The sequence below is a fragment of the Taurulus bubalis genome, assembly GCF_910589615.1.
Source record: "Taurulus bubalis genome assembly, chromosome: 15".
Classification (NCBI taxonomy): Eukaryota; Metazoa; Chordata; class Actinopteri; order Perciformes; family Cottidae; genus Taurulus; species Taurulus bubalis.
The window spans coordinates 19730064-19802152 of NC_136603.1; the positions used below are offsets into that span (position 1 = coordinate 19730064).

A 72089-nucleotide genomic window follows, 5' to 3' on the forward strand; every position below is an offset into this window, starting at 1 on the left:
GATTTAGTGAGTTGGTCTCACATGCATTGCACAGTACCATTCAGGAGATGAACAGTGTACACACTGAGATTACTGCATTCAGTGCAGGAGGTAAAGCTCCAACTGAGGCAGGAAGTAGAGGCTGCTGGCTCCTCGTGGCTCGTGTGTCTTGGTTCAGCAGTATGATGTCATGCTGTCGGGAATGTGACGGGATCAGCTTCCGGATCATTCCTCTGCAAGAACGGGGAGGACGGCTCGCACACCGTGAACTCTCGCAGGGATAACCGGAAGTCACGGCCGTAATTCACGCAAGGTCATCACCATCAGCATCAGCATCGCCATCACCATCACCATCACCATCACCATCACCATCACCATCATGGGGCTGGGATTAGTGTGCAAAAGTTGTCCTTTGACTATACTTTTCTGAAAGAAGACACACCAAGGTGGACAATATAAAAACAAAGCAGGTAACCTTGCATTTACAGAAATTATGTTACATGCTGCCACACACACACACACACACGCACACACACACACACACACACACACACACACACACACACACACACACACACACGTACAAGGTTCTTCAGTCTGACTTTGGGTCCGCCTGTGACAAGGGCACGCGGCTATTAGTCCTCGTTTGCACACTGCTTGGACAATCTAGCTATTCAAATAGAGCCCGCTTACTGGAAAACAGCTCCTTAATGAAGAGATGGGCTGGGTAATATGCCATGAATCTATTCTTGTATTCCTTCCCACACACTCATAAATACACACTGCCTGTCCGCATATAGAACCCTTACGGACGCCAACGCATATGCGCTCTGAAGCGCAAACCTAAACGCATAGTTTTACACACACACACGCTTCACACACACATACAAGGGCGGACTGATATTATAATGTGTCTGTGGAGGAAACGGGGAGCAATTTTCGCCACGTAAATCAAAAAGGTCAAAATGCAAATGTCAGCGTTTCATCCCCTTCTCCTTTTTAATTATTCTGTCAGGTTCAAAGAGCCTTCGTCAGGAAAAGGAGCCGCTCCGACAAAGGAAGGCCTGAGCTCACAGATAAGCTCGATCTGCGTCTCCTTTTGACACTTTCTTCTCTGTACTTAGCCCGTCTCCACTCCTCTCACACGCGCAGCGACACTTAGCATCACCTCAAAGTAAATTACAATGTATCCGTGGGAGCGCGGTGCCAAAGAGATGGTTTAGCAATTACCAGCCAACTTGTGTCGAATGTTGAGTCAATTAACTTACCCTGTGGGGAACCGTCTTGTTTTGAAAACTCAAGAACAGTTGGTTCAGATCATAGTTCTAACTTATAGATTTGCTCTCTGTCTATTAAAGATGACAAACCAAAGAAAGGATCACCTGCATGGGCTATTTTACAGACAGGCCTGTGATGATGAACCTGTTGTTACAAGACAGACATATTGTGGCATTTTAAATCTATTTCATACTCATTAGTTGAGCAGGTATTAAGATATTTAAATGTGATGCTCCCAGAGGAAAGCCACAGAATGTGGAGTTATTGTTCTCCTATTTTCTGTCAACATTTTGGGGAGCGCATTTCTTAGTGCAAAAGAAACACAATAAGGACGAGGACTCCCAAGACTCCCAATTAACATTTTGTTTTCCATGAAGCAACAATCAAAAATTAACTGCATTTTTTAATACATCCATACAAAAAAAAAGAAATTATTAAAATGTTGTTTTTTTTTTAAAGAAGATAGCACTGAAACCTTCAAATAAATATTTTATTTTTCTGCAACCAAACAGTGTATAAACATACTGCATAAAGCATAGAAGCCACTGGGGCTGTACTCACTATGCGAATCATCTTTATTTTCACTTGTCACAAAATGCTGTTTAATGTTGATCTCATTGTGGGTACCTCGGGCCTCAATCTGCTGCAGTCTGTCCCACTGCAGCTCATTATGTTCCTCTCTCACTTCGTGCCCTGGCAGCGTTCATCCGAATTCAAACTACATTGTTTGGCAGTTCCCAGCGCATTTCCCAACTTTATTAAGTATTTTTTCCTTATTTTAAAGCAGGGAAAACAGGCCGTGCTACAACCTTCTAAAAGTTATTCCCCACTGTACCTATCATGGTATTTATGTAAGCAGGTCACGTGAGGCTCAGCTTGTCATTTTCTATAATGCCATATGAACATACTTTTAATGCCTTACAATCAGCCCATAGCACTGTATGCTCATAGCTATAAGCACCCCTAAATATTCATAATGCTATATAACAATAACACAATACAATATAAAGCATTTTATAATGATTTAATACAATGTTGCCCAATGTAATTTAGATTGTACCGCTAATCCGAATATGCTACATAGGAAGGTCAAGTATCATAATACTTAATAATTGTTGGACAGTCCGTGACTTTTGTTGTTGTTGTTGTTGTTGCAAGGATCATAGTGTATTACAATTCCCATTGTGGCAATACATTATAATCTTTATACAATGCATTATAAGCATTGTTATAATGTATTGTGATGTGATTACAACTTACTATATGTGGTCATTGTTTGCTTTAAGTATAAATTGATTTTAATAGATTCATGCAAAGATTTAACAAGTTTTTTTTTCTTCTCACTTTACTTAAAGGGTCAGTTTGGGTGTTTTATAGTGGGGGCAAATAAACTCAGAGGAACCTCTTTTTATTTCTCTAATGAGAAGCAGGAGATGATCATGAAGGCATATGAGGAAGTCAATACCGTAGTCATTCACAGCAAACGCGTTGCGAATATTCCAACGTTTTTTCAACATTGTTGCCGTGAACGCAACTTTAACAGCGACCCCGCTGAGAGACATGAGCGTCGCAAATATATCAGACAAGTTAAATGCGTCAGTGCTGGGAAAATGTATCGGCTAATTTAAAGTGCTTCATCACCCAAATCAATCAGATTATATTTACGAATAAATATATACTTATGAGGATATATGTACTGTATGCACGTATGAATCATGTACTATATATGTGAATATGAGTTTGAATATGTGTATGGGCGGATCAGTATGTATGTATTATTCATAATCAGAAATTCAATCAATTGAAGCAGTGAAAATAAATTGTGTGTGATTCTCTGTACTCTCATCACCATCACCTTAATCATGTTCTACAATAATATGTATGGTGTACTAATAACACTGTCATATCATTATGAGTGCTTTCAACACATCCATAAGTTTCTTAAGAGCTAAATAAACGAACAGCGGCATGCAGCGGCTGATAGTCTGTGTCTGAGACGGGCGATCAGCTGCGCCTGTGCTGATCAATACTGCGGTCAAGTGAGCCCACATCCGCCGAGTGAGCCGCAGTTGCAATTCTAAATGCACCTCTATTCAAGGTGTTACGGTACGGGGGCCAGCTCAATGTCACAATATTCAAACAGCTATAAAACCAGTTCCATAGACTTGTACATAAATATTCCACTGCAGGCTTGTTCAGGGGGACCTAAGCTATGTCCATGTGCATGGCCTCAAAATATTACTGTACAGTTTTTGAGAAAATTGCATTCAAAGTCAGCTTAAATGTCATAATGATATTCATAATTCCCCAATATTCAAACAGCTATAAAATCAGTTCCATAGACTTGTACATAAATATTCCACTGCAGGCTTGTTCAGGGGGACCTCTGCTCTGCCCATGTGCATGGCCTCAACATATTACTGTACAGTTTTGGAGAAAAGTGAATTCAAAGTCAGTTTGAATGTCATAATGATATTCACAATTTCACAATATTCAAACAGCTATAAAACAGATCCATAGACTTGTACATACAAATTCCACTGCAGTCTTGTTTAGGGTGACCTTTGCTCTGCCCATGTGCATGGCCTCCAAATATTACTGTACAGTTTTTGAGAAAAGTGAATTCAAAGTCGGCCTAAATTTCATAATGATATTCATAATTTCACAATATTCAAACAGCTATAAAAACAGTTCCATAGACTTGTATATCAAAAATCCACTGCAGTCTTGTTCAGGATGACCTCTGCTATGTCCATGTACATGGCCTCCAAATATTACTGTACAGTTTTGGAGAAAATCGAATTCAAAGCCTGCTTAAATTTCATAATGATATTCATAATTCCCCAATATTCAAACAGCTATAGAAACTGATCCTTAGATTGTATATTGAAATTCCACTGCAGTCTTGTTCAGGGGGACCTCTGCTATGCCCATTAAGACGTCGTATAATATTACGTAGACATTATCGAATTGATCGTCGAAATTGAGAATCAACACTTAATGGAAGCGTTTGTCTTTTTAGTCATTTTGTATAAAGATACATTAATATTAATAGTTATATTGTTAGGGTTAGGCTTTGGCTGGGCCCAAGCGCAGACACAGGGACGTCAAGGTAGGGTGACGAAATGGACTTTATTTACTAAACACAGGTGATTTGTGTATAGCAGGAGTTGAATGCAGGAATGCAGGCATGGAATCCTGGGCACAGGGAACAGGAGTTAGTAACAGTCAAAAACAATGTAAAGCATCAGAGTAGTCTAAATCATTGCAAGGACTAAAAGAGGCCCAGAGTCAACATACTCATTGAAATGGTGAAATAATCTGGCAACTGGAGAGATGGAAGCCAGGGGTATTCAACAGGAAGGACTTGATGAGATGACAGGTGCTGAAGATGATGTGCAGGTGTGGAGATGAGCCCAGGTGCTGTAAGCCCCGCCCACGGCACGCACAAACACACACGTAACAGAGACCAACAGGAGACACGAGACACATGGAAAAACCCCAAAAGGACCGGACTATATCTAAAAAGAGCCCCAAAACCACAAGAAACAATGTTTGTTGATTTATTTGCACAAAATGTATTTCCAGTGGGTGGCTTTTTTGCCGAACACATGGCACACTGTGTTTCGATGTCAAAAACTAATGAAAAGAATTATAGAAATGTTGCATCTTTTGTAGTACAATATCACAATATAAATTAATATGAAGAAAAGCTGTCACACACCTGATGCGCGGAGTAATTCAAGTGCCATGTTTTCGTTCCTCAACAATGTTGTTCAATTGTGTCCCAAAGGCCATGCACATGGACATAGCAGAGGTCCCTCTGAACAAGACTGCAGTAGAATTTCAATATACACATCTAAGGATCTGTTTCTCTAGCTGTTTGAATATTGTGAAATTTCGAATTTCATTATGGAATTTAAGCAGACTTTGAATTCACCTTTCTCCAAAACTGTACAGTAATATCTAAAGGCCACGCACATGGACATAGCTTTGGTCCCCCTGAACAAGCCTGCAGTGGAATATTTATGTACAAGTCTATGGATCTGTTTTTTTTTTTTTGCATACCACCCAAAAATCCACTAGAATGGATGAAATAACATCTACTTAAACCAAAATGTCCTGGGGGTGGACCATCAGCTATGTCTTTGCTTCACAGAATGTAACCACTGTTGTCCATCTCCAGTAGGCCGCCCCTATCAACGACTTTGGGCCCCACAAACCACCAGAATGCAGGGTACAACATGGGGACAACGCCAAATTAATTCAAATGTCCTGATATTTGAGCCACCAACGTGTGTGGCTGCGTGCGCGGCAACATTTTGGTCACCCCCGACAAAATCTCACTCCAAGGTTTTTTGAAAAGTTGGCAGCTCTGCAATATATTTCCCCCCTTCCTCTCTGTACCCAGCTTCATGTGCCTGTGAAAGGGTATTTTATAAAGCAGGCAAAATAGTCTCAAAAGCCCAGCACTGTGGAAAAGTTCTTATTTTTACTTAAAAAAAATTGGACACATCAACATGGACTAGCGGAGCCGAGGCTCGAAACACCGATCCTCTGACTGAAAGTCGGATATTCTAACCACTGACCCACAGTCACATCACAACCCTCTGCCAATTGGTTTCGAGTTTTTATTTTGACCACACCATTATATCATGAAGATAGACACAATATTAATAAGTTAATAATTGATGTATTGGCGTCACAAACATAATTTATTCAATTTAAAGCTTCACACACCAAAGCCATGGTGTCGTTATGATCACTCTGCCTGTTTTACATGTATTGTCCACTTGGTGGCGCAGTAGAGCAGATGAAGCCTCATGAAGCGTCGGCCCATGAGCGAACCAATTGGATGGAAAGCTTCAATGCTTCAGGAAGCTTCATCTCGCCATCACTAGCTGTAATGCTAACGGCTCTCTATTCCTGCTCAACTGGAATACAGACAGTTAAATGGCAACACAGATATCATGGGATGTCATGGGGTTTGTTATTGTGTGACTTCTGTTCGACATAAGTTATTTTGTCTCAATTCATCGATGTGGACGCTTTATGGAAGCTCAGTGCTACTTAACCTGTTAAAATTTCAGTGAGCTATAGGCTCAATCCCCAGTGTGTTACCTCCCTCTTTCTTCCTTTCCCATTTTATTCTCACACATTTAAAAACATTTACAATGTTCTAATTGTATTGTCTTTTTTATTTTCACACAGGGACTGCATTCGGCATTCTTGAAAAGACATACTTCCCTTTGTCGAAAAAGGGACACTTTTATGTAAACTTACCGGGCGAAATCCTGATGTGTCTGCTTCAGGCCGTCACTGTTCCTCTGGTGGTGACCAGTGTGGTTAGAGGTAAACCAGAGGGCCTGTCACAATTCAACCCTGCTGTCTGGGAATGCTTTTGATTTACATACACATACACATGCATATCATTATTTTATTATCTTTCATTTTTTGAATGAGTGAGCACGCCTCCAAGATAATCGCTGTGCGTGTGCTGGTGTTCTCTGCCTTGACGACTATTATCGCTGTGCTGATAGGTAAGAGAAATGTGACTCCAATAAAGTAGGTTTTGGTTATACTTTTCGTTTATTATGTGCACATTTTGGCATACAATCACACAGCTATTGAAACGATGTAACGTGAAGCAACTTTTTATTGTTTGAAGATCCTCTCCTGGTTGATTTAAGTGTTTAAATGTCATCAACTGTCATAGTCATTTTCCCATTTTGTGTTATTTCTCATGTTGTATGTGTATGAATTAGCCTTAAAAAGCCATACTTAGTTTAGTTTTGGTCTAAAACCTAAAGAGAAAGAAAACTGGCCCACTATAGTACTTGTGTACTGTTTAGAAATCCCTTCAAATGGAGATCTCTCTTTAGACCAATGAGTCCACATAATCTGATGCAGGCATGCTTCCAACAGGTATGGATGGGTTTCATGCTTTCCATACGAGGGAGACTGTCATATTTACAGTACTTGAACACACTCTCTTTCTTTTCTTAGTTCAAGAGTACGAGGGTGGAGTTTCTAGACCCGGAAAAGGTATAATCTTTTTCTGTCCTCACTATCAATATTCTGTCTTGGAAGTGCAGTGATAGTTGCCCTCCGACCCCTGTGACCGTCCTGTTTGTTTCAGAAAGTCACTGATGTGCAACTGGTGGGTCAATATGTCACCGGAGACAACACGCTGGGCCTGATTGTGGTTTCCTTTGTTGTGTGACGGGTCCTGAGGAGGATGGGAGAAAGAGGGCAAATCTTGGTGGAAATCGTTGAACACTTCAACTTCATCACGAAAAAAGTGTTCGACATGATCCTGAGGTAAAGTGAAACCTCTATGACTTTAAAAACTTTCTTCCGACGAGTGTCTATTAAAACCAAAAGTCTATTTCCCTCTTCTACCGTAGTTAACGTTAAAATAATGTGAGTTAGTGTTTTAGATAATCATTGCATTTCCAACAATATTTATTCCCAATCATATTTGATTTCCCCCCTTTTCCCAGATGAGAGAAACCAGACCGGTTTCTTTTGGAGTAATATTGTAATCAGACTACTGTCCCAAATGCTGCATAAGTTATTGAAGTCCCCCCTTCTTTTCTTTTTGTGTCTATTCTCCAGCTACTTTCCATTTGGAGTGCTGTCCATAATTGCCGGTAACGTCATTGAGATCAACGACTGGGATGCTATCCAAAAACTGGCAAAGTTCATCTTTACGGTTCTCACCGGGTCTCCTTTGGGCCAGAACACCAAATGGGCCTTGAAGCCTTCTGCTAATTTCATGTCATCGGTGTCGGTATTCAATGTGTATTGAACTGTGTGTTTCAGACTCCTAATCCATGGAACCATAGTTCTACCGGGATTGTATTTCCTGATGGTGAGACGTAGCCCATGGCGCGTCATTAAAGGGGTGGGCCCTGCCTTATTATGTGCAATGCTCATCTCCTGCAGGTGAGAGGATATTTGAGGCTGTGCTTCTAGTTGTCTGAGGTTTGCATTGTGTTCATTCACCAGACGCTTTCCAAAGAACACCTGCATCATTAAAGCTGCCTTATTGTGAAGCAGCTAACATGGAAAAAAGGAGGTATTTGATGTGTATGATTGCTCTTGTATGATCCGTGCCACGAGAACTTGTGCGCCGTGTCTCAAAGCTCCGCCACGCTGCCGATCACCATGCGATGCTGCGTGAAGGGAAACAAGATCGACCCCCGAATCGCCCGCTTGATGCTGCCCATCGGGACCACCGTCAACATGGACGGGTCGGCCCTTTACGAGGTGGTGGCCATAGTTAGAGCAGGCTGGGCAGAGGTGACATTCTCACTAAGTACATTTGTAGAGATTTTCCAGCATTTTTTTCAGGCTTCAGAAAAAAAGTCGATAAGAGAAAGGTTTCAAGGATTTTTTCCTTTTTAAGGATTAAAGGTACAAGATTAATCGAACAACTTCTGTTTACTTTAGATTGCTTTTATTCAAGCTACAACATGTGCCGGCAGGGGAAAAGTCTTAAACATGATTCACACCTTACCAACCTTCCTCTAACGTAACGAAAAAATGCTGGAAATGTAAACACACCGAGCGATCACCCAAAGGCCGTTCCACACTATAGTGCCATCGTGGTTTACGGGAACAAATGGCGCCACTCGTGTCCCGCCGCCGCCGCCGCTCTTATGGTCTTTACACATCTGACATCACCAATTCACCCGTCTGTAATTTACTGCAGTGATTCTCAACTGGTGGATTGCGGACCTGTTTTCAGTGGGTCGTGGGCCTTTTCCTGGGCAAAAAAGAAAGAAAGAATGAATTTATTTTTCATCCTGTGGTTTTATTTTGAAGGGACTTTTTTTATGCAGCAGAGTGTTGTTTTGCACTTGTCCCTCCATGTTTTCAGCAGGGTCTGCTAGGTTGGGTCAAACCATCCTGATATGGGGGAGACGATGGGTTTTTAGGATAATTACATTAAACAGCCTGAATATAACATTCACAACTGATGGCGCTGCTGCATGACAGGAAACAACTTTCCTGCTGCTTAATTTTCTGTAAAGCACAATGTTTGTCAGTATTTACCTAATGATGAGGTAATCACAAGAAAAGTTAATTTTGTATATATGAATCCTTTTTAGTTTGTGGAAAAGCTGCTCCTCAAGACAGTGACTTGTTCCATAGTAAAGTGTTTGTCATAGATTCAGTGAGTGTGTCTTCTCAGTTAAAGTTAGGTCATTTGAGTCTTTTTGAAACTACTTCTTAGTTGTTGGACTTTTTTGTTTGTGCATGAAAGCTGTTGAGTCTGTTTTAAAAATGGCTAAAGATTCTGAATTGTTATGCATGTTGTAATACCTCGTGTCCTGAAGATGCACTTTATGGTTTTTAATTAAAATGCAGCTAATTGTCTCTCTCTCCCGTCCTAGAATTAAAAAAATCATTCAAAAAAATCATTGATTTTAGTGTTGAAAAGTACTTTTGTAATACAGCGTCTTCATAAATCGACTGTTTGCTCTGCAGCGGGATACCAGCAGTCCCAAGCCTCGGAGCAGCAGAGATTACGGGATCCATCCTCGGCAAAATCGCGAAGGACATCTCCATATTCTTCGGCATCGAATGGCTGCTGTAAGTTTGACTGCTCGCACAGACTTGAGTCAACGTGTCAAATGGCGTCATGCAGTTGTATTTGCTGCTTTCACTGTGGTTTCTGTCTTTCAGAGACCGGTTCAACACGGCGCTGGCCAACATGGAGGAAGGAGAGCAGGACACACCGAGGTGACGTTCTCACCAAGTACATTTGTAGAGAGACTGGACTGGGTGTGGGTTTTATTACCTTGAATTCAATACTAATTTTCCAACCATTAACACGTTCAAATTCTCACACACACACAGACACACACAATAAGGTGAAGACCTGGAGCGCAATGACGGTTCGGCCGCACGGCCTTATTACATGTCCTCAACCCTTCGCGAGATTCTATCCCTTTAAGACACACAGCGACCACTTAGAGTGACTTATAGTAAGCACATTATAAAGCATTACACCAGGGAGTATAATGCATTACAAAAATACTATTATGTATTAAAACTATGGGAATCATGAGCAAAGAAAGGCCAGTAACAAGCAGTTATGAAGTACGATAATCAATGACCTCGTACATCTTTATAAAATGCTTCTGATTAGTGTTACTATGCACGAGTGCTCATAACTATGATTACTTTACACACTGCTATAAGAAGATTATATTATTTGCTTCGAGGTGACAACGGGGGTGTGACACCATCAGTGTCCAAACCGTGCACGCTCGGGAGACGCGAGGTCACAGAGACGCTCCCCGCCCGCCGGTGACTAACGGGAGGGGAGGCATGGCGCCGAGGCGGCGGAGCGGTCGGGCCGTGCGTTTGATTCCGCCACATACATCAACTCTGTTGAGCAGAACATCCAAATGGAAAATGTGGGGCCTTGAAAGAGTGAGGCTCCCATTTACCCTCTCCCACTCGTATACTATGTGCATATGTGTGTGTGTGTGTGTGTTCTCCAACTCCACAGTCTGTAGTTTCTGTGTTTAAGTCACATTTTCGGCTGCACTCGACTTAGTTTTGCACGAATCCCTGTGAGGAATGTCATTAAAACCTGTGTGAGTCTTCCAGTAAAACAAAATGTGTGACTGTACTTTAAATATTTATTTGCTCATCGAAATATGTTCGAGTGCAACAGACCAGACTCCAATATTAGTCAGGGAATAGAAGTTTATAAACATATATATATAAACTTCTATTCCCTGACTAATATTTGATGTGCATCACTGCTGGCTATGATGGGACATGGTATGATGCATCTGGGTCGATGCAATACTATATTAATGCAGTGGCTGGCCTGCTAAGCCTTCTCTGTTGGCCTAAACAGAATCACAAAGTTTACATTTTTTTATAATTTTGATTGGTCAAAAATGGACCGCCAAAATCGCCGCGCTGCACCCAGCTGCTAAACAGCTGACTCCGACTGAAGGCGCAAGTAGAAAATCCACGGCTCGCCACTGTATTAATGTATCAATGTTTTAATGTCTCCATAAACCAGTAGCACAGCTGTTGAGATTGGGTGCTGAATTATTGAAGACCAGAGCTTTTTCTGCTCTGACATGCTCTTGGATCCCGGACCGCGCTCCTCCTGTTGTGGCCGTCTGAATCTGCCTCTTGCCTGAGCTTTGCATCACGTCGAGCGGGTTGTGGATGCGAAACTGTGTTTAAAGCAGTGATGATCTATTATTGATCGGGTGGCATCTGCTGGGAGGCTGAGGAGACCCGCATGCGCACTCGCTCTGCACGTTTATGAATAGATATTCTCTGTTGACTGGACGCCTTTCATTCATGATTTCCACCCTTTTCCATACGAGTTCAGCGTCATATTAAATAGTGCGCATTTCCTCTCAGATGGCACTCTTATGAAGGTGTTGGTGATCACATGTAGTGTTTTTCTTCTCTCCTTTACTCTAATACATATCATTTATTAATGCCAGACGTTGCTTTGACTATACTGGTGAATGTTCATTCTAACACGAGTGTGTGTGTTGTAGTGTGATGTTCCCGTTCTCCCGACAGGATGGAGGGTCTCTGTCGGCCCTCAGCCGGCCCACAGTGTCCATGCTGCAGGGACCACCAGGTGAGACGTTCTCATTCTTTCAAATTGGCCACAATGTAATCCTCGGGACCCAGAGTGTGTTACACTTCACTAAATCCTAAAGACATAGTAGATAGAGCTGAATGGCTATACTGACTGAATGTTGTAGGACACGGTCTGAAACCACTGCACAGGTCTATTGCACTGCTGATGTGACTCACATTTCACAAACCTCATATCATAAAGTGGTGTTCATTTGTGGAAGATAATATATCGCTGAACAAAAAGTTTGAGTGTCAGAAGCGTTTGTTCGCCAGAGAGCTCAAAGTCAATGGGGAAAAAAAAAATCCCATTGACTTTTAGTGTGTCGCTAACTTCCAGGTTTGACCGACAAAAAACATGTCTGCCCTGCAGCACGAGACGAGCTTCCCTGTGCTTTGTCGACACAGCCAACTCAATAGATTTGCTCTGACTTTTGTATTTAGGACCTTTAAGGTTTAAACCAATGACTCCTCCAATTCAAATCACAGCACGGCTGTAGTTCAGCCATCAGAAGAGTGTGCATCTAAACTGTCCTGATGACTGCATTAAATCCCGTATCTTTAGGTAAAGCAGCCTGAAAGCATCAAGCTGATGAAGCGATTCATGTTCAGTCTTCTTCATTCTTCTACACACAAAACACAGTTAACAAATGTGGACACCTGACATCCAAAGCGTCTCGTGTGAAGCATTCGGCGTGGAAATGTGTGTTTTTCATTCTCTCCATCCTTTTTGTGAGGGTCGTTAAAAACACACACACACACACACACACACACACACACACACACACACACACGCAAAGAGAAGCAGCCGCACTCTGAACGTGACAAGAAAGAAGCCCAACCATGTGTAAAAGTAAACTAGGAACTCTTTTATTCTTTTTTGTTCATTTTATAGATCTATGTTTCGCATTTTTTTGTTTGGGTTTTTTTTTTTGTCTACTCGAGTCCTTTAAAAGTTTGTCTTCATGCTGGGTGCAGCTTTGGTGTTGGTAGTACATGCAGGGTCGTGGATTTCTGTCGGTGGAGGGTTTTCACACTGGAGGGAGGGAGAACGTGGGGAAACCCTCCCAATCCCACCTGAGTGGACGAGCGCCGACCACTCCGGGAAAAATTATATTAAATAAAAAAAGTTCCACTACAGGCACAGCTGCAGAAGGAGGAGGAGGAGGAGGGGCACTGACCATCATCAAGGATTCACAAAAGGGTTAAGCGGAAGCAGTTCAGTTCTTGTTGTGATAGTTGCCATCCGATCCATAAACGGGGACGGTTTTTTTATCATGACATCATCAGTTGACATCTTTAGTGCAGTCAAACAAACAAACAAAATCAACAAAAAAACAACAACTTTAGAAGCAGGCAGTCGTTAAGAGGCGTATACAAAGAAAACTCGGCTTTGCAGAGAGAGAATAGAACAAAGACTGGAGGGCAGACTCCTGTTAGTGACGGGGCGACATTAAAGGAGACATCAGGAGTACTTCTTGTGACTTTGGTCTGGGTCTATTTGTTCAGGGGGCGGGGCTCTGGATCTCACCGTTTCTGGAGTTTCTATCTTTAAATCAGCTCTGGGTTCTTCTTTCCTGCTTTCTAATACAACTCATAAAACAATCAAATAAAAGGTACATATATGACATCACACGTGCCAGCTTGTGGATGCCACTTTTAGCTGAGGCACCTTACAGTGCATATTTTTTTCCTATCTTGTTTTTCTTGTTTTCTTTTTTTTTTAAACATTGGTGGCTACAATGGGGACGAAGCCTGTTAAAACCCCGGCAGTGTTGGTGCCATGCGTCATGGTGCCCAGTGAGTCACGGAGAACCACTACTACGTACAGGAACATCAACATCTTCAGGGGAAGAGTCCCAACAGTGTTCCGGGGCGGGATGGACCCATTGTACAGGGAACTGGGCTTTTGTCGTTCCTTATATACAGAGAGCTGCTAACAGCAGCGGTGACGAGCGCCGGTCCCAAGATACACGCGGCCACTGACAGCTACAGATGCATCTGGGGAAGAACCCCCATATTCAATGGAATAAACACTTTTCGTAGCAATCAAAAGTACATTATTCAGTGGATATACAAAAACCCAAACAGCAAAGGGTTGGTTTTAAAAAAAAAAGAAAAAGAAGCTAGAATAGTGGGGCGGAAACACACATGGACATCATCTTTGGTGGAGATTCCACAGAGTATGCTTAAAGACGTCTGAGCACACGCATTCTGCAGATTACACACACAGACGCACACACACACACACACACATTTCCTAGAGCTGGGAATAGGGATTGACTGCAGTTACTTGGTAAATACGTCATCATTTACAAATCGGGGAAGAAAAAAAAAAAACACTCTGGACATCTATGCACTCAGGGTGTAAAGGTGAGGTCACAGAGGTGTTGCTGGAGGTGTAGAAGACAGGAAGTGACATCACACACACAGCGACACATTTTTTTGGTTGCGACCCGGTGGCGGAGGCTTCAGCAGAGAGACTGCTCCGGTCCCTCTCGGCGTTTGGAGAACAGAACTACGCGGAGGGGATTACAACACGTTGGCATCTCTGACACACACACACACACACACACACACACACACACACACACACACACACACACACACACACACACACACAGTGACAGTTACCAGATCTTAGAGGTCTGCCTATCACTAGTTTCACTGCAGTAACGTCCCAAATCCTTAAATGCCCAATCTTATGAAAAACAAAACAAACAATCACAATAAATTCAGAAAATAGAGACAAAGATTCAAAGCTGCCCGTGGAGGAAGATGCTGGCAATCATTCAGAAATCATTCACTGATGAGCGCACGGGGCTCGCCACCACGCACAGGTTTTCTTCTTCTTCTTTTTTTTCCTGCTCGGTAGGCCTCCTAGTTCAGTTCCCATGCAAAGCCATGGCTTAGATCAAGGGGAAAAAAATAAAAAGTACAACGTGCAGCACCTCCCAAAGCTTGTTCTGAGACCCAGGCGAGGGGGAGGAGTCGGAGGGAGGGGGGAGGCAGGGCGCTGCGATGCTCTCAACACGACCCCCCCGCCCCCTTTTCCACCTTTACTGTTCAAGTATGAAATGAGAGTGACATAAAAATAACTTGCAGATCATGTGCACGGATTAATGAACGGGACATTAAAAAGGAAAAGGAACAAAAGTGTGCTTAACTGCTGTGACAACCTGGCCTGTATTATTCTAACCAGTCAGTGAATCAAACAGGGCCACAACAGTTTGGAACATGTTTCATCTTTAATACAGAGTCTAAAGAACACGTCGTCTCATCTAAGGACCGGACCAAATGACACACATTAAATTGTAGGAGAACTATCTTTTGTTCTCTTTCGTTTCAGCACTAGATTTACATCCTGAAAATGTACGCGTCTTTAAAATAACTTCAGTCATTTTGTATTTTTTTTTTCTTCTCAGGTCCATATTTTTTCCTGTGTTTCTAGGCTACATTTCACCTTAAACTGGCTACACTCAATCCAGAAAATAGATAAAAACTGCATAATTTTCAGAAAAGCATGGATTCCAGTTTTGAAACAAATAAAACAAGCAGATGAAAAAAACTAAAACATTAAAATCAAAACGACAGAGAAAAAAAAAAGAGGATTAAAATCAAAACGATGAGAAAAGAGGCCGAGATCCTCTGAGGAATGATTGTGACGAGCTATGGATGGTTCGTGAAACTACGCACGTTTGTCTCCACAGTGCAGCACGTGCCGACACACGGGACGGAGGTAAGTGTCTCTGTGGGCTGGTTCCTAATAGGGGGCCTGGGTCATGGAGGGAAGGAGAGTGTGTGTTGAGGGGGGTGGGGAGAAGAAGGTGTTTTAGGAATCCCTTGGTCCCCTTGACTCCCTCAGGAGCAGAGGGTGAACTGGTCTTGCTCGCTGGGCTTTTTGACCCAGGCCCCCAGGCCGGCCTTGTGGAAGGCCTTGATGAGCGCCAGCTTGGCAGAGTGGTACTCTGTGGCCACCTGCTTGGCATCATGGTAGGAGCTGGGCTTCAGCACCTTGATCCACAAGATGGATGACAGCTGAAGAGGGCGAGAGGAGGGAGAAGTTGAGCTCTGATGGTTTCATACATTTTTATTAACATGCAAAGCTCATGACATTAACTGCAGCTCTGTCTAATCGCTCTTTCCCTATCTGTGCTTCATAAAATAAATTCAATCAGCGACTGATTCTCCTCGCTCTAACTTTCTGGGTTAGTGTCTGCAGATGTTAACTTGTATGCATTGTATTGTTGCATGTGTGTATGTGGTCTGGGTACAGTCATCATACTGCGGCTGTAGTTCAACATCCTGTTTGACCTGTGCAGTCTCTCAGCGATGCAGTGCGATCTACCTTGGAGTGTAGGCGAATCCAGCGGCTGTAGAGGGCGTGCTTGCAGAGACGTGAAGCGCGGCCCATGTCGTCCTTGCCTGTAGTCGCGTTGATCACCTCCAGGGCCTGATCCCCCACCGTCCAGTTCACGCTGAAGTTGGGCGCCTTGCCCGGCTGCCTGGCCTCGGCATTGCTTATACCTGGCGGGGGAGAAAAATGGCCGACGGATTGGAGGTTATGACTGGACAGCCGATGCGTGACAACAGACGGACACGCAGAGTTAAACGTGTTGCGGCACTGTCCACAGCTTAAGAACCTTTTTTACCAAAACATTGTGTCAAAGCAGGAAATGTCTTCGAGCTTTCAAGCGGAAAAAAAGGACTGTGATGAGATCGTTATTTTCTTTCTCCGTCCTCCACGGCGTCCGTGGGAGGCGAAACGTCGCCTCCTGCTACCCGCCTGCACGGATGTGGTAAACAATGGATGTGGCACCACCAAACCTGGCAAGCCATTCCCTCAAATGAAAGCTGCTCCCACAGCTCTAACACTAACTTATTTTCTTTGCTTTTTTAATTTCTTTTTGTGCTACTGAGTGAAGAAAAAACACCATCCAGTCAGGGGGAGTACGAGGTCAGAGCCTGCTTTCTCCCAGCACAGCACTGGGCATCAGCCTCTCCTGTATCTGAAGCATAAATGGGAGATATATGGATGCCATAAATCCCAGTGTCCTGCTCTTTGTGTGTGTGTGTGGGTGTGTATTAAGCTCCTTGGTTCCATTTGACAGCACTTGTGTCAGAAGATGATTTAAAGGGGATGAAATCCTCAGCGCTCTTACGCCACAGCCCTTCACCGCTAAAAACTCTCTAAAGCGGAAAAGGTTAATAACCCCCACCATTATCTCCTTTACCCGACATTTAGAGCAACCGGGGAGGAGGAAGAGGAGGAGGAGGAGGAGGAGGAGGAGGAGGGGCAGCCGCACAAAGCTGCAGGCCATGTGATGAAATGCCCCTTAGCCTCGACGTCCCAGTGGATCTAAAACAAATGTTGATATTGAGATTTTGTTTAAGAAGCTTAAACAAAATCATGTCATGGATTGGGTTTTGTTTATTGTTATTATTAATTATAAAAAAAAAAAAGAACAATTGTTCAATAACTCATTGGCAACCAAAATTTGGTCAATGTCAATCGGCATTTGAAGGGTTTTGAGTCTTTCATGAACCAAAACCCCAAGACTATGGGATAAATCCAACAGTGTGTTTATCTGCTCTAACGTATGCTAACGTTAGCTTATCCAGCTTAATAGCTTACCTAGACCAGAGCACATCATTGACTAATAAGTACATTAGCCGGTGGGTTACAGGTTACGCTAAAAGTCCCCGTTTATGGCTGGAGCCTCTACATCTGGAACAATGTCTGCTTCTTCACCTTTTCTAGCATGACGTCAGGAATGTAGCCATTAAATATGTATGTGGACCCTGTTTCCAAGATACTCCATTCAAACGAGCCAGCTGGAAACATTCAAAAGTACATTTTCAACCCACTCACAGAGCTAACAATAGCTAGCTAGCTAATGTTAGCTCTGTGAGTGGGTTGTTAGCTAGCTAGCTAGAGCTGGTGAACTCTGCGAGAGACGTTTGTCGTTTCAGTTGACGACAAATGTTGACGGTGGCTAGCTAGAAATGAAAAACCTTCCATTGACAAAAATAGCAAAAATACCAAAAGGAACAATGACTGAGGGGTAAATGGGAATTAAGAACCAAAAGATTTGGCAAACCTAACGTTTGTACCAGGAAAATGTTACATGCTATTTGAAAGTCCTCAACCAGAAGGCAAAGACTGAACTCCACATCTTAAAAATGGAAACAAACTGCATGAGTCCAGGACTATATGGCCTTTTTAAAAAGGTCAGGCCAATGCTGAAAAATGCACACAAAATGTTAAAGCTATTCAAATTCCACAGGGACTAGGTAAATGTCTGCTCACATCAAACAGAGGGGGGAAAGCAGTTCTGTCTCCCTGCTGTGGACCGACCGGTGAGCTGGATAAATGTGTTTACTGCTCACGAGTACCGTCTTGCTCTCTGCTATTTAGACAGCTGGAGTTTGATTGGCCAAGATTAACAAAGGAGATACGACCGCGTGAACACGATCGCGCCGCCAGGTCTCGTCATGTAAAGACTCCATGCGAGCATCTTTCAGTGGATATCTTATCCCCTCCATCGGCTCCACATCAAAGCGGGCACTCACCACTGAGTAGAGGCCTGTTGAGAGCGAACTGCTGGGGCAGGTCCTCGATGTCTGCGATGCGCTGGTACATGGCCCTGGAGAGGTGGTCGGCGTGGTAAAGGCTGCCGAGGATGATGCTGGAGAAGTAGATTGGCTCCGTGAAGTAGCTCATCAAAGAGCCCTGGATGCCGACCACGTTCCACCTGCAGAGCACACGCACACACACACACGCACACACACACACACACATACACGCGCATTAGATAACCTGGAATATAAGCTTGTTTGTTGGAAATATGCAGTTTTAACCGCGCTCTTCTGGTGAGTATGGATGCATTTGTTTCAATACTGTCAACTTCAAATATACACTTCCTTCTGGAGGTCTGACATTTGAAACACAGTTATTTAGCAGATAGTCACAGTCACAGCAGACCAAACCAAATATTCTGGTTCTGATATTGTTCACGAGCATAAATATCAGAAAACATTGATAGCATTCGAACGCGCTGCAGCAGAGAAACTGTCGACTCCTCATTGTCCTACGGTTCCCATGAAACAGCGAATGAAGCGCTGCGCTTTCCCGTCAGAAGATTGAGCTCGACGTTTACAGCTGCCAATAGTGCCGAGTGTGCGTTACGGCCCGCTGACAAACCTCAGATCGACAGCAGCTACGAGCTCAACATGGAGACTTCTCTCCACCAGACCGTCTACGTGTGAACGCGTTCATTTGTGCTCTAGAAAGTAATTTGGTACATGAATAAAATAACGCTAACTTGAATGTTAACCCACTATTTTTTTGCATTGTGGGTGGAGAAGTCACACTTTATGAATACTTTGAAATGCACTTTTTTGTTGGTTTGTTGGGCCAGCCAAAGCAATTAACAACAGTGGAATACTTTGATTTCATGGGAACTAAAATATGTTTCAGAAACGACTTTTAATGCATGACATGAAGAAATAATTATAATCAGCTTAAAAAGTTCCCAGGGACTCTGTGGTGTGTATGATGAACATGAAGAGAAAAGAAAGTCTCTTGGCTATTGAGAAGACTGAATACACAAAGAAATACTGTATGATAATGTGGAACGTGCATAAGTGGACACACACACACAAAAATATATTAGTACATAACCACCCAATGCAATCTGCCACACACAATCACACACACACACACACACACACACACACACACACACACACACACACACACACACACACACACACACACACACACACACACACACACACACACTCCTACAGTTGTGTACACTCTGGGGTATCCAATTTCATTTCCTACAAACTTCTGTGTATTTCTATGCTGTGTCATTAGCCATCTCTCTCCCCAGTCATTTTCCCATTGACATGCTCTGTGAAGCATCGCCCGCCCCACCTCACGGAGAGAGAGGAGAGAGGGAGGAAAAAGAGGGAGGAAGCAGAAGTTACATGGAAGACTTAAAAAGGCCTCAAGCCCATTAATTCATCGCTAAAACATACATCAGCTAGGTTCTATGGCTTTAGAAAACATTACTCAAAGAAGAGTAAATGTGGACTATTTTCAGCTTCTGATTAACGTACATTTGATGTATTAATATGAATTTACGGCAACCAGATGGTGTGTGTGGGATTGACTCATAATACAACTATTATTATGTTCATGGTAATAAAGAAACGTGTCACCCAGTGCAACAGTGTGGCTCAACTATGCATTTTGACTATTTTTACAATAGAGCTCAACGACACAAAAGAATACGTGGCAACATTTTCTCCGACGCCCATGTCTAAACCGCATCATAGACATAACGATAATGCACTACAATCTTCCTGAAAGGATTTTTTTCACTTTATCTAAACCCAGCAATCATATCTTTTAATGATTTGCAATTGAATGATAATGCATTATAAAAGTGATTACAATGCAATGGGAAATGTGAACAAGTGAGCAGTAATTATGAAGTATAATTATACTTTATAAACTGCTTTGTAGTAGGTATTATTGTTCTATAATTAATCAGTGCTATGAATAGATTACAACATATTATATAATAGACACAGAGAGTGCTTTGACAACACAGGCAATACTAGTAGTTAGTAGGATAAATGCATTGTTGCTATTGGTCGTTTTGTTGGATTTGTCAATATTAAGAAAAATATTGATTATCCTTTACAGAACTCTCTAAAAAATTCACAAAAACAGGATGATGAGCTCTTGTTATTCTCCCTTTCCCTTCAGGCGGACTGTTAGAGTGTGTGAAATTACCAACATGGACCCAGAACAATGAGGAATATGCGAGCACAAGACCCCGGGCTACTCCAGAGACACCACGGTCTCCACATGCAATATTCCCTGTGTGCATATGTGTGTGTGTGAGAGGGAGTGCCTGATACTGTGTGTGATATTGCAATCTCAGAATTCATAGCTGCGAGCAGTAAAGCACACACTCAGCACTCAAACAGCGTCATAATATTACGCGGTAACACACACACACACACACACACATTTTTTTCATCAGAACAGGGTTACACAAATACACCTGAAAAAAATAAAATAACCACAAACACGCACACACACATTTTGACGAATGTTTTTACAGGCATTCATCTTCTTTCTCATCAAACATCTCTGTACTTCTTTGCTGTTATCTTATTCAATACCATGTTCTGTGCACACACACACACACGCACACACACACACACACACGGCTGGAACAAGTCAGACGGCTCACATAATCAGCTGCTAAAGAAAATAACGACAGGAAGAAAAGAGGGGGCAGAGATAAATATCCCATAAGAGCTCCGCACCTTGTGCTAATGAGCCCATCTGAAGAGCACTAAGGCAGAGCACAGCATGTCCTCGCTGAGGCCGAGGGGCTGGCCGTGTAATCAAAGGGAGGAGAAAGAAAAAACCCAGAGGAGAGAGAAAACATAAGGTAAGGCGGGAACGTTACGGACCCTCCTCCCCCGCACGGTCAAAGTGTGCCAGTCGGTCGCTGTATTAAATAGCAGCCCCGCGGCGAGCAATCACTCACGCGCCGGGGACAGGAGCAGGTGGGCGGCAGATTTCTCACCTGGTTAACAGCTGTGTCATGAGAGGGCAGAGTCAGGCGCCTCGCAAACAGCAGTCCTTTCCTTACACTGGGAGGGAAACGCTACCTTATCTAAACTGTAAAAGGTCAATATATACTGTATGTATGTATGTATGTATATATATATAGTGTTTTTCCTCGTTATCTAAGTAAAGCTCGGTCAGGACCCCTGCATGACTGTGTGAGGTCTCCAACCTATTTTGCCCTCTACTGACTTGGATCGCTCCACTTCGGACAGGCGCACTAAATCCAAACCACACCAGCACTGATGCGGCGAAAAGAGGCAAACCAGACTGGTCGCGCAGTGCAAACAGCAACCGCCACCCGGCCGACATCTCCCCCCCGCCGAGCGCACGCTCTGCGTTCAATCACTCCGTGCGTTCAGGCAAGGTATTACCATCCCGGTTGGGAGGAGGAGAGAGAGGGAGGGGGAGCAAAAAGAGGGCTCCGGAGAAGAGTTATGGAGAAGTTTTATCGTTCATCACGAGGGAGGCACAGTGTTGCCTTGAACATGGACAGAGACTAAAGACGCCATGATCTGCCTGCAGAAATGCCCCGGGGACAGAGGATCCATCAATTCAGCTGTCCCTGACACTCCCTGGAGGAAATGATAGACTTGAAATGACAACGCCGGGATGTGATGCAATTTATCACAGCGTGAGTAAATAAAAACTAATAAGAATAATAAATAAGAGTACAAGTATCTTGAAACTTTATGGCTAAATATGATGTTGCATATGAAGCAAAATGTAGATTCCGATTCCTATTTTGGGAAAGATTTTTCCAAGATTTTTCCACTCGGCTTGAATGTGTTAAATAATAAACTTTGGAGGGGTTGGTAGGTGTATTTACTAGCCGTTCCCCCTGTTTCCAGTGTTTATGCTAAGCTAAGCTAACCTGCAGTTAGAACCTCGGCAAGAAAGCCCAAATAACCCAAAACCCAAAGTATTCCTTTAATGATTCTCTGTGAAACAACAGACAGAGAAACAAAGAAAAGCAAGCTGCTGGTTCCAACCGAATATTAATTACAATATTAATTACAAACCGTGTCTGCAGCCCCACAGATGGATAACGGTCCTAAGTTTGAGCCAAATCACCTTGCGATCTTGTCGCTGCAGGACATGGTGAGCAACCTCTCCCCCTGCAGCACCCCGTCCCAGGTCTGGATGGTGTTGCTGGACCTCACGGGGATGGTGCCCTCGCCCGACTCAATTTTGGTCCTCAGCTGGCCCCGTGCTTTCCGGTTGGGATGTCTGTCTCCTTGGTCTGAGCGACATGTAAAAGGTAAAAAGAAAAAAGAAAGAGATGCATAAAAGCACACAACTGTAGAAGCAATCACGGACTTGCCGGACAATTTTTTGGATCCCTATCAACGTGCAAACATCTACAAAGTTGTCAACACAAGACGGATGAAAAAAATGGCTTCCAGAAAAGCCTATTATTTATTATTACGTTATCAATGTTTCCTACTGTTCCGCCAGCAGGCGCCATCTATTCAGTGACTAATTGAATGTGGCTGTTTTCTATTAAGTCTGCCATGTGCAACGGAAAACACTTTGACAAGAGTTAGAGGGAGGTTAATCAGACCGGCAGTGTGAGTGTGCCGGGCGGGAGGAAGACTGATAGAGACAGACAGCGAATGACAAAAAGCTCTAATTACCAGAGTCTTGTTTAAATGTGTCTGTAATGCGTATTTGGATTCGGGGCGGGGATTCTAATTAAATGAAACCAAGCATAAGAGAGGAAAACCTACAAACTGAATTAAATAAAAACACCCTGTTGTTGAAACTGTATTCTGACCTTCAACGCCGGCCTCGTGCGGGGAGAAGATCCGGGCGTCTCCGCAGGGCGAGGTGCTGATGTAGAGGTGGAACTGAACGTTCTCCTTTAACCTGTAGCCTCCCTTGTCACACGGCACGAATATCGACTTCTGCTGGTCCTCCTTGCTGCGGTCGGGACATGGGAGACTTGATCAGGAAAACAAACGCTCTTCTTCTGACTTCAAATGGACGGAATTAGATGTGAAAAGACATGGAGATAGAAACAGATTTGACAGCGTCCACTGACCTGAGGAAGCACTCCAGCTGGGAGTAGAGGTACCTGATGAGCGAGCGCCGGGCGATGATCTCAGCGTGGCAGTCGTTGAGAGCCAGGCCGCGGTCGCTCATGTACTCACCGTTGATGCATTTGGTTCCTGTGGAGACACAAATTACCTGTGCCTCCTTCACATCTACCCCTGTTAGGGGGGTGGATAAAAGGAAACAAAAAGATACATCAGTAAATATACTCGGAGAGAACCGCCGGTCCAAATTGTGTTTTAATGCCCTTGATCGGACAGGAGGCGACCGTTTGTGAACGTGTCTGTCGCAATAAAAAGAAGAAAGAAATCCAGTCTCTTTTTGTTCTTGTCTAACCCTCCAGAGTGCCTGTTGTCTGCTGGAGGGGGATCTTTCTCACCTTAACTCTCAGTTTAACAGGATGAGGAAGTAAGCAGGATTTTGTGAGAGAGTTCAGCAGCCAATCGCGGTCCAGTATGCGACTTACACAAGTGTGAAGTGGACCTTTCCCCTCCCGGTACCGATAACTGGGCTTTGAGTACGGGCTGATCCGTGGTTGCGTTAGGAGTTAACATCGTCCGTCATTTTGACCGACCGGGCGGAAAGAAATGTGGTTATGATTCATTATTACTGGTTATTTAATAGTTTTTTTATTGTAATAACACACAGGCTGTAGGCGAATTTAAAGGCGGAGTCTTCTCACGGTACGCTCTGTCGGAGTAATGATAAAAGGTCCAGTGTTCGTACACAGAATATTTTACTTTAGGATTTTTGGGAAATTATTACAGCCGTCTTTTACTATAATTTGAGTTTCTGACTGACACGCAGGCGGCGGCAGCGTTGACACGGTACTGCACAAGTGTGTTTTCAATAATTAATAACGGCAGAACAAGCTTATAAATCGTGTGTTTCTCAAGCAACGGAGAGAAGAGATGCACAGACACACGACACCGACCGTGCCGTCACTTTACACGTCAACGAACACGAAGCAGATGAATTATTTTTGCATATTTGCCTCGGACGGACAATTTCATAGAGCTATTTTCATTTAGTTCTGAAGGCTGAAAAGCCTCGTTCTGAGCACACTGAGAACTGGACTCACCAGACTCCTCCAATGACAGAACATATTGGGTTAACCTCTGACACCAGCGTTACATTAACACGCTGAATGTCTCAGTGTGGGCTTGGATCATTCTTTGATGTAGAAGGCAACATCAGGCTAGACTTAAAAATGGCTTTAATAATGTTGGAAAACAAAATGTAACAAATACGTACATTGATATAAATGTCCTGAATTGTTATTTATTATTACAATAATTCATCACATAATTAAGTCAGTCTCCATACTGGTATGTTATGTCATCAAACATGTCTGGAGAAGCTTTAACTACTGTATATTCTGTTGGGTTGTCCATTCTACAAGACAATACACACTCAAGCGGAGCACAAATGCCTAAAATACTTCAGTAGTTCAAATACACTGCAAACAAAACTGTGGTTGTCGTTTCCATTCAGCATGATTATCGTTTCTGTATATTTTTAGAAAACATTATCTGAGCAAATTCACACAGAACCATTTTTTCTTTTTTTCTCAGAGCCTTGAAACTTGATTATTTTCCTTTGAGGTAAAACCTGAGAATTGACAGTCGGTATTTTGTCGGCACGAAAGCGCCGAAACGCGTCTTCCCCCGTAACGTACCTGTTGTCATGACGACTCCTGCTAGGACTTTCCGTCGTGCATGGGGGGAGGTGAAGTTTTCTGTCAGCTCACTGAACTTATCCACCACCAGGCGAGACACTGCATCAGCCAGAACCTGGGATCACACACACACACACACACACACACCCACACACACACACGTGAGCTTGTGTCAGATATGTCAGTTTACAAAGCGCGTCTGATGTTATCTTCCCCTAGAGCACCATGTACCTGTCACAGTGTTTCGCACTCGGCTTCAAAACAAGCGTCGGAGCGGCAACAAGTGAAACTGGGTTGACCCCCTGAGGGATACCTCGCTCTCTTTCAAGCGGCGGCTGTTTGAGTTTGGCACCACAGTTATAATTTACCATCTCCCTTCTGACAGCGAGGCAAAAAAATAAAAATCCCACACACAACAAACGAACGAGTAAACCCCGAGCAGCAGATGTGAACTAAGTGTTTGTCGGCATTCCGCGAGGATTAAAAAAAAAACACTCCAGTCTGAACCTCAAGTGAACTTCACACTTCTTTTTGTTCTTTTGGACAGACCCGTCCTCCTCTTTACCCGGCGCTAATGTGACGGAACATGACGACAACCAAGAGGAGAGATGACGGCTGGATGACCACGAATTAAAGAGATTAGTCCAACATTACTCCGCTGCTACTTTGGAGTCACCGGCTCGTAGCCGGATCATTTGACTTTCTGATGCCAAGGTCGCCTACGGCGTCGGCATGACTGTTAATTTCTAGGCCTTTACAAAAAACACGTATGTCCAAATAATGTTTCCTCTCGGGAATGAGTTAAAGAACACTTATTTTGCTCCCTGTGTGGATTAATGTGTTTTTTGTGATGAATTTTATGGTTTGAGCGTCAACAAAACTCTAAAATACTAAACAAAATTTAACATGTTGTTGTTGTTTTTAAACAGCAGTGGATTCGAAACCATTTGTCCCCATTAGTTCCTTGCCAGATGGAAACAGACTGCGGAAATTAAATACAGAGCCACAGAGAATTAATAGAGCAATTAGTGGGGGCTCAATCGTTAAAATGGGGTTCTCGTCGAATAAATCAGTTGACAAAGTGGAGAGAGTGAGGAAAGAGAAGAAGAGTGTGGGGGGAGACTGTTGACTGTTGTGCTGATTAGCTTTGCCGACTGTTATCTCTCTCCACACACTGACAGTCACTTCTACAGTGGCATCAAAAGCAACCAGCCACCCTGGATCCCTGCACACCTGAGCTGGGCGAGGTTTTAAGGTTAAACAGCGATGCTTTCTTGTTTAGTTCCGGCCACATCTTTTTTTTTTGGTAAAATCTCTTAGGAGCAAATTACCAAATTAGACTTTCATGACTTTATCTAATCAGCCAGTTCATTTTTGGAATGCACTCATTGGGAAGAAGGGCGTAGTTCCTTTTTTTGTGCTTTTACCACGAGGAAAATGAAGAAAGATAAGGGCCAGACGCTGGCGTCTTGATTACCCGCCCGCCAATGATTAGCTGATCTGGATCCAATGTGTGGCATGAGTTATACTTTTTTTTTTATTTAGCTTTACATCACCCTGCACTTCTAAAAACCCATCATAGTGTCTGGGATTTCAACCTCTGCCTGTCGTTTTCAACTCTTATGGTGCATTCACACCAAAATAGTTATTATTCGCGCGAGTAGATTACATGCAAATAGTTTAAATATTTCAATTGGCGAAATTTGCCTGACGCCGAGTTGCGAAAGCCAATCAGCGTTGAGAAGCTCGGCATCACTGCGTCCTGCCGTTGCTGAATCAAACTGCGGTATCGATACAGAGAGAAAGAAACATCTTACCTGGGGTAGGTGAAGCTGCAATCCCTCACTCGGTATGGGTTGCCGGGATGGCGTCTGGTCTAGCTGCATGTTGAATAGAGCCGAGAGCGCCGCCTGCGCCGCCCGGGATTTAGCCAGCTTCTTGTTGCGCCCTGAGCCTTCAAACGTCTGTGCGTCCACCGTTACTGACATCACAAAATTCTTCGCGTGGCTCTCGCCGCTCTCCGAGACAAAGTCATATTTGAGGCCGGGCCTGAGCTCATTGAGGATCATGACTGGGTTTTTGCCGCTGGAGGGCGAGCTGAATGTCGACGGAGGGGGCAATGGGGCCTGGGCGAGGTTGCTGCCGGGCGGCGTGGGCAGCGGGTACTCCCCGAGTGAGTTTAAGGAGTTGTTACCATTGGAGCCGAGATAAAAGGAGTCTTCCGCTGCGGCCGGGGTCTCGAAGCCGTTGAAGAGCATGTCTGGGAAGTCGGCTTGGTCGGACGTAAAGTCTGTGTTCACCGTCAGCGTTCGACCCATGGCCAGGTGCGCCTCAGAGGCGTTGGGGAACTGGACGAAGGAACGCAGCGCTTTCTCCGCCGCGTTTAGTTTCGCCTTCTTCTTAGTCGGGCCCATGCCCTCGAACATCTGTCCGTTGACCTCCACAGTCATGATAAAAACCGGTGCATGGACCGGCCCCGTCTGAGACAGCAGTTTGTACTGTAGACCCGGTTTGATTTCGTTTAACTGCATCAGGGCGTTCTTGGGCAGGACCGGACCCGGCGTTTTCTTGCGCTTCTTGGCCCGGAACTTGGAGTGAGTGTGCCCATTGCTCCCCTCTTCTAAGGGGCGCTTTCGACTGCCCAGTCCGCTTCCATTGGGGAGCTGTTCAGCCACTCCCATCCCGTCTTTGCAGGACACGTTGTCCAGGTTTCGGTTTTCCTTAACGTCGGTGCTGCTCGAACCTGCGGTGCCCAGAAAGAGTAACTTACAACGCCTTCGTTGCAGGATCTTGTAAATGCAAAATTTATAGATTCCTTTATCACTCTTTGGAACTGAACCAATGATTTGTGTTCCTTAATCAAAGCAAGAGAAGCTGTCTTTTAAATTGCATTGAACATAGTAACCTGGAGACTATTGATATCACTACAAATAGGAGAACGCCATCAGAACATCTATTGCTGTTAAAGATATGCCGAGTCTTTAGAGACGGTCAACATTCAAAACAGTGGAGGGAGATTGACGATAATTTGGTTGCTTAGTCTTTTATTTTGAAATGAACCTCCTAAAGTTATAGTTACGAAGGCTTGTTCTTCTGATGGCCAGGGTAAAGTTGGAGACATATTTAACTACCGTACTCTCCTCAGGTCGCAGGTTACGCGCCTCAAATACAAAAATGCACACACATCAACACTCAACAAAGACGCACAACAGAGCTGCTCCTCATCCACTCCATCAATTTGTAATTGCTCGAGTGCCTACAGAGGAACTAGGTTCATTTTAAGTGTTCAGTTTGAAACTGCAATATATACCCTACTGGGGAACACATATCACCGTATCCAGTTAGCAAAGTGGATGGAATATTGGCAAAAATTTTCATTTATAACATCCTTCAGCAAAGGCTTGATAGGTTACTCCTTGCGGTACTCAGGAGAAAGAGAGGCCGCAGTGCATGAGTGGGGTTGTAGGTTGGGTTGAGGGGGTGCAGGGGAGGAGTGCAGGGGGAGGAGCTGAGGACCAGGCAAACGGGAGGATACATCAAAGAGGCGGAAGGAGAAGACTCCACCTACTGCAGGATCCTAAAGTCTTGACTGGTGACACTGGTGGGAGGTTGAAAACGCTGTGTACACGTTTTTTTTTTTTTTTTTTTTCATAAGATTTGGAAAAGAATGAGTGTTGTATTCAAAATGAGGAAACTCAGAATTCAAAATCGGTTTCTAATGAGGTGCCATTCATAAAGACCCTGCGCCTCTGAGATCCCCCCCATGGAGCTTGTCAGAGAACACAGTGTTGCAAAGTGGCATGCCGTGACCATCTGCATACTGCAATTGACATCTCTAAAAAAGGCTAAACAAACAAACAATTATTTCTAAAATCAAGAACACAAACTTCATTTCCTTCAATTTACGAGCAATGTCTACACGGAAAACATGCAATGTGTTTCGGTGTGTGCGTGCATTCTAGAAACTGGGATTTTGCAAATAAACGAGGGAAGGGAGAGGCAGCGTAAACTGTGCACAATCGAAGCCAAGGCGAAACAATCTCAGCCAACGGACCTTCAACCACCACAGATGCTGCGGCATAAGTTGAGTAATTTATGCTGTGGCGGACAATTGTACGAGTTAAACAAGGACATGGACTTGTATACAAATAAATAAAAACACAGCATGCAGTGCTGTTGCTCATTACGTTTCCCTGCAATGGATTAAATGCACGGAGCTTTCACCTACTGCACATTTCCATTGAATTGAATGCATGATGTGCTTAAATACTGTCAATACCTCTCTCAAAAACAGTTAGATGTATGGGGTGTAGGGAACAATAAGCCAATCAAAAAATGTAATCACACACTGCTCCCTCTCTCCGTTTCAAAATTGCATCACTTATCATATTTAAACTTTGTCCACAGGGTTAAAATAAAAAAAATAAAAAGTTGTATAGTATCATAACTTTTCTCCAGTAGTGGTACTCCAGATCAGACCAGAGGACAAAAGCCAGAGAGCAGCAGCCATGACACATGCAATGAGTAATGGCGCGCACGCACACACACACACACACACGCACGCACACACACACACACACACACACACACACACACACACACACACACACACACACACACACACACACACACACACACACACACACACACACACACACACACACACACACCTGTGATCGTCGTCATGCCAGCGTCTGTGTAATCAGCAGCCGTTAGATATGTGAAGACTAAACCTCATGGGTGGATCTGTCAGAGTTTAAATTCACAGTTAGGGTTGCACGAACAAAATAATGCAAAAAAACTAAAGCCTTCTATCACGGCATTATTTGAAGTGCCACTTGTTTGTTGGGCTTTTGTTTTTTTGGGAATGATTCGTGTGATGAAAGAATTTCAAGAACTACAAAGGTTGTCACACGAACGTGAAAAGATTCTTTCATGTTTTTTTTTTCCATTGGTGTCCCCTTTGTATTTAAGGAAACAGGCTTGTGTGACCTTGGACTGTGTTTTACTTTTTAAATATGTATATTTTGACTGGCGGCATAATAGAGAAGGAGGCTTCAGAGGCTTTGCAAGACAACAAAGACCAATCTTGTAACGCCATCATTTGACTTAACGCATGACAACAGCGCAAAGACAATAGGAACTGTTCATTTAGATTGCAGGTGAAGGCTCTGCGGGGCAGCGACACCACTCGTTTGACAGAGTTCAGAAAGAGTTCAGAATCGCTACACACACACACACACACACACTCAATCACGCCTCTCCGTGCCGTCTGAGGCTCGGCTACCGAGCTCAAACCGAAATGTCTAATTAACTTTCAATAAGCTGTGGAGTGGAGGGGACTTTCTCAAAGAGAGAAGTGGCGGACGAGGTAATATGACCCGAAGCCTCTCGGATGGAATGATTACTTCCTCCCCATATAAAGTTGGGCCGGGTGTGTTTGTGGGTGCATGCACTGCTCTGTGTCTCGGTTCGGGTGAGGACAGACGATGGCTGCCGTCATGGGGCAATATGATTAGCAACACAACAAGATACACCGATTTTTTTTTCCCAGACATGCTGTTATGAAACATTTATATGTACGGCGTTAGATCTGCATTCAGTTTGGTTTGCGTGGCATGTTACTTTATTCTGTAAAATGTGAGATAGGTGCTACAACTTGCTGACACAGGCGAGCACTGATTACACGTCAAAGAAGGCACACAGGAAGTCGTGCAGGCAGACGGGCAGGAGGAAAAACAAAAACACAGACGCACATCTAGAAGACAGGAAGACGGACGGGCCTGATGAAATTGAAGAAAAAAAAAAAATAAAAAAAAAATCGACTCACTCATATTCTCCTCCTCATCCACATCCATGGCCGCGGGTTTGTTCTGACCTGAGAGCAGCCTCGCCCCCGCTGCACCTGCAGAGGACAAGAAGTAGAGGGACCGCATGAGCAGGGACACACACACACACACACACACACACACACATTCAGAGACCTCGAGTGGCGACAGCGACGATACATTTTTTGACGCTCCAGCACACACAGACACACACACACACATGAAGAGGAATGCACATATGGCGCCGTGCAAGTAGTCCATGATGCCGGCATATAAATATTCAGAGAGCGAGAGATATCAAGGTGAGAGAGAGGAGGCCAGGGCTGACAGGCCTTAATAGCAGGAGCAGTCTATTGTGACTTTAATATCCCTCCGATTAGACCTCATTTCCCACTGCCTGCTGAGAGATATACAGCAAGTGACATGGCCAAGTTACTCCATTACCGCACGTGCACACACACACACACACACACACACACACACACACACACACACACACACACACACACACGACTTATCCCAAGGTGGAGAGTGTGATTAAAGCTCCATTAAGCAATATTTTTCACACTAACAGAATCAAATGATTTCGGAGATGGTCTCTCGTGCCGGCGGTTACAGTCCGACAGCGAACGGCCAACTCTGAGGCCATATCATAGTTTGTCTTGTTTTGACATTTTACATGAATGTGGTTTGAATCCAAAGCAGCAAATGAGGCTCATGAAGAAAGCCAAACATGTAGCAACCTTTTTTTTTTTTAAGCTTTTGGTTAGTGTTTGGCACGATATAAGTCAACAATGAATGGGGGACAGGAAGGTCGACTTGGTCCTCTCTCTCCGGATGTGAAATGCCAGAGGGGTCACGGGGTCAACACCACATCCGTCAAGACATTGATTTATTTTATTTCTTTTGGCCACTTGGGGGCGAGCAATCAGTTGCCCGATTCCACATCCAGAATGTCTGGATGTGAGCCACTTGACATATTTGAATCTGATGTTTTTCTCTTAGCTCTTTTTTTGGTCTCTACCAACAAAAATAAAACCACGCAGCAAAACAATACATTTAATGTACTCTTTACAAAAAATGTGCAATGGCTGCGCAACTCCCAAGTCTTATAATGGAAGGGAAACCCTGGTGTTTACTTTTGCCTCACGTTGCCTGAACGGTTGGTGACGAAACCCGACACGGCAATATCAAGGTCAGCTAAAATGATTGAGGTAATGTCCACATATCGCATGAAACGTCGACGACGTGTCATCAAATATGACATTCATTTAACCTTTAACAAATTGATGATTCGTGTTAACTGTGACGTTTGATTTTGACGATCATTTCAGCCGGTCATCAATTTAATGATCTCCAAAATGATCTCTTTAGATGAGGGGCTCACATGGACAAGTTGCATTGCTGGCTCAAATTAAACGGCTAATTACAGAACTAATACCTGTAAGAAAGTTTCAACTGCACCCATCAGTCTCAACCCCAACAACTACTTAAACGTTGTGGGGCGACAAAACAAAAAACATTGCTGAGAGCCGGCCAGATGACTACAGACTGATGAAACAGACCGACAGCTGAAGTTAGAAGAGAGGCAGAGAAAGTGAAAGCAGCCGAGGAGGCGCAAAGAGACGGAGAGAAAAAGCAGGAGAAAGATGGCATTATGACACCGAACAGATTGTGCTGATTCTACTCTCTCCCCCGTCTTCCATCGGTGGGCCCATTCCTCAGCCAGACACTTTCTTAAGCTAAACTAAATGGGCTAATTAATCTGGGCTAATGGTGGGTGACAGCAAATATGCTAGCACAATTATCAACCTATTAAAGATTCATATTCCAACCCATAATTGAAAATGAAAAGGTTGGGTGAGGGGAGGATGGGCTGGGAGCGGGTCCAACAGAGTAGAAGATGAGACATTTTTCTCAGGTATCAGGAGCCAGGTACCAAACTCATCCAGCAACCCAGAGCCACGACCACTGCACCCACGACCACTGCACCCAGGACCAGCTCCACCCAGGACCAGCTCCACCCAGGACCAGCTGCACCCAGGACCAGCTGCACCCAGGACCAGCTCCACCCACGACCACTGCACCCAGGACCAGCTGCACCCAGGACCAGCTGCACCCAGGACCAGCTGCACCCAGGACCAGCTGCACCCAGGACCAGCTGCACCCAGGACCAGCTGCACTACTCCCAGGGTGCAGCTCCTGCAGTGCATGCCTCTGTCATGTTATTGTTACACTATTGGGTTCAACTTGTTGCCCATGAATAGTTTGAGTCCGTTGAATTGGTCTTTCACTGTCAAATAAAGCCTATTGGGTCTTCACGTAAAGGGTGTGGACATATGTGGGCAAATGTGGCTGAAAATAATTGCATTCAGCATATCTAAGCGTTAAAAAAAGAATATTACAGAAGACTGCTTTCCCTCGCATACGTCTTCTCCCTCCGTCTGACTTCCTCCAACACACACTGCTGTGGAGTTTAATCAGTGCAAATGTGCCCGTCAGTTTCCATTTTCAGATGGGAGACCGCCACGGTCATACATCGGTAGCTATTCCTGAAATCAGGTGCGATCAGCGGGGGAGAGTCCCACCAAGAATTCATAAAATGAGCGTATGAGTGTGTGTCTCTCTCGAGAAGTAAATCTGGAGGTAAACGGCTACGCGGGTCCTAAAGGGTAGTGTGCTTCAGAAAAAAAACAACTAACCGTCTGTGTTGTTGATATTATTGTTGTCACTTTAAATCATTTCATAATTATAAGAAGAAAGAAATCTGTGTACTCCATGCCATGGGATGACTAGAGCAGATCAGCGCTTTATGTGAACTGTTAAGTGGGTCTCAGTGGATGTGTCAATGAGAGTGGACCTCCAAGGTCACCCAAATCAAGGTCAGCCGAATGCTGAACAAAAGTGACAAATTACAGTAATCTGAATCCTGGCCTTTAGAAAATATGTCAAGTTGACTGATCATTAATAAAGGAAAATAAATTATGCATTGCCTAAAGGAGTACCAAGTAGGCGTAAAAGGCACTTATATTTTCTGTAATATGGCTCATTGCCCGATTCCCCTCTAGCTATTATCTTAAGACTTGTATTATTGAAAATATTCACAGCTAGAATGGTTGCTTTGTTAAATTGACCGGTAACTTATTTCAGAAGCAAACAAACTTGGGTTTGAGGTATGCATATACTTTAGTTTTCTTCCACTGACTACAGAGGAACGTCTGCAACGTCCGGAGTAAATGTCTTTAGTATTGGTCTGAATATGAAGGACTGACAGCCAGCTTACGCTGACCACTGATGAGAATATGTGGCGCTATCAGTCCAGAAATATGATCTGCTGTCAGCATTTGGCAATAAGGGGACGTATAAACCCCTTCAGAAAATTGCCCATGAAAGGCGGGAAACGGGAAACATCAAAGATTAACGTTTTCTGAAGGCGCTTCGGCATTTTGCTTTAAAGATCAGCCAATTTTGGACATAAAAGTCCGCAAAAGTAAATTGAACATTTGCATGCATGGAGATGTACGAGACAGCAAGCTTTTTTTTGTTGAGCAAACATAACCAAAGGAGTGGATTTAAAAGTGAGTCGAAAGACCCAAACCCGCCCTCCACGTGCACAAATGATACTGCGTCATCGAGCTGTGAGACGGCTCGGTTCCAGGTAATTCTGAGTGGACGCCAAGGGAGGCAGGGAAAAGAGAAAGATGAGAAAGAAGATGAAAAACCTCAAATTCAATCTGGCACAGGGAGAGGGACTGAGGGGAAATAAGGTGCTTTTGATTTGTCTCTCATCCCTCGCTTGCGCTGTGACGGAGCGATAGAGTATCGCCACCGTGGAAGGAGCACCGGCACCGGCCAGCGAGGAAGAGGAAGGTAAAGGTGAGGGAAGAATAGAGGACGAGAGAAATGGAAAATGCAATCTTATTCCAAGTAAAAGAGAATCATTATCTCCTCTAAAACAGAAGGTGATGGAAAGCGGGGTTCAAACCGTCTTAAAACGGCCGATGAAGGCTGGTGTGGAAATTTAGGTTCTCCAACAATATCAATTCAGACCAACTTCTGACCTTAAAAAAAGAAAATCACATCACTGAGAGTCAGAGCCATAAATAATTAAATGATCTTACTCGCATGAAGGGGTAACCTTTATTAATTCACAAAAAAAAGGTAGAACTAATGCGTCGCATTAGTAGCACCGTCTGCAACCAAATATTTACGAGTTCTAAGCCAAAACATAACATGTAACCTGTCATGCAAAAGGAGCACAAAGCAAAACTGTAAAAAAAAAATATATATTTATATTGAGTTGAAAGGTCCATTGGTGGAAAGACTCAAATTGCTGTAGCACTGTAGCAATGTATTAGCAGCATTAAGGCAACATTTTCTCTTGAACTAAGACAGAACCAACTAACCACCATGAAGCCCACACTGTCACTAACTGCACTACTCCTGAGGAGTGCAATTCGGGATGTCAAACCAGTTGAGCAGCTTAAACAGGTAAAAAAATGAAAGAGAAAGACAGGAGCTAAAGCTTCAGATCAGTGTGAAAGAGAACGAGACAGAAGACAATGAAACTAAGGGACAGCACTGTTCCTGTAAGGCCAAAGTAGGCCTTCATTCATAGTTATTCATCATTAAAAAGCCAAAGCTGCATGTGTATACATTCAGTGTACTTTCAGTAGCTAGCGTAGCATAGAAGTGCTGATGCTAGTAAATGATGTGCCAGTGCAATTTGCGATTGTTAGCTCCACAGGTGTTAATGTAGGAACGTCACGTTTTAGAAACGTACATCTCCTTCCAACCTCTCCAGGAAACGAGCGCCACTGTTACGCAATGTTCAACCACGACGAGCTCCAAGTCCACAAAACCAGCCCGGAGCAAAGAACATCGTAGACGATTGCGTGCGAGTCTGTCGGAACTGGCTGAGGCTACGTTTATGATTGGCCAGTCTGTGTTTGAGGGCGGGACTTAGTGAAGGGTTAATTCTCTGGGCAACGCTCTCCAAGTTATCCAATTGCTCCTCGCTACATGCAAGTCATGTCCAGCAAATGATCGAGGCAATTAACAACATGAAGGTCTTCTGAACCGTACGCATCCTAACCTTCTACTTGCATGTCTTTCTCAGTGAAATAACAGAACTATTCGGGATGCTTCCTGTGCTTTATCTGCTTGACCTTTCACTGCGACAGGCCTTAAAGAGCCTGGGATGTGGATCTGCCTGGACTAGGTGGGGAGCTTTTATAGAGTGTACCTCAGTCCCTCTTTTCAGTCACTTGTATTGCTTTATATTATCGCTTTCTTTTCTGACATTTAGCCTTTTTATTTAGTGGCCAGGTAGCCTGAATTTGTGAAGCCAGCTCCCTCCACGCCAAGCCAGCGCATCACCTCTTGCTGCCGTCATTGGGAGCACTTTCATAACACTGGGTAGCTGTAAACTGACCCCAGTGTTCAATTCACTCTTACGTAGATTTTACTCTGGAGCCGAAGGCGCTTTTAACCAAAATGCTGTGTGGTTCAGTTTCTCCAACGTGATTAAGTTCTCTTTACAACTAATTAAAAACTTGTATTCTTGTTTGTTTCCGTTTATTCTCAATCTTTTCCCTTTTCCCATATTTGGGAAACTTACCATTTCCCCTTTACGTATTTCAGATACAGCGGGCCACAGGCCGACAGTGGTGATTTGTATCAGTGATAACATGGCAATTGGCCCACTGATGGAATGAAGGCGTCTAATTGGTCCCATTGACAAGATAATGAGCCTCCGATTGTGAGAGGCTTGCTCTTTGGTGTGATCATACAGACACCGCGGGAAAGCACTCAGGCTTTGAAAACACTCATCTTGACTTTCACTTTGGTCTTTCCACCTTTCACTCGCGCTATGTGGGGGTCCACTGTCACTGAAAACAAAACACACAAACTCTGCACGCTCGGTATTAAGCAGTACTGTTTGACAGCTCAATGCAAACAGCCTCATTGAACTAAACTTACATGAAAATAAACCCCTCGCGTCTTCCTGCGTTGTGACGAAATGACTGGTGCGCCATTCATTCAGCCCTCCTTGCCGCCGGCACAGAGTGCCGATGACACCACTTAACGCTCGTCCCGGCAACGGATCTACTGGCGTCACATTAACTGCACATCGGGAGACAACAGCACCCTCCTTCATACCTTCAGGAGCCTGACGTGATGCCGCGCTGACGGGACAGAGACGGGCTCTAAAAACAGCTCCCGCTTAGCTGCTGTCAGAAACAGACGAGAAAGGGAAAACAGCAAAGTGTGCACCGTTGCACGAATACAGCCATGTACGTTGTTATCTCTGCGTTACGAATGTTCCCCTCCATGCTGCAGAAGGAAAAACCTAAAATGATTGCAGGAATCTAATTGTTGCACAGAATACATCTTTTAATTATTTCCTCACTATTTGCTCTGTAAATCAGCTGCAATTTATCCTTTAACGGCTTTTCAACTCAAAGATAAAAACTGATTTGGCATTTACATTTATAACCTCACTTTTTATTGCCCTCCACTGTGATTTTTTATTAATGTTTAATCATTTCACCAATTTATTTATGCAGTCGTTTAAACTGTAATGTCATTTTCTGCAATTCCTGAACTGCAGAAAGTCCTTGAACGTGGCCAGTAACACCAGCTTTTCCCATTAATATTTACAATAATCTTTTTTTGTTCTATTCAAATATTTATTTGTATAATAGTATATTAGACAGAGAGGAAATATATTGAGAGAGAGAGAGAGAGAGCGAGGGGAATGATGTAGAATTTGCGCCATCATACTTTATGTCTCATTATTCACCATTCACACACACCATATTAACATTTCATAAATGTTTCATAATAAACTTCGACTTAATAACAGCTGTTGAAATAAGCAAATTTGAACTTGAAGTTGTGAAATTGACTAGACGGTCCTTGCTATTTGATGGTAGAGCTTTACGTTAGAACTACTAGAATTAAAACGACTGTATTGACAACATCAAAAGGTGAAAGCGCTTCACTTAGAGAATTGAGGCGTCAGCATCACAGTCTTGCTCATTTGAGACAACTTGCTCGGGCGACAGTCTGCTTAACGGACCACTTGGTCCGACAGGCTCTCTGAGGTGGTCTGCAGCAGGACGTCGCTGGGTAATGGACCGGTGCAGAGGCTCAGCTGGGCTGCCCCCCCTCCCCACACACACACACCTTTTCGTTGTCGTTATATTTCTTGGAATTCTCTTTACATACCAACAACAAACAAATAAAAAGCTCAGACAAAAAAGCATTACATTTTTAATCTGCAGCTGTAACATTGTGAGTATCTACCTACGTACCTGTCTATCTGATCGCGCTAGCTTGCCATTTGTGAGTACTAACAATAGACATGTTGGTTGCTTCATCATGATCATTTTGGGGGTGTGGCTTTGAAGGGAGGCCTGAAGAGACGGGCTGTCAGATCGATTTAAAGACTTTTGGAGCTCGTACTTTCCCTGGAAAAGAGTTGGTTGGCTTTTCCAGTTGGATACTTTCAAAATGTAGCTCACTCTTGTAGCCCCAAATGTAGCCCCCCGCCCCCCAATAACAGATGAGGTCTTCCAATTAGCCGTTTTGTCAGACCAACAATACAAAACCCAAAGTAATTTCATCTGCTACCGTGTATGAAACGGTAAAGAAATCAGAGAATGTTTGGCTAAAATATAGCTTTTAACAATTTCTCGGTGATCAAAAATACCAATTGTCTGAATTCTTATCGAGAACCACAGAAGGGACGTTCACGATAAAGACCGACTAACAAGTCAATATGGACGAGAAGCTCGGCTGTATTAAAGATTATTAAAAACCGAGAAAAGAGAAGTGCAGGGATGTAGAGGTGTGGAAAAGAGGAGAGAATCGGTCTTTTATTGTGTTGCAGACTTTAATATCTGACGACCGGTCGTTTATCATCGTGGACTGCTCACGGTGAGAGAAGGTGGAGGCAGAGAGTATCAATATGAATTTTTTATTTGATGGGTTTTAAAAGGGAGATTGGATTTCAGAAGGCTGGCACAGCCAAGGTTCATGGAAAGAGTGCGTGGCCGAGCCTTAAAGGCCAGGTGAGAAATAATGGTGTCTGCACACGAGGAACACACACCAACACGCTATAAACCATGCCCTGCTGTGTGTGCAAAAAAGAAAGAAAGGAACGCTGTAAATCAAATGTTATCATTCAGCTTGAAGCTGAAAAACTCCCTGATGCATTTTCAATCTTTAGTTTCTTTAAACCCACACACACACACACACCTTTCTTTCTTTTTTACTACCACCCTTATTTCTCTCTCTTGCACACATACAGACTCTTTCTTGCTTGTCTTTTTCTTTATTTCTCCACACACACACACACACACACACTTGTTAGACTGGCTTCAGGTTAGGTCATAAATCATCAGAGTGAGTGGCTATGATTCCCCCAGCAGCAGCGGAGACGTGCGGGCCGAGGGAGGTGGAGAACAGAGGGGAGGCTGCAGCTAAATGGCTGCCCTCGCCTCCCCGTGTCCATCAGGGCCGGAACGAGCGACCACTCCGCAGACGGCCGACACCGGCGACACAGATACGCACAACGGTGCGGGGATAAACACTTCCAGGGACACGCACAGGTGAACAGATACTGAGGTAGCCAGACAAAAAAAGTGCTATGACGGCAAAGCTCAATCACAACAGAAATGGAGGACGCGGCTATCCGATATGGAAAGACGGTTCGGGGAAGAAGAAAAAAGAATCACGAAATGCGGACGATGGTTTTCATGTGCAGGGAAACAATTATCCGTATTTTGTGTCGTTCAGAATGACTTTTTTCCCGACCCAATATTATTTTAAAAACAAAAAGTTAGTTTAGGCAACACACTTAGTTAGGTTTTGGAAAAGCCTCGTGGTTGGGCTGAAGATAAGAACGTGAAGTTACGTTTGGGCAACAAAACCACGTAGTTAGGTTTAGGAAAACTGTCGTGAACGTTCGGTTTAGGCCACAAAAACACAACGTTGTGTTGAAAACACCGGCCTCGTGGTTGAAAGTCCTGCGTTTGTTGGACCCATCCACAAAAATGTTAAGATATTAAAAACTACGGGACTTGATCTGCCTCTACCACATACGATATACATCTTTGAAGACCAAATGCTCCTCAACCCACCAGCCAAATACACATCCATGTATAGAGTCCAGCTCTGTTCGTCATCCACTTTATTCCAAGTTAAAATGAGAAACGCAGCATGGCGGACATTGTCTGAGGTGGAAAATGAGGCAAGGGCCGACGACTTCCACCTCGAAGGCAAACCAGAGCCGAACGTCGTCTTGTAATGCTTTCTATGGTCCGCTTTACGCCGGTGTGGGGTGAGACAGTCAGAGAGAGATTAGATAACTGTGTTGTTGTCTGGCTAAAGGCTATCGCAGCAAAATATATCAACGCCAGTTGAGTAAGTATCCTATTCCTCAGAAACCTATTCATACGGCGTGGCATTGAAATCAGAGAGCAAAAAAATAAGAAGAAAAAGGCTCTGAATTATTTTGCAGGGTTGTTTTGACTCAGACCTGAACTCTGACATTTTCATTCATCGCTCTCATATTGAGGTCACATTTCTGCATTGTGGCCTTTCGGTAGCAAAGAGGCTCTAAGAAAACGGTATTATTTATCAGGGGAGGACTTGCTCTGTATTCTTTGGTTGTGCGAAGATATTGATTCGCTGAGCTAAATTCACTATGTGATATATTTTTGGTATCGACTGGCGAGTTCCTGTGTTGCACATATTACTTTGTGCATTGTTCATCTGGCCCAAGGGGTTTCATATAAAAAGGAACAAAACATACATTCAACTGATTATTATGTTTCTAACTATTTAATTATGCTTTGGCCTTATATAGCGCTATTTTTTTAACGATTGTCTGGTTTCTGACTTTAATCTTTTGTCGTGATCATTGATGGCCGTTAAATCACAGCTTTGTGGTCTGTTGGCAGACTTTGGGGAATACTATGAGCCTGCAGTGGCTCTAGAGGGAGCTGCATGAAATATCACCCATCACCTCAAGTGATGTCACTTGAGTCAGCGTCAGTTGGCACTAAAGGCCACCTGTGGGTTTGGCGTGAGAAAGAAGTGACTTCACGCTCATCATCTCTGCTCGAGGGCCTCAAAGCCATATTATCCGCTGTTAGCAATACACGCCTGAATTTCTGACAACCAAACTGTTAAGAGGTCGAGTTGCATTGTGGTCAATGTAGGCGTCTGTTTTGAAGAATATATCTCTGCTGCACAGATTCTTATCCTGTTTTTTTTAACTGTCCATTGAGAGCCTGTCCATATATAGGATCTAGGAGTGCAATGCTAAATCGATGGAGAATTTATTATTCCTCTATTTCAATTGTTTTTTTAATTGCCAAAAAGAAATGTTGTTGTGGACAAATCAGTCACTCGCGACTGAAAAGCACTAAAAAACATTTTAATATTCCTCCTAAACCAAAATCTGATTACATGAGGATGATATCAGCCTAAATGAATACAAGTGAAGCAAAACAGATCAAGTTATGATGAACGATATACAAGACAAATGACAGAGAAAACTAACTGTGGGAATCCATAATAAACCGATCAGTCGAGCCTTTACGAATACAGACGTGCAAAGTAGTTACAACAAGGTGTCTTTTCTCAACCTAAATGCATTTAGTTTAATTAAGTGAATGACTACTATCAGTGCCAGAGGTAAAACCACTCGAGTGCTCGGAGGAGTGGCTGGAAAAGAAGGAAAACAGGAGAGTCGTGGTGGTTACAAAAGCCCGAGAGCCGGACTAAAGAGAGGGGAAACAGATCGAACAAGACTGAGAGTCCAAAATGAGGAATCGACGATGAGGGGGAGGAGGAGATGAAAGGAAGAAGAAAAAAAGAAAAGAAAAAGAGGGGGCAAGGAAAGGGAAAGGAACTGGACAGAGACAAATGACCATGGGAAATGGCCGGTGCAGGCGAGCCCGCCTATGAGACAGCCCTCTCAGCCGCCCTAACACAGACTGATAGGCCCACCGGGCTCCGCTACCACTCCAATGCATCCGGCCCCGTCTGATTCTGCCCCGTATTCACATCACATTCAAAAAAGGCACATCGGGCCGACCTAACTCAGTGGAATGTGGCAAATGTTACTCGAAGCAGGAACGCGGCAGCCATATTTGTTATCTCCTGTGAACAGTTTCATTGCAGGAGTTCAAGGAATCATTTAATAATCCTTTACCCCCCACTGTGAGGATTTATTGCTTTCACTGGGAGACAACCAAAGAGGCTGTTTTGCTTTCCCTTTGTGTCAAGTGCCGTTCTGTGGCATCAACAAAAAGACAAGCGGAGGAAACAAACATCGCCGTGTCCTCCTCTGTTTACCGCCTCTGCTCATCTTTCCATTCCGCTCAACATATTCTTTTTGGATTCATTGTGATAAAATTCAGACCACACTTCTATCCACAAACAGAAGCAGTTCGGCGCCGGCTGGAAGTACCGTGCGCTACAACGGTCACATTTCTACTGCTTAAAAGGGCGGTTTTGTTTGCTCAACACTGGGTTTTCGGACAATTTCAGAAGTGAACTTTTCTATGTGATCGACGGTCGTGCGCAACAGCAAAGGACTGTGGGGATTTTCTTCTGAAAGGACGCGAGAACGACGAGGCGGGCGAGTGCCGCAGATGCAGCAAAGGAGACCTGCAAGTTGAAAAATGAGGGGGTGGAATGGCAACTAAAGAGGATCAGGGGATCATTGGTAACGGCCCGTGTATGTGGTTAGGTGGGCGATGGCCGCTGTCGCCGTCCCACCATCCCATTACTTTCCCCAATAAAGCCTTGGCAGTCCGCTGATTACCTCAAGAAAGTGCGGTAGAGGAAGAATGTTAATAGAAATGGGATCAGGGGTTTTCTGTGAAGTCAGAATCCTTCCTCATCTCGCTCTCTGTGTGTGTGTGTGTCTGTGTGTGTGTGTTGCCTCCTCAGGTGATGTCCCCGGGCACTGACCAGGTAATGCACCATAATGGAGTACACGTGTGGGCGCCGGTAGCCTAATGGAGAGGGGTTGTGGCAGCGAGGGGAGTGCCTGTCGCGCTGCCTGATTGAAACTGATGGGGCCGAGGCAAAGGGGCCACGGAGTATACCGGCCAACCAACACGGCCCTCCCTGTCTCATCAAACAGACACAGACACACACACACGGACACACACACACACATTCACACGCACACCCACCTCAGAGTCCATTATTCAATTTAGCCCTTCTAATGACCAGTGAATTAGGCTGCCAGAAGCGATTTGCCGTCTGAGCCCCACCGCTGGACGTACATGCTTTTCTCCACTCTGCATATTAAGAGGGAGCCATTTGGACACTGACATCCAATCGGGGACTTTAGCTGGATGAGGAAGGCATTCGAGACGATAAAACACTTGATCAAAAATTTTTAAAATTTTAAAACCCGGGTACATGTCGCAAAGATTTAGAAGGATGTGTAGGCGACTTTAGCTAGAACACAGAAGTCTACATGGTTTCCTAGAAGTTGAACACTCAGGTAATAGAAGTGTAAAGCTGTGTGGTAGAACTGGCACAACACATATATGCATGTACAGTAGCAATAGGACGTCTTTTGTCATGAAACTGCATTGCCGTCCCAATAAAGGGCTAAACTATGGGCCTTGGCTAAAACTAATGGCAACCACAGTTTCAGGTCATTGATTGAACAAAGTATTTATGTTTTCTTTAAAGGCAGAAAAAAGACAAGGTACTTGGTTCTTATAGACATGAATTGGCAATCAGAGCCATGAAGATAGACTGACACCTTCACACCGTGAACACAATAAATGATTCTTGATTTGGTTCCAGTTTAAAACTGTACTGATGTTTGCTAATTTAACCCTTTGGGGGCGGGGCCCACGTCGATGCGTAAAACCAGGTGTTTTAAGTTTTTAATAAAATTTGATCTTAGCAATAATACAGCAATAATACATAGTCATAGAGATATGGTTTCAAATCTGGCGGATATGGTTTCCACCTCCACGTCTGAGCATCTAAACATGGACGTGTCTTACGACGTGTGCAAAGCTTCAGTGTGAGTCAGAAGATGCCAAGCAAAGCTATGAGCAAAGCTATATTGGAGGGGACTGACGGCGCAGCTCCAGTGCCTGAAGGATTCGCTAACAAGGAGCTAGCCGGAGCTAACGGGCCAGATAGCTGGCTACAGCGTTTCTGTGAGACTGAACGGTGAGTAATCAACGTGTGTTTGTTGACGATAGCTTTGTAGCGTTAGCACGTCACTACATAGTGCCGTGTTGGATGTATCCTTCCGTGTCTACGACTGAACGGTGCATACTCAACTGTTGTCCCTAACACCGTTAACTTTATTTCAGTGAACTTAGTAAGCCTAGTAGCGTTGGATTTCCGTTAATCATTACTACAGTAGTGTTTATGTCACGTTAGGTGCTGCTAACATGGCGCGAGCTAACGAGAGCTAACAGAGATAGTTGACTACAGCTATGAACGGTGGGTAATCAACTGTTGTCCTTTAACTTTATTTCAGTGAACAGAGTGGATTCAGAGCTGCGAGGGTCCAGAGGACAACATGCAGCTGCAGCCTCCAGTCCGTCTGCCTGCCAACACATCACCATAGCAGGCCTCAAAGCCAGCCACAGCTCATCATCCCCACCATATAATAATACATTTGGTTTTTGACATTTATTTACATGTGTCTGTCTACCATTTTATTCATATATTCCACTGCTTTTGTGAACTTAAGACCTTTGGTAAACCAATTTCCATCACCAAAACCGATATACCACATGAGTAAAGTTATGTTTTCACAACAAATACGAAACATTTCCAAAATCAAGATTCAATTTTTCAGCTTTAGTCATATTTTCTCTTTACACTTGTGCCTTGGGATAATGGTGCCTCATTTTATGGATAGCTGATATTAATCTGTAATTTTTTATATACAACAAATGCATGTATCATATGCAAGTGACTTTAAAAAGGGAAATTTAATAATTATGTAAAATCAAGAAAATTACCCCAGACCCCAGAGTGTTAACTTCCCTGTAGATTTTCTGCTGATTCCTAAATGTCAGGTCCATGTAAATGCTGTGTGCCGAGAGAAAGAAACAACCACAACGCCGAAAACCATCATCCTATCGACCATCGACCTTTCATATGGACGCATTGCAAACCCCACGATCGCACCGACGTGGTCAGTGCGGTTACACGTCACGCTCACCCCGCCGAGGGACTGATAAACTGTCCCGTCACTCTTTATAGATTTCCCAGGTGCAGGTATCAGGTTTAATAATAATAAAACCTTTCTTTTTGCTTTCCACCATATTTTCAAGGTTGTTGGATGGCTGCCTCTCCTCCTTTCACTGCGAGCTGTAAAAATCTATCTGACAGCTCTGATTTATGACACGGCGCAGGCACCGAGTGCCTGTGGGGGGGAAGAGGTGGGGGGGAGTATGTTTGGAAGCGTGCGAATGAGTGTATGCGAAATGCCCGACTCGCAGAGGACCACCGCCGCTGTGCTCAATGTCCGAGCACCCGGCGGAGAACCCGGCGGGGCATAGGGAAGTCCCGCGTGCTCGAAAATATCTCAACACGGAGAAACAACAGAGCTGGCATTAATAGACAGAGCACGGTACATACTGCGTTGTCTGACTTGGAAGTCAGTTATTTATTTTATTTCCATACAAAGATTTAGGATTGAGTTGCACCCTGTCAATGCCCTCAAAACTGTATTTCTTCCTAGTTTTCAAGTTGTTTTGGGGTTATTGTTACAAAAAGGTAAACATGAGTGTTGTCTCGTGTTGCCTTGGGCACTCTCAGGTGCGGATGTGTTTTTCCCCCAATGCAGCTGTTTACTTTCAGAACGTTAAAGTGCATTTTGTCAACTCGCTCCTTCCTCCGTCCATCCGACACGCCGACCCGGTCCTCCTCGCCTGAGTGCTCGCCGTTTGTCACACATCAAGGCCGGCTCAGACACACCGGGATCGCCCGCTCCTCCAGGAGAGGGACGCGTAATCGCAGCGCGTTCGTGCGTGTGCAATTTGGGGAGTGGGAGGTCTGAAAACAAACGGCCGGCGAGAGGACATGGATGCATCCGTGTAGGTGTGTGTGTGTGTGTGTGTGTGTGTACGCCTACACCTGCCACGCTGTCATCTAGGGAGTGGAATTTCACACCCCGCGCCTTTTGCTATTGTCAGGCAGAGAGGTAGCGTTTGACGGACAGCAAAGGGGGAGGGCGGGAAGGAGGGGAGGGGAGGGGGGACTTCTGCCTGATGAAAAAGGTTGTGGCAGCTGACAGAGGGTGGGAGAAAGTGTTCATACACCCTGAGAGGACGAATGTCAGGGGAGGTGGGAGGACGGATGTACCATCCGAGACGAAGCAGGAGAACAGCGGGGGCTACGCCATATTGTAAGAAAAAAGAAGGAAACAAAAAGGCTACATGAAGTGTGATTGAGCTTTTTCCGTGGTAGTAAGATCCTAAAGTTTGAAATTGAACCTTTCCTCTGTATTGGGTTTTGCATTTGGTTGGGAGACTCAAACATCACGTTTCGTCTGGTTCCGTGAGCACGAAGGAAAGTCCTCGCGGAAGCAGCGGAGTGATGAGCGCCAACGCGCTTCATTCTCCATTTGGATCCAACGCCGACCGAATGTACACACGTGGAGTTGACATAAATCCCAGCATACATCTCCAGGGGCCGTGAAGTGTCTCTGCCAGCTAAGCACACCTCAACGCCGCCCCCCCACACACACACACTCACTCACTCTGTCAGGCTGTTACAGTCAACAGCGGCGTGCTAATCAAGGCTAATTACATTGAGACGGGCAGACACAGCTCATTTCTTATGACTGAGCGCCGCCGTGCCTGGAAATGTTGTGCCACTAAATACAGCGCCGCTCATAATCAACAGTTGTTAGGTAAATGAATGGGAGCGTGTTTGCCATTTGATTTGCATTGTTACCGTTGTCAAATGTTAATCGGTCCGTCTGAGCCTTTTTTTCTTTTCTTTCTCAGAGGCTGTAAATCTTGTTTCGTGTCTCGACGCGTCAGCTTTGAAAACAGCGAAATCCATTAGGAAGCTGTACCTGCCGTCTAGTTCGAGACTGTTCTCGAATAACTTCAAAATCGGTTCGAGTCAAATCAATGCCCGAGCGCACGGACGCGAGAATGTTCATGGGGTACATGAAGGAAGAAAAAGTGGGAGAAGAAGATGGTTTCTGAAGGAGGGAGGAAAGGAAGCTGACGTGTGAGAAGGAGGAAGGATGTAAGGATGAAGGTGAGAGGAGAAAATGCAGAGACAGAGTCTTGTGGGAGGCAAAGTCTCTTCCACGGCGATGGATTGTGAGCGCCAGACGGTGCAGACCCTCCTCCTCTACTCCTCCAACCCCCCCTCACTCCCCCCCCTCTTCCAAGTTACAAAAGCTCATTTTGGAGATTTTGCTGGCACGGCAGAAAAGGCTTCCGTTCTCTTATTTTCCATATTTCATATACGGCCCATTGGCAAGCGTCGTCTTCGAGTGTCATGGCTTGGCACATTAACGAGAGGTGCATTGAAGAACTTATCACTTGGAAGATATGCTTAAGTTCAGCATTTTGAAAGTCACCGTGCTCGCTACGGTAATTCACTTAAACGGGAAGGAAAATTACGAAGTATCTCCATCGACAGTAAATACGAGTCCTGCAGGATGCACAGCACTGCAGGTTATATAACTAATACAAATAATAACAATCATCATTTTATATATAGAACTATACAACTGTAACTAAGGCACTGCAACAAAATATTAGGACAAGGCATTGAAAAAAAACAATAAAAGGAGATCAAATGGCCTTCATCAGCAATATTCTGGAGCAATGCTGACAAAGGCTGCAGTGAGATGCTTGTAAAGTGCCGTGAATGGGCTTTTTCTAACAGCAGACATTTTAACTTTTAGGTGCTACTGAGACCCCGACGTAGATACATGGAAACATACATTCTGTTTAAGATGTGTAAGCAGGGCTTTTACTTGTGACTGTAGCTCCAAACTGTAGGATTGCTTCTACTGCATACTAAGTAACAGATCTGAGTACTTCCTCCACCATTGTGTAATACTGCATGATTGGCCCGATCACAGGGGGAACAAATCCATCATGGAATTGACACCTGGTCTCCAGTTAGCTGTTCCTGCACCTGTTCGGACAAGAAGCGGTTCACTTTTATCGTCCTCGTTAGTCAGGTGGTCGTCACCGAACTCCCAGCGTGGCTTCGCTCACCTAATTACCCACATGATTGAAAACACCTGTGCTGGTGTGCGCCGTTCCCTGAACGTCCCTCAGCTGATTTTGTGTGTGTCATCAGCGTAGTAGCAAAGCGCAGATGTCAAATTATTCAGCTGCTTCATGCAAAAAAAAAAAAAATAAATAGTCAGACAATTACTAGGATTTGCAACCAAACGTATATGTTTAATTCCACACACAGCTGAGGGGTAATAATGCCCCGTCTGGGTCCACGTGCCACTGGAGCCTCGGACGCACGCGGTAATAGAAGAGAACAGCGTTCAGGGCTGCGGTGTGGAGCCGTGGTTGACGGCTCAGACTCAAACAGCTGACCCTGGTCAGCCCCCGTATCGACGTGTTCAAGTGTCCTTGCGGAGGACACTAATCTGCACTTACTGTAATGGACTACCCGGTCTGGCGGCGCTGCGCCGACTGTGACCCTCACCGGCAAGCCAACTGAGCGGAGACATTTCCTTGAGTCAGTGTCACATTAAAGATGGTCTTAAGCAAGCGCGTGACCTCGTCCTCGCGGCTGTAGCTGCTAACCCGATGGGCGCTAAAGCCGGGGGAAAGGGAGCGACTTATCAGGAGGAGGGAGGGGGGGGGGGCACCGAGAGTGAGAGAGAGGAGCCACACCGGTCCCCCCAAAGTCGCGCTTAGTCATCGCTTCTCTCGGCCTGGTGGGAAAAGTGCCACATCCCGCGGCGATAAGGGGAGAGTGAAAAGGCCGGAATCAGACCTGTGTAATGCTGATGGACGTGGTCGGGTTTTTTTCTGAGCGAGCGGCAGTCGAGTGCAGGTGGAGAGGGGGGGGGGCTAGAAATGCAGCATCAGCAGAGGTGGATTTACTTGGATGAATGGACACGGCTTGACGAGGAGAGAGTGTGTGTGTGTGTGTGTGTGTGTGTGTGTGTGTGTGTGTGTGTGTGTGTGTGTGTGTGTGTGTGTGTGTGTGTGGTGTCAAAGCAAGTGGCTGAGACATGGCTAATACTGCCAGCGAGCTGTGGCCACCTAAGTAATTACTACCTTTGCTGTTAGGCTAATCCCCAGAGCAGAGCAGCAAACTCAGGGAGAGTGTGTGTGTGTGTGTGTGTGTGTGTGTGTGTGTGTGTGTGTGTGTGTGTGTGTGTGGTGACCCGACTTCAATCACACAGAGACATGAACCTATCTCACTGAGAGAGAGATAATATAAATACAGAAATGTGTCCATTAAAAACAGTATAGAGTAGATCTAGCGGCTTCAGATTCAGACTCTTCTTTAGAACTTGGGCTTCCATCAACCACTGAATATAGAATGAAAACAATGCGGCCAAAATACAAATGCAAGACACATTTGTTCCCTGTAATGTGTTCTGATGGAGCGTCGATTGGTTGAGACGTCCAACGCCCTCACTCCTTATTTACTGCTCATCTCTACCGTCTCCCGCAATATAAAGGTTAGAAAACAGGGAAAAAAACTATCAACAAATATTCTTTCTGTTCATGAGTTAACGTCAGACAGAGTTGTAAACTAAGTAAAACTATGCATACTTATAGTCGTATAATAATAATTTAAAAAAAAATGCTTACTTTTAATCTATAGGTGTGTTTCCTACATGAAAATGCACATGCAATCCATACGGTCAAAAATATAGTAACAGGACGAAATATCTAGAATTTATGTTTCTATGGTTCACGTTTAATACAAAAAATATAAAATAATAGATTTAAATATACAACGTTTCTTTGAAAAGAATATTTTCATAAAAAAAAAAACACATTAAAACCATATATTTACTTTTTTTGCATCAGCAATTACTCAAGTACGATGTCTTCTAGACATTATCGCATGATAAAAAGTCATTTTTGACTAAACAAAGTTTCGATGCAAATAAAAAATTAAACAAAGCTCTAACATCTAAACCCCCACAGAAAACACCAAAATAAACCGAATGTTTCTCCAGCAGAGAAATAAATATATAGTGTGAGGAATTTTAATACGTTTCTAGTGCATGGCGCACACATTCAGCATCAGATCTCTGACCGCTGTGAACAACTCCACAGAAGGAACACACACACACACACACACACACACACACACACACACACACACACACACAGTCTTACAACCAGCGAGTGAGCGGCTCTCCTCTCAGCCGCCAAACAACACAAAGTCCACAACCAGCTCCCTGTCGCCGCTGTGAGCGTTTACCTTTGCGTTCAGAGCGTTTCTTGCGCCTCCTCTTGAACCTGCGTCGGATCAGGCAGTAGTAGGAGCCCAGGTTCTGCACGCCGTTGGTGAGAAGGGCCATGGCTCGGTCAGCACTTACGCAGTTACCCCAAAAATTCAAAATCAGCCAAAAAGCACTACATGGACCGACGCCGTGGAGCCAATACGAGTTCAGCTGCTGGGGAGCTCAGAGGGAGCACATGGTCTACCTGTCCTTCACGCTGCCCGTCTAATGATGCCACACACACACACCTGCAGCGTCTCTTTGTTTCTACTTTAGTCCCTTCTGTGCATCCGAATTCTCTTTCCCTCTCTACCTCCCTCCCTCCCTCCTCCCGTTTCTCTCCTCTGTTGACTCCATGTCTGCCCTATCAGTAGTCGGCGATGGAGTCGTGTGTGGGGGAAAAAAAAGAAAAAGAAGGAGGGGACTAGCAGAGGAGAGAGACGGTTGTGATTTAACAGGGAGGGGGAATCGAACCCTCCACCTGTCTAATTCCCTCTCAAAGTATCGGACTTTGGGGCAGCGTTCCTCCCCCATGAGAACGGACGTGGCAGCAGGCGCTCAGCACAACTCCACCAGCTCCACATGTCCAGCTGCTGGTGCAAACATGGAAATAAGGTTACCCCTCGCGGTGCTGAAATCCAGGTTTCTTTCTGCTGCCTTGTACCTCACCGGGAGCGAAAGGATGAGCGCCGTCTCAGAGAGAAACACTATGCCTCCCTCTAGTGGTGAACCTTTGTAATTACACCCGTCATGGTGCCAAACCACATTTTCAAAACAACCCTTTTTTTCTCTTCCCCCCCCTAATGCTTTTAGATGGTGATTATCATGGCTGATTGAAGTAGATATTAAAGTGGATGTTTCGTGAACATTGGCCAACCAGAAGTCTTCATCGAGACACTTCAACGAATTGTGTCGGAGACGAAGAGAGAAGGAAAAAGAAAAGTAAATAAAGATTTAAAAAAAGAGCCTTTACCTTTGGCTCTGTTGTGATGTCTGATCTCCAGGGAAGAAAACAAAACCTGATGGAAAGACAGAAGAGGTTCAAAGTTAGTAATCAGTTGAGTTACTGGATTAGTGTGAAACCGAGTTAGTGGTAGACGAGAGACACTCTAGATGTACGCTCCATCACTGGATTATTAAACCGGGTTGGTACCGGCCATCAACTGGCTGAATTGTTTAAAAACTGGTGTCTTCTGACTGGTCACTGTTGTGTTTTTTCCCCACAGAGTGACGAGACCGATTCATTTAGCTAGAAAACGTTTTTGTTTTCGTCTTCTTCGCATTAATTCATTGCAGTACAACATACGGCGCTCCAGCTGATCTCAACCAGAGCAAGTAAACACATCACCTGATCACATCATGTGTTCCCTGGAAAATACAAAACAACAAAAATACAAAATCCAGACATCCGCGTACCCCAAATAGACAAACCTATTCCTGAACGATGGGCCCACAATGCAGTTATTTATCCTAATAAACAAATCCATTAAATTCCTTTTTACACAGCTTTCATATTCATATTAATGTTAGATTAATAGCACTGCAGTCCAATCATCATACAGGTTGCAATGCGAGGCTATAAAACTATAATAAGAGTAAAAAGTGGTGGAACAAAGTTCAGAATTCAGATGTCTGCACATCAACTCTCCGAAAAAACAAGTGGTGGCTTGTAAAAAAATAAATAAAAATAAATGACTTGATGCCCACAGTTTAGCTAACTAAACATGACAGTAAAAAAGAAAAGGCCTTAAAGCTCCATCGCCTCTCTTGTAGATACAGCCTCTGGGAATAGAGATCATAGTAAGGGAATAAGAGACGAGGAGGAGGAGGAGGAGGAAGAAACAGAGACATAAGAGTGAGGATGTGAGATAAAGAATGGAGGAAATGAAGAGTGGGAGATAAGGAAGCAAGGTAAGATGGATGAGGGAAGAAAAAAAGAAGTCTCCCCGTACAAAACCGAAGAGATGTCTCGGTCCAAGAAAGATGTCGGACCTCTGGGGTCGTTTAAGGTCAAAGAGGCAAACAAAATTCCGCTCTTAAAAAGCTAAATCAAGAAGGCTTTTGGGTAGAGCTTCTCCAATTAAGCAAATTAAGTTAAACTGAGCAGAGAGAGAGAGAGAGAGAAAAATGGAAGGCGGTTTGGAGCAAAAGAGAAAAGAGAGCCAGCACAGAGATTTGGGATAAGAGTCCTGGTGGAGACAAAGTCCGGCCGAGGAAGCAGATGAACTTAAACACCCCCTCCAGATGCAAATTCATTCACGTCTCACGTGTGCAGGCCAACAATAACTGCGGCGGGCCAAGTCTCGCCACAACCGCCTCGGGCCCCCGGAAGGGGGGGGGGGGGGGGCGGCTTGTTTTTGTTTTGCTAGACCAGAGTCAAGCCCTTCAGTATTTCTTTTTCTTTTTTTCCTCTACAGAAGAAGCTGCAGACGTGGAGAGAAAGGAGACCCACTTCTCCCCCCGTGGCCTTTTTTTTATGTCGACGCACACCAAAACGGACAAGGGAGGGGAGGAAGAGGGGGGGGAGATGGGGGGAAGAGGGGAGGAAGAGGGGTGGAAGAGTAGGGGAAGAGAGGGGGGGAGAGGGGAAGAAGAGGGGGGGGAGAGGGGATGCGGTCGAGCAGCCGATGCTCGCCGGTTGTACCCGACAACACGCTGAACTCCCGGTGGCCTCTGCAGCGGTCAGACAGAGGAACAAGGACCGCGGACACAAACACCCTCTTAAAGCGTTCCACAGAGTCCATCGGTTGGTTCCTACTGTGTCGAGATATTCAGCCGAAAAGAATCAAGCTCTAAAAACAGACTTAGAGGGAACAGCTTCTTTTGTTTAAGCCACTCATCTGAATGTGTAAGCCAGTTCCAGAGAGAGAAGCGCTCGGTCTGATGAACTGGGCTTAAATCACGCGGCTCCTCGTCTTCTAGGCGACCATTGAGAGACGCACAGGAACATACTAATGCAGTACGTCCAGACACCAGCAGGGGGAGACACTTTCACTTTCACATGTCAAATACTGCAGCGTCATTAAACTGACATGTTGACATTCTTTTTTTAGTTTTTCTTTTAACAGCGAGCGCACGAGACCCTCCGGCTACACCGAAACGTGCTCATTAGTATTTATAAGCATTGTTCATTAAACTCGGGTACCTCCGTCTAACGGCTATTTAGCAAGCGAGCGAAGAGCCAACTAACGAGCTGACGAACATCTGGAGGGGAATAATGTACAAAAACTAAAATTAAAACCTCAGTGTTTCCTCAGTTGCCTAAGACAATTTGAGGGGGGGTGGGGGGGAGGCCTATTTTTGTTGGTGTCTTTTAAAAACAGAAATTTTTCACCCATTTTCTCCCAATAAAGGGTAGGGCCTTTCGGAGCATTTGGGAGTTGAGGTTAAGTGCAGCGTGTGTGTGGTGCTCATATTAGTCTCTGAAGACTGGACCGAGGGGAGGCGCCAGTCAACCTGACAGCAGGAACTGGGCAAGAAGGACGTTAGAGAGGTTCATTATGAAAAAAGAATGATTATGAAAGAGAGAAACAGAGAGAGAATAGGAGTGCGTGACTGTAAACCTTGACTACCGGTCTTCAGCCAAAACAATAGGCCAATGGCTCAGGACAGAGAGAGAGACAGAGACACACACACACACACACACACACACACACACACACACACACACACACACACACACACACACACGCTAGCGAGCGTCCTGAGTGCCATCAAACGCTACCCCCCCCCTCCCTGTGACCTAGCTTTTCCTCATATATGAATACACAGGGACACAACTTTAATTAAATCCATCATTTAATTAAGTGTGTGTGATTGTAGATTGATTGATTGCGTGTGTGTAAATGTGTATACACTCACACCGACACACACGTGTGTGTGTGCTGGATCACCCATGCCCTCTTCTTCCTGCCTTATGAATGTCCGGCAGTGTTTTTGTTCTACTGCCGTTTGTCCAGCAGAGGGCGCCACCGCTGCAGGATAACCAGACGGTCCGCAGCGTGTACAGAGAAAATTGGGTTAAAAGTGCACAAGGCGGCAGCAGCGGAAGATGCTGACTGAGGGGTATCACATGCAACAGGGCCTCCAGACCAACGTTTACGTCTCACGCACACCAGAATTCACACTTCGGAAATGAGTGCAGCTCCTGACAGACGGGGGAGACCAGGCGGTGGGGCGGATACCTCCCACCGACGGGGCGTCGGGTCTGGACCCCCCCTTCAGGGCCCGGGGGCAAAGTGCAACGGGACACTGCAGCATTTTTTTGGGAAATAACAACCAAACCAATCAATAATTAATTTTGAAAACACCGATATGTTTTGAGGGTGTGATGTTACTGCAGGACGCAGTTTCTCTCACACACACACACACACACACACTTACACACACACACTTCAAAGAGCAATTTTGTCTGAATGAAAACATGTTTCTGTGGTTTCTCGCTACTTTTCAGCATTCATGGCCACGTTCTGTGCACCGCTTTAAAAAGGGGGAGGAGTGATTTAAAGAACCCCGGCCAGTGGGGCGGCTGTGGCTCATGGGTAGAGTGGTCGTCCTGTGACTGCAAAGGTTTACGGTTCGATTCCTGGTCTCCCCACAGTTCTCACGTCGCAGTGACCTTGAGCAAGACACTGAACTCCCCGTTGCTGCCTGGGCGGCTCACTAGTCCCTATTTACTAAGGATGGGTACAATTCATGCATGTAAAATATGTTGTATGACGAACATATCCGAAAAACAAATAGTCCACCTTGAGTGCATATTTCAGTGCTGCAAGCACTCAGGTGATGGGTACAATTCACAATGCAAGGGATTCATAGTCCTGTTTGCGGACCGCAGGGCCTTGAGGGTTTTGTGTTGCTCCAAAACCATTTTCCGTCGCTTTGTTAAACAAAGAATGGATATGTCTCAAGGCTCAGCGCTCCTCCTAACACAATGGCCGGTGAGGGAGCGCGGCCTTGAGAGCGCACCGATTGGTTGGTGGAGGCTGTGTGACGAGGTGGAGTCGGTGTAAGGAGCAGCCGGCGGCTCCACGTGGATCAGAGCGGCCACGTGGCGGTCGACCTCACACCAGCACTGAATGGCGGTCGTTGCTTCTTATGAGAGTTGGATATTAAATCAGGGGGAGCAGTGGTCTAATTACGGTCTGGAATCGGTTTAGGCATTGTTAGGATTTCTTTCAGGATTACAGGAACATGTTTTCTTACTGCAATGAGGGAGAAATGCAACCCTCTCTTGGGATAGGACTGCAACTGTTACTGAACCAATTTAATGAAGTTAGAACTTCTAAATTAGAACGACAAAAACAGCTGTTACGTACGCCAGTGTGGCAAAGACGATGGGAAACAACATGAACACTGAAATATCATGATTAAAAGGCTACTCAAACTGGATTAATATATATCACTGCCAAGACGAATGATTTTGACTTCGAAATTAAACGTCAGTCTTTTTTAAATCCACGATAGCAAGCTGACAAATGAGCGTCGTCGTCGTTATGGCCTGTCCGTCTCCACAAGCCTCCTGTTGAACAATCCGGTTCGCAGTTAAAAATAGGATTTCTATTGTCGAGGCCAGGTAGGAGGTCCGTGACAGGATAGGACAGCAATTGCTTCAGGGATCGCTTCTGCAATAGGAAGATAGGATTTTTCTGTGAAACCTGGGGAGAGTTTTCTGTAATGAGGCCCGAGGAGAGAAGGCCAAAAAAATAAGTATTAAGTGCACCACGCTGTAGTGTGTGGTCTCGTGGCAGGTAGTGAACATTGGCTGAACACCGCATTCATTATTTTAAGGGTTTGAGAGGCCGAACAAGTATATGTGTGTGTGTGTGTGTGTGTGTGTGTGTGTCCAAGAATTATCTGTAAACAAACCGGACTGCCAAAATACTCTTTGTGACTTCTAGTCGCTTCCAAAAATCGGATCGTTCCCATTATTTCATAAGAAGCCCTCGCTTTGTTCTGCTGTCGTTTACCAGCTGCTATGTTCTGCCGTCATCCTCTCGAAACAGGGGCCCGATTCTGTTCTAAATGAGGGCCCATAAATAGGAATGGCTTTATTCTTCCTATGGGAGTTCCCTTTTGGTTCCCCAAGACTACCACGAGCTCCCACTGCTGGGTGTGGTCGCCCTCCTCCTTAACCAGCCTCCAGCTCTCTCCGCTCCACTGCCTGTGGCTTTCTGGGTTTTTGGCTGGGTGCTTGACCAGCAGTGGTGTGTGTGTGTGTGTGTGTGTGTGTGTGTGTGTGTACACGTACATGTCCTGTGTGCGATCAACTTAAGCACGAGGTGAACAATGGCCGCTGTGTCGGCCGCTCTTGGCAACATTTACACCTGAAGGGCAAAGCCGACAAGAGTGGGATGAGGGCAGCGGACTGGAAGCCGCTCAGTCTGCGTTCACACCGCGCGTCCTAATGCTTGTTTACTAGCCCATAATACCCATAAACCCACATGATGTCATTACTCACACGTCACATGTACCCCCCCCCCCCCCCTTTCTCTTTTTGAGACGTGACAACCTGACGTAAATACCGATGCCGCTGAGCCGTTTTGGATTTTTTTTTGGCTCCACGCATCAACTCCGTCTCAGCTGAGCGGCTGCAAAACAGCGTTTTGACAACAATCTATGGGAAATCCCCACACGATTTGCATGTTGTCATGGCAACACTGGGTAAAAAAAAATAAAATAAAAAATTCCAAGTAGGCTTTACACGTTGCAGGTGTGGCTCTGGATGTGGTTTCGGAGGACGTGTCTGATCATTTTAGTTAAAAATACTCCCGCTCCCAATACTTGATATTGTTTTCTCTCCGGGACGTTTTAATAGTGACGTGACGATAAACACAGTATCTCCGCATGCCGCCAAAAACACCCTCATAATGTACAACATAATTTGAACCCCGGCTTTCCAGCACGTCGACTTTCTCTTCACCTTTAGTGGTCCTCGCTCTCCTTATTGCATGTTACAACACGGAATGTCAGCACTTCTCTCCCGTGACGAATGAGCCTCTTTTCTCAGCCCCATTCGTCTTCCTGCCCTTGTTGACGGGCACAACCTTCCATTTCCTGCGTGTGTTACGGAGAAGAGGAAACCTGAGGTCACAGAGAGAAAGACACGGACCCCGGTCACAGAGGGGGGGGATGTTTAATTAACAAGGCAAGGACAGACGGACGGAGGTGGAGTGAGATGGATGGATAAATAAAACTGACGGGAGTTGTTTGAAGAAATATTAAAGCTGCCTGAAAAAAAAAGTAGTCTCCTCAGATAGTGAAATACAAACCAAGGGGAAGCCGGCCCTGAAACTCTTGACTGAAAAGGTTTTTACTGCACTGCAATGCGGTGCGACATTGAGGATAATGACCGCACGCACACACACACACACACACACACACACACACACACACACACACACACACACACACACACACACACACACACACAGGTGGAGGTGAGCAGGCGTGGGACAGGTGAGGCGTTCGGCACCGCGGTAGACTTGGGTTTACAGCCCGGATGACCTTTCAAATGACGACCTTTTATTTCTAAGCCCCGCCCCCGCTGCTACTCCCTCAGGATGTCAGAGCTACCGTGGAGCCCACACTGCCACGAACTGCACTGCCCGAAAGAAATATGATCGGATTTGTCGCTAGTTAATGCTAGTTAGCTAGTAAGTTAATGTACTCTGCTAATGTTAGCTCCCGTATGGCACATTTTCACATCATGAATTTTGTCGTTTACCCACCGAGAATAAATATTCCCCATGCCGAAAAACTATTGCAGCTGGGGGGACATCATTAAAGGGACATTGCTGTTCTGTATCGAACCGCCCTCAGCGGTGGGTCGGCTGATTAAAGCCGCAAATGTGAGGGAAAGAGGAGGCAGTGATTGACATGGCGGCCGGGCGGTTCAATGCGTTTGCTTTCCTGTGCGGTGCAGAGCGCGGCGCCCCACCCAGCCCTTCCCCAAATATCTGGCTGCAGAGTTCAAACTGTGTTCGTCTGGGACTTGGCACCCGTCACTGTCCAGCCCTGCATTTATTCCGTGCAATATGCAAATTTGAAAGTTGCTGAACAAACGGTCCGATTACTGCTTTGTAAATTATATTACAAAAAACAAACACATTGCTGCATCAGGAGAGTTTGAGGTCATCCCAAAAATAAGCCAGAACAAAAAAATTATAAAAATCTTTCCTCCCTCACCTGCTCTGATGAGACTGCATGAGCATCCCTGTGCGAAGGGTGCCCACGCAGGTCTACATCAGAGAGAGAGAGAGTGTGTGTGTGTGTTTGTGCGCTCCTCTCTGGCTGTGTCTATCTGGGTCAACCATCTGGGGAGTTGCCAAGGCCTTGGTAAAGTGGGCAGCTGGCCATCACAGCTGGCCAGCACAAACACACACACAAAGAGAGAGAGAGAGAGAGAGAGAGAGAACCAGGTAACATCTGCATTGCCACCGCCCAGTGCAAGCATCCAGCGCGGCCACCTGAGCCCACTGATGTTCGGCGGGAGGTGGAGGTCCGTGACCAGGTGAAGGGACAAAAGGCTCGGGGGAATCAGTCAGGCTGTAATCATTGGGGAATGTGCGAGTACATGGCGTGTGTGTTTGCGTACGTGGCCGCGCGGCCCTCAACGTTGCGTACAAACTCATGGAGCAGGAATGCGGAGTCCCGGCCAACGAGCCACGACCAACACGGGGAACACTAAATCCAGCCTGCAGAGCCGCTCCGACCTCCTTTTCTTTCAGCCGCGCCGTCGCACAATGGTGGCTCCGGCTTTCCCACGCTGCTCCTTTTTCAGCGGGCGCAGATGCAAGTGTGTGTGTGTGTGTGTGTGTGTGTGTGTGTGTGTGTGTCGCGCAGGCAAAGCGTAACGACGGGGTGTCCAAATGAGAGCCTTTTGTAGGGGTGGGACTTTAAAGGGAGGCGTGCTCCTCGAGGATCTAGCAAATGTATGTACACACGCCATTCAATTTACAAAACCCAATAAATGATTTTAAGATATTTGATAGCCTCTTTCATGGGCTTGACTTTTGTAATGTGACATGTTTAGTTTAGTTGGTCTGTAAATTCAATTAAAAGGGGAGAAGTGCAGCCTTTCCAGGTGAGACTGGCAGACAAAATAAAAAAAAAGAGCTGTGAATGCGCCGCACACCCAGACAGTTATAGACCAGGTGTCGGATAAAAGCAGACCCAAAGCTCAAAGGAAGAAAAAAAAAAAACACAAAACTTCTTTCATTACAGTCACAGCTTTCATCAGGTAATCCCTGACAAATTGCCTCTGAGACATGGAGCTCCAAAGAATCCAGAACTGAAGTCCAGCGTGTGGATGTTGGGTTTATGTGTGTGTGTGTGTGTGTGTGTGTGTGTGTGTGTGTGTGTGTGTGTGTGTGTTTCCCCCTCTACAGGTGCTGTATCTCACCACCAGCTGGTCTTCCTGGAAAATAACGAGTCCTCTCCACCCCCCTCCACATTCACATTAATAAAGCCTCAACAGTTTCTCATTTTACACTCGGGGAAATAAATGAAGCGAGATCTGTGGCAAGATGCGAGGCTACCAGGCGGTTTTAAGAGTGCGGTCAGAAACCCCGTCTCCCCACCCGGGGTCCCGACCACCGGGATGTCATTGAGTAAGGCGCACGCAAACCCCCAGACTGCTCAAGAAAAGTCTGCAGAAACAGCGGTGGTTTGGGGTTGCGGAAAGGTCCCTGGAGTTAATGTGGAGCCGAACGAGGAAATGAGAAATTTGAGAAACTCAAGCACGAGCTGTACAGGGAGGGCTCCTGTAAATAAGACGAGAAGCAGCGGCCTCATGGCGCGGTGTTGTTGGTGTCAATGTGCCGGGCCGAGGAACCGCAGAGGGGGAAGTGAGGCATGGGTAGATGAGCCTGTGGCGCTCGGGCCGCCGACCCTCTGCCAGGCCTCCCTCTGCACCCACCCACCCACGTTCCCCTCCCTTTGATTTTTCCTCTATCAAAAGTAGTCTTCCGCCTGCCTGACACACGCCAACACAAAAGCAATTTGCCTTTCGAGCCGTGTGTGCGTTCGGCTGTGGTTGCACCGAGCAGCTCTCAGGTGTGAGTGTGAGTGTGTGTGTGTGTGTGTGTGTGTGTGTCTCCTCAGTGAAGTCTCCTATGTGATGAGCGCACGTCAGACGACAGACAAAGCTACCTGTAAAGAAGACGCAACTAGTACGCAGCCTCGTTAAAAAAAAACCTGCGCGTGGCGGCATCAATAAAACGGGCCGGTGGCACGTCTTTCTGGGATCCCCATGTAGCCGGGGCTGCCGGAGGCCCGCTCGGCTGTGGACCAATGAACAAAGCTGGTCTGACTTGCTATCTGTCTCCCCGTCTGTGTGGACCGCCCGCAGCCTTGATGTCGAAAAACTGCAATTCCCCCAAACTCACGCGAAAAAAAGGAAGAAAATATGTTGTTAGTACTTTGCCTTACGTTTATCTAATGATCCAAATAATTATATAAACAGAGAACATTCTGGGAATCAGACGTAATGCAATGCCACACTCACATCTCTCCTCGTGTCTTTCTCAGGATCATATTTTTAGAAGTAAACAAGACCATTGGCAGCCAAAATGGCTTGTTCTTTTCCTCCTCTCCTCCTCCTCTTCTTCTTCTCTCCTCGTTTTGCTTTTTCCCTCCGAGAAAGCTTTAAAGCCATTACACTGCAAAACTGCATTTGACATCTCCTTTCGCCAGGCAGCGGCCCCGGTTACATAAGAGTTGCTATTTTAGTTTGGTAACGAAAAGGGGACGAACGGCACACAATTCATGCTTCGCCGTCTGCCGGTTTTTGGGGTCACGGTTTGGTAGATCAGGGGAAAAAACATAAATGACAATTCAGATATTTATTTAAAAATTTAAAAAACAGAAATGACAATTGAAATTTAAAAAAACAGTGTCTCATTGGCCATTATTATTATTGTAACAGCTAAGGCACTTTAAATACTGTCATGTTGTCACGACTAAAATAAAAATAAAAGAAATGGCAAAAATGTAATTATTAATATTAATAATCAGAATGAAAAAAAATAATCAATCATATTATTATTTAACCAGGAAATTTGAAAATCCCTTTTCCAAAGCAGCCCTGGCCAAAGCAGCATCAACCCTCTGACCCGATGATAATCCCTGAACTGGGCTGCAGCTCAGAGCCGGCACAACAGACCGTCTGAAGGCCACCGGCTCTATGCACCGAGTGGACGTCGTCATGGTGACGTCGCCCTTTGGTTTGCGAACTGCCGTTTGAAATGACCTCCTGGATCACGGCCAGTTGGCGTCCCGGCTTTTTTTTTTTTTTGCAACCAGTGGAACGGAAGCGACCATGTTTGGGACGCGGAAGAGCGGAGCACAGGCAGCGGCCACCTGTCAATCACAGGAAGCCCGCCTTAAAGCATATGGAGCGGAGGACTACCGAGTCAGACATGAAACAAACATGCTTAGTCTCAAGGGGTTCAATGACGTTTTCCCCATCGGGTCATTCAAGGTAAACCAGAGACTGAATGAAGGGGGACGGGGGGAGAGAGAGAGAGAGAGAGAGAGAGAGAGAGAGAGAGAGAGAGAGAGAGAGAGAGAGAGGGAGAGATTAACAACAAGCAGCAGAGAGTTTATGGCAGAGGGGGAAATGGCACTACAGGAGTAAATGTAAAATTCAGCGCTTTGTTGATGCGAACAAATGCAAAAAGGCCGCATTCGTCTCCGTGTGGCCCGGCTGCTCTCGTTTGTTCGCTCTGAAAGAGCCGGACTTCAAAGCAGCGGCTAAATAGGTAGAATTAGATCATTAGGAAATCCAGACAGAGAGCAATGACCGCACAAAGTGGCAGTTCTTACAAAGGGGACACAGAGCTTTCAGGTGTCATGCACACCAGAAAGTGACGACGACAACAACATGCTGCAACCCCATTGGCTCCTGCACTGGGGAGCGCCATAAAAAAGGTCCCCTGTGGGGTTTTCTTGTAAATAAACAAAAATCCTGTTTACATTCAGTAGTTCCTCCCCATCAGGCATTGTGTGTACGCCGGAGAGCAAACCAACACCTCTATGTTTACTGTTAAAAGAGCAGGAGAACCTGCAGCAGAAATGTGTACGTCGTCGCCCGCCTGCATGTGCGCCCTTGAGCACACAAATATCAAAACCTGGTTGTAAAAATATCGCCCCCTAACACTACTAGTGATACACAAAAGAGAAAGAAAGCCCAACAGGGTCCCTCTGAGCGTTTCCCCAGTTTGGGAACCTTCTTTCTTTTTTTTTTTGTCGTCACCTGTTCCAGCATAGTGGTGCAGGCATGTCCCCCAGATGTCTGTTACGTCATCCAGTTTGTGTCTTTTATATCAGTATCCACTGACAAAACCTCAGGAAATGATGCATGCTATGGGAAAATACATTTTTGTTTCTAATAATTTAAACAAATAAATTCTTCTTTTCAAGCAACAAAGTCAGGACCTGACTGCAGACGTTCAGGAGCGAGCGCTGCAAGCGGAAAGCCTCCACTACTTTAAAGAAAAAGAAAGAAAGAATCTTTCAATTTACTAAATCCACACTGAAAACAGACCCATAATCATCATCATCTTCTTTATTGGAGCCTGTTCAACACAAAATGGCAAATAAATGTTTGGAAAGCTGCACATTGCACCTTCAAAGCCGCATCAGAGCTCGCCTCCTTTCCTAACCGTGTCCTCTGGAGATCCGCCCCATTTGCTCCAAACTCTTTCGTCCCGCATGGACGCTCCGCCACCGGCAGGAAGCGACACATTAGAGCTTCAGAGTGAAAACGGCCAACTATCTCCTGAAACAGCAAGTTCCCTCAAACCCCTCCGCTCCGCCAAGAGATCCCATTGATACTGAAATAGTTCGGTGAGGCGTTTCTGTACAGTGGAACGGTACCGTATATTTGGAGAATATTGCATTGTGCTTTTCCTCGTGCACATGACAGCATGCGGATTCCACTGAAACACTGACATTTTAGCCCAATTTGCATGCAAGCCAGATTCACCAGATTGACAGAACAATCAGTTAGAGAAACTTCCTCCATCACCTCCGTTTAAGCCCATCATCACTTATGACAGCCTAATCAATTCCAATGGGCCGTCTTCTGGCTTTAGGTGTGTGTGTGTGTGTGTGTGTGTGTGTGTGTGTGTGTGTGTGTGTGTTTGTGTGTATGTGTGTGTGTGTGTGTGTGTAGCGTCGGGGTATTTGTTTGGCACCGAGCGGCAGCAGATGTGAGAGGTAATTTGGAGCCCTGAGAGACCCGCTCTGATGTGTTACAAAGCATCATGGGTAACTGTGCCGTCATTGAACTTGAGTGGACTTCAATGACACGATGTTCCGGTCTCTCCTGACACAGGCGCACGCTTCTTTTTTAAGCCGGCCTTGAGCTTTCCGGGGTCACAATTATTGTCGTGTGGTGGTTACAAAGTTACCGTTACAAAGTAAAGGCTTCATTTTTTTGTAATGCTTTGTTGTTTTTCCAACTCTTAAAAAGGAATAGTTTGTGCATTGTGGTGTCCACTCATTCATTAACTTGCACTCCCAAATAACAAGTTCTGAATGAAAACTGATGCAGCGGTCGCACCGGTACACACTGTACACGGTGTGGGGCGCAGGCTGGCGCTGGTGTTCCAAACGCTCGAGGCAATGCTTATATAACTAGTTTCCTATCATGGGAATGGGTCACACTCATGCTGCAATTATGACACAACACACACACACAGAGAGAGAGAGAGAGACACACACACAGCAAAAGAGGAGTGGAAAAAAACTAAAACAAAAGCGACAAAGTTAAAAGTAAAAATGCTGACCCGCTGAACAAGGTATAATTGTTAAAACGAATGTCCTTCGGCCAGAAGAGTGGGCATGGCACACTGTTGATATCATCCCACACAAACAGTGTTTGGAAATGAAACGGGGTGAGAAGAGAGAGGCGTGCGAAGCAGAGTTGAAATGACATAATGGGACAAACTACCATGTAAAGAGATGAGCAGTGGCGGGAGCAGGCAGATGCAAACCGACTGCTGGCAGCTCTTTTTGACACGGACAGAGAATGAGGTCATGAGCCCCCGAAGATGGTTTTTGTTTGTTTTTTTGTGCTCACCGGCAAAAGTGAAGCCGATGCGATTGCATTCTCTCCAATGGCCATCAGGGGGCGACGGCGACGCTGCAAAAAGAACTCTGGTTGTATAGAAATCTATGAGAAAATGACTACTTCTCTCTTAGTTAACCATGTGACCATTGTAAAGAGGAGTTTATGTCTCAATCTCTAGTTTCAAGTCTTATTCAATACAGAATGATGTTCATTTAGTAATTTACGGCCCCATTTAAATTAAAATAGACAATAAAGGATGCTTTTGGCGTGGCTCCAGGTCTCGGAGTTGTCATTCTACGACTTTTACCTTTTCACAGAGTGTTTTCCATATTTTCATGAAGTTAATTGCAACCATTTGTCCCCCCTGTAAAACGTCTTATTCAGCGGTCGGTGTTAAGCTGAAAAAAACTAAAACGGCGGCAGGGGGAAGTGAGAACGGCGTTGAGCAGAGAGACGATTCCCGCCATGGAAAAAAAAAACAAAAAGGAGCAAGGCCGTTTGCCCACAGAAACCTTCTTCGTGAGGGGTTTGTAAAGTCGTGTACGTATCATGACCGTGTTTACGTCAAAGGTCAGCCATCGGCACGTAATGCCACCCGACTGCTCTGAAGTGCACTCAAACGTGCCAGCAAATGTCTGTCATTTCCCCCATGCAACATTCAAAGAGAAGCCATTTGTCATTCTATCACATTAATTTTTCATAGAGTATGTCGACTGCGCAGTCACAAATGGCGTGGCCTTCGACAACATCACGACACGCAGTGCAGCGCCTACGTCTTTGAAGTGAGCGCAGGCACGCTGTTATTGTTGAATATGAAGGAAAGAAGGAAAAGAAAATGCGTTTCCACTGAAGGTCAGCCTGCCCCTGATGCTGAAATCTGTGGAACAGTGATAATTGGCACGCCTTCAGCCAATCTGCAACATCGATACGAGGGCTGGCTTTTAATGGAGCTGTAACGGCTGCATGAAGCCCGACTCACCTCCATCCTTTTGTTTATTCTAACCCGTCGGGCTCTGGGGGAGAAGCGGCTCGTCGAATCTTCCCCAAAGTTACCATGTTTTATAAACCATGTTTTTTTTCCTTCTTCTTCTTCCCCTGACGCGCAGCAAGTGTGGAGAGGAACGCAAACAAATAAACTACAGGAGGCACTTTCAATTAAGGATAAGCGCAGCCGGCAAAGTGAGCGGCGGAAAAGCAGAATAGTTCTTCTGCTGCGTTTTGGCTCGGGTTGCAGCGGCGCTCAGTGATGCAGCGTGCCTGTAAAGTGCTGCTGCTGTTGTTTGAAATCCTGTCCGAACCTTCATGCGCCAACACCTCCAGAATGACACTCCTCTCCCTGTGGACGCGGCACAGAAAAACACTGGGAAACCACAACAGTACAGGGGGGGGGGGGGCCTCCATTTTCTCGATTGAGAGCTTCTCGGCTGTATATCTTATGTATATTGGAAAAGCTTAAAAAAGAATCGTCGTGTTTATCCAGGAGCAGCTTTTCAGTGTCCTGAGTTTGCTTCACATGTAGCACAGTTGATGCACACACACACACACACACACACACACACACACACACACACACACACACACACACACACACACACACACACACACACACACACACCTTCTGTTCACCGTGACAACAAACTGACATTCCACACGTATATTTGCTTTGTTTACAGCGTTTGCTTTCCACGTAAATAGAAGACCCCGAGCGGCCCACAACACACCGCCTCCTGCCAACATAAAGCCCGCTGATAACGGGTGACTCATCGGCGCTAATTTGTTGCGCTAATTTTATCAGCAAACCTCGCAGGCTTCAAGACACGCCGCGATGGCAGACTGGGCGGACAGCATGGAAGCTCAACGGCAACGCGGTCACGTGTGTGTGTGTGTGTCTGTATGTGTGTGTTTGTGTGCTGAATTTTTTTTGTCATCCCAACCCTGCTGATCATTGTAGAGAAGAACATAATATATCCGTGTACATGGAATGCTTTAATTCAAGTTAGCGGATTGTGGAAACAAAAGCTTTTGTTACCGCTGAGCGACTCCTTTCTGCACTTATAGTTATGATGATAACAATGAGTTGCTATTAAACTTGACAGACTGGCAACAGTCCTGTCCAAGCAGCGTGTCTCTGACTGCGGTGCCAGTCAACCAGCTGCAACGTTTGGAAATGTGTGTGTGTGTGTGTGTGTGTGTGTGTGTGTGTGTGTGTGTGTGTCTCCATTCGGTATAGCTGGTCCACTTATTTCCGTTCTTATATAACGACCATGTCAGAAATATGTGACCACAAACTCCGGCCATGATGCAGTCGGGTTAAAAGGCCCGCTGCTGCTGCAGGGGAGGGAAACTAAATCACAAATGCTGTTCACTGAAGGGATCCAATAAAATACAGACACAAGCATACACTTGGAACACTCCCTATAAAACAACAACGATGTTGACTGCAGATATCTGTCGAACTTTTAAAAAGGTTTTCCTTAAATTAACATTTGGCCGTCTCAAGCATAAAACGAAGAAGAAGAAAAAACATTTTAGCGTGCATGTTAGCCAATAAAATATTCACCTCAACAAATCAATTGCATTGGAAACGATGTTTGCCGACACTAGCAGTACTGCAGAAGGCAGTGAGAGAGAAACAGAGGGCGAGTGCCAGTGGAGGACAGTGACGGGCGTCTCACATTGCATATGGAGAACAATCTGCTGTGCCGTGAGCCCGGGGTTTCCCCTGTCAATCAAATGCAACGATGTGTACAATATAAAGAAAAAAGGTCCTTTTATTTTTTATTTATTTTAAAAGCCTAAAACCTCCAGCAAAAAGATAATCAATGCAGTTAGTCTTAACCCAAGACTATGTTGTTGTTTTTTAATTTACATTTTACATTTCCATGTAATTGTCACAGGCAGATTATTTATGCTTAAACTAGGCTGGAGCCGATACTCATGCATTAGTACTAAGAGGTTCAACATTATGACATCATATGAAACATGCTGCGTCTAATAATAATAATATGTTGGATAAAAGACCATAACGACTCCGACACAAAGCATAAGTTTTGTTATTAGTTTGTTTTAAAATGTCAGTCCATATACATCTTTTGCGTTCAATAATTTAAGTTCGCTTGACTAAAGACGTTGTTTGTTTTAGATTGCCAGAGGAAACAAAGCTCTGCTTTCAATCAGACAGATTTTTTTAATTTTTGTATTTTCAATTCACAAGAGGCACAATTTGTACTCCCACAATTACACAAATCATGGATCCCCATCATTTACAGAATATATTTGCAGTATTGGTGAAACATCATTTATTATCTTGTATTTCAAATGTTAAGCTACAGTAAAGACCATACAGACCACTTTTCTGTTGATTTGGGGGCTGGAACATAGGTGTAAACAATAATTCATTTTGTTTGGACCAGTACATAAGGAGGGATGGTTCACCTCTGTCTCCGGCCCAGAAGAGCTGTGATCTCTCAGAGTAGCTGACATACGGTCGGGTTCTGCCACCGGGGGAGCTGCAGCATCTACGCAATCTATTAAAGTCATGCTGTCAAATTGCCCGCTCCTCCATTCTGCTTGGCTACCCCTGGTCACTGACTAAGACGCTTGCTTTGGGGAGGAAGGGGGTGCTTAGCTTGTTGAAAACCTGGAGTGCACACAAATAGCTCATGCATGCACAATGTCTGAACACACTCCATCTCTATTAATATTTGAAATCCTGCAGCTCAATCTCTTATCGCTCCCTTCCTCCCCTCCCTCTGCTGCTCTGAGAGCAGCTACATACTATCTGTCTTGTTGGTATCAACTGCTCCCTCAGTGAGGCAGGGGGCTGCTCAGTGATTCACTTAAAGTGGAAAATCTCAGAATATGTCATCACCCATGGCGGCAAATATTCTCAAGCCCCAGAATTTAAGGACAGAATGTATATCCCAGCGGTTTGTGGGCGGAGAAATATTAGCCATCCTGCTCTGTACCACATGACTAGGGCCGGAATGTAATTCTGTAATATGGTATAATGGATGTATTTGCATTTGCATTGCCGCCACATGGCCGCTCCTCTTCAGGTTAGGAGACAGATAGGAAGATGCGAACAAGTTGGTCGCTCGTGTGAACGCAAGTGCAGCAAAGTAGGCTAGTAGCAAATGACAAGTGACAGCCAGCAAAGCTTTTGATGACATTTGTGTGCAGACGGTGGCAAGCGTTCCCATTCCCATCTAGGAGTCAATCATCCACAAACTGCTACAAGCACTAGCGTGTCGGCAAACTCGACCTGAAACCATCCAACAGCCGACAACGATGCAGACATTTGGGAAAACAGTGAAATATTGAAAGGCGAGTGCGGGGTGGCGGCGCTTTACTTGTGCATGCGGGGAATTGCACCCATGCTAAACCACATGTGAAACCCAGTCCCCTCACTCCAAGTTAGGACATGCATAGCCCAAACAGGAAATTTCTAATTCCCAAAGACAGAATATAATAGGTTTGCAGTACAGTCAAATACAGTAAGAATACTTTTCTATAACTGCAGTATACTACTACCTTATCACCTGTGTACACTTTGTCTGCTTTTATACTGTGGTTTTTACTATTAATATAAAGTGTCTATTAATATTATCTCTACTAGAGGAGGGATTTCTAAAATCATTAATTTAAATGATGTAGAAGACACAGTGACCTTGCTCCGTCACTTGCTATTCCAGTTGCACAGACAATTTCTCCAATACCCGAGTGAGTTGACTATCACGTTAGAAACATAGCGGTAAAGGGTCATATCCAGAGGTGACATAGTCAACAACATGTGGCTGCTTCTAGCTTCTAGCTGGTTGGATCATTTCTCCTCCGAAAATAAATCTCAGGGAGCCGCAGCGTTTAGGTTTTAGCTAAAGAAAAGTTCCGAAAGAGTTCCCAGATTTTTGCAAATTGGTCCATTATAGGGCGAGAGCGCGATATACACTTTATGGGTCGCATCTTCGGTTTCACAACTTCATGAAAAGGATATATAAAAAAAAATAAAAAAATAATTCACCTTTTCACTTGATCCGTTCTGTTTTTTATTTATTGTGCCTAATCAAGTCTTCCTCACGGGGAATTCTCGTTCTAAAGTCTTGCGAGAGGCGACTCGTTGCTGGAAGACAACGGCGTAAAGGTGAGAGAGTTGGAGAGACGAGTGCCGAAGAGAGTTTGTAGTGTTGGGAGTACATAAAGCTTAGCTCAAGTGTTATCTAAACAATATTCAATGTCACGGCTGAATATTTAGCTGATAACCCTCTCGCGAGATTTCAGAACGAGAATTCTCCTCGTGCTTGAGACTTGGATGGACACAAAACATCCTGGTTGAAAAATGCCGCAGTTATTAATTAATACCGGTATCAACCGGGTATTAAATGTGCTCAATAAACAAATCACATAAGTTGAATTAGGGTATTACACGCAGTGCTGTACCATCCACTGTGCGCACAGCTGATTTTACTGGATGACGATTGATTAGGTAGGAAGACCTTCATTTATTAACAATGAAGTCAATGCACATTGAGGAAAGCTTCGGCCAAAATGTCAGCGCGAGTGACACTCCCTGCGTCTCATTTGAATAAAGTTCATAAAACAACACAAATGCCAGTGTCTTGAAGCTGGGCTTCTCAGCTCTCTCACTCCGCGGTGCTCCAGTCGGCTTCCTCTGACGATCACACGCGTTGGGCATTTTAATGAACGACTGTAGTATTTTTATGCTATTTTCTTAGGCATGAGCCAATTCCACTTTCAAACAAATTCAACCACTCTTTCTCCGTTGCCGCACGCACACGCACTTAAACAAATGCACAACCGTCTTTTCTTCGGCTCACACACGTACACACACACACACCCACAGTCTCCCCATATCCAGAGTGCTAATTATAACTTAGTTGCCCATTAATCAGCGACAGCTGTAATTATACTAATTCCAGTGTGTAATCTGATCAAGGTGAGAGAGATCAAATCGCAGCCTCTCTCTCCTGCTCGGCTGTAAGGGGGTTTCAGTAATGGCAGCGACAGCAGTGGGGTTGTAAAGAAAATTGGTTTAGACCAAAACAATCTGATTCGACTCGGCATGGTGTCTGATTAGCGGGAAAAAGGTACAAGCGTGTGTGCAAGTACCGTTATCTCTGTTGTCTGCAGGCCATTGTGGCTGCTAAATTGCTTTTATTAATTTACCAAATAGGGTTATTTTTTGAGGAAGTGATTGCAAACCTACGAGGAATGGCTGGCGACCTGCAGTACCACGGAGACTGGAACTATGTAGTCATCTGCCAATGTTTGGCTGGGCTTTGTGTGTATTTTGGTGCCCACTGTCTATTGGAAGGGTGACGTTTCATTTGTTTTTCAACAACCAGGAAATTCTGATGTTTCATACATTTTATTTGGACTATTTTCAGGCATTTTTGGCATATTTATTTTGCTGCTTGTTTACCCGCAGACCCAAAAAGTAATAACTATTATCCTATGATAACTACACAGTGCTAATAATGCACGGGTCGGTTTAAAAGACAAAAAGAAAAACAACAAAATTGCTGACCTTAGTTTGTATTGTTCTTTTTTGGGCCTAAATCCAGAACAGTCCTTCACATTATCCGATCATATACATGTACTTGACTATTTGTCGATGAAGTCTCTCCAGAAACATGAGGTCCTCTCCCAGCTGTACGGCGGTGGTACAGAGCGATGCTTCTTCTACCTCATGAAATACTGTCAGTTGGCAGACACTGGCCTGCAGAGAGCACACAAAACCTGACAAACAGCCAAGTTGCCGACTGCAACATTTGTCTTGGCAAAAGCGACGGTCAGCGACGGCTAAAAGCCCCACGCTGCTAGCCAACTGTCCCGTAAACCTCTCTTTGCTAATGAGAGTGCAACCAAATTCAGTTTCACGTTCAGACGCTCTGATTTTCCCCTCGTATATGGAATGAAATGCCCGCAGCGTAGCGGTAGCTCCTTAAACCCTCTCCAATCCGGTAAGTGCTATGCTAGCATTACGACTGCAGTAAGCTAGTTAGCCTAGCTTACTGTTTGCTCACATTAAACAAATATAAACGCACTATTTAATTCAGTTCCTTGCACTTTTGCTACTGCAGTTGTGGTTTTGAAAAAGATTTAAAAAAAACACCACCCTCCAAACTCGTTATATAACCAGTGTTCATGTTCCAAAAAGAATATTAGCTGCTTAAATACAGGCATTGGTGTGGGACTCAAAATTCCAATATCAGTCAGGTCACATACTAAAAAAAGCCACAACTGTATAATCATACTCATGCTGTGTACACAACTTGTCAGCTACCAAATAATGGGGTCATCATTTATCCTAAGAGTACACAGGAACCACGTTCCAGCAGAGATACGTAAACACAGCCCTGCTATTGTAGCGGCTTGTGCGACGTTCCATCACTGGTCCA

General features: G+C 44.9%; 1 protein-coding gene across 2 annotated transcripts; it reads right to left on the reverse strand.

The window, feature by feature from the left end:
• Positions 1-15130: 15130 nt before the first annotated feature.
• On the reverse strand, positions 15131-50672 carry adarb1b (adenosine deaminase RNA specific B1b; the record flags this gene model as incomplete). Of its 2 annotated transcripts, none has more annotated exons than XM_079231437.1 (10): positions 15131-15930; positions 16241-16419; positions 18466-18647; positions 22625-22793; positions 23328-23473; positions 23595-23763; positions 25284-25398; positions 27101-28026; positions 31114-31182; positions 50573-50672. In XM_079231437.1, 10 exons carry the CDS (start codon positions 50670-50672, stop codon positions 15754-15756), a joined length of 2232 nt encoding a protein of 743 aa, XP_079087563.1. In that variant the 3' UTR covers positions 15131-15753. The 2 variants fall into 2 exon arrangements, with proteins under 2 accessions (XP_079087563.1, XP_079087562.1); XM_079231436.1 differs by having other exon boundaries at positions 31114-31188.
• Between the last annotated feature and the right edge of the window lie 21417 nt (positions 50673-72089).